We start from the raw sequence: 72,089 nt of genomic DNA on the forward strand, positions 1-72,089 counted from the left end.
CTCATACATCTCAGTTCTTAATTGTCCAATTTAAATAAACTGCAATATGTGGACATTTTATTTTAAAATAAAAGTAAAGTTTCTTGTTATGCACAGCATGACCCAAGATTAGGGAGGAGGCAGGTGAGAAAAAACAGTTTTACATTAACAGGAAAGTTCAAAAACTAAAGTCCATGGACTAATTCCTGGATAAAACGTCACAAAATGATCTCAAAGAAACACACTGGTGGGAAAATCATGATAATCTTACCCAGAACTGAGAAACTGAGAGGCATTTAAGCTGGAGAGTCTATTACTGAACAAGGAGCAGGTGGCTGATTAGAAACGAGGTGCAGCTGTGAGGGAGGGCAAGTAACTGAAGTTGGGCTGAAAAAATTGGATAAATGACTGATAAAACACAATGAACATAAGAAACAAGGAACTAGAATATAAACACAAATAAAATACCAAAAGTGACTAAAAGAAATCAACTTTCCACTGACAGTTTGCTCTGAAGAAGGAACCCCAATAGATTCAACTGGGTGTTTGCTGGTTTGAAAATTATGCACTAAAGGGTGTAATTAACTGACCTTGTCTGCTTTGTACTTCTCTAAGTGCTCATTAAAATGCATGTGTTTGAATAGAATTCTGTTTTTTATTGGGTTGATTCATTTCTTGATGTAATTTGAACCTGTTTGTCTTGTAAAGTCTCCTGAGATTATATTTGTTCAGAATATATGAAAAGCTGAATTTAATAAATCTGATCTGATTAAATTATGCTTTTTTATGAGTAAATATTAATAACTGTAAGTTAGTAACTGTAAGTTAGTAATAAATTCACCATGCCTTCCTGTGATTAATCTAAACAGACTCAGATTTTGAGTCAGTTAAGATCAGGTAATAACTCAGTCGTTACCTGAATATGGAAAACAAAAACAGAAACTCAGATCTTAGCTCGTTGTAAACATTCCTTTGGTCTGCTGTAGCTGTTTAAAGATGAATTTACTAGATTAATTCATTTCACATGATCATTTATGACAATAACCTTAAATTCTTATCTACTCAAAGTTATTTTTTTCCCATAAAAATCACTTAAAGTTGTCATTCTCTCTTGCTTAAGGTGGATTCACCTTCCTGATTATCTCATCTCCCATCTGTTTGTGTGTCACAGTGCTATCACCTCAGAGGTTGACTCAAGTTTCCCAGTATGTCCGCCTGCAGAAGGCTGGCTGTGCCCTAGTCACACGCCCTCTTCTTTCACTGCTGCTGGGAGCTGCTGAGACACACGGCTTCCCACACTTCTGTATGCAGGGAGATCAGCCGCGCACACAATGGACGTGTGTCTGGTCCCAACAAAGCCTCGGGAGCCGTTCTCAGGCAAGGAGAACACAAGAGGCCACTCCACTAACAAACCATCTGCTTTGGATGCAGTGCATTGCTGAGAAGCACATAGTGGGAAAAAAATTGGGAAAATAAAATCTGAAACTGTTACTCAGCAGAATTTTGTCTATAATAAGAAAACAAAGTGGAAAAATAATTAATTAAATAACTTTATGGCATTCAAATATTTGTATTCCTCTGTATGTGACACGTATTCAACTGGTTCATTTTTTTTTTATCATTGTTAGACATTTTCTTATTATTTTATTTCTAGCTTGTCCTTTTTTTAGGCATCTGTTTATTTAGAGGTCAAAGTCCAAGTTTACGAATCACTCAAAGGAACTAAATTTTCCCGTGTCATCCTCATGGAAAACAGTTTCCCACTGACCTTTCTGATGAGTGGCATGCAGATAAAGCATCCCACCTGTTCTACATGACAGCCATTAAATTCAGCCCATTGTCTGGAGTTTTAAAGCTCCTGATTGGCCAAACAGCCCAAAGCGCGTCAGATCGGCAGCATAAATGCAGAGCAGAGATCCAGAGGAAATCACAGCCATCATCTGAACCTTTGCAGGCAGCTGAAAATCTTCCAAACAGAAGAAGCAAACCTTGAAAATGGCTCTGTACACCGACCTCGCTCTCCAGGACACCATGAAGGAAGAACTCTTTAGGTGAGCCTTATTTTCTCTAACCTAGAAATATATATTTGAAATTGTTTTTATTGTCTTTATTTTGTACAAATCATTTACTTGGAGTAAGTTCTAATCAAATTTGACTTTGTCTCTCTCAGATGCAAAATTCACTCAATAGAGAGGAAGTGCTGCACAGGAGTGGAGAAGCTGAAGGCGCTGATAGAGGCGCACCTCCAGAACGGATTCCCTGTCTCAGACATTTTGGAGAAAACCAAGTCCTTCCTCACATTAAGAAAAGCCCTGCTGTCACACAACGGGTACTCCAAATATTCCAGGGACATTTTACGCCTGTTTCCTGATGCAGAGGACGACGTGACTCCGCTGTGCTTTTAAAAAGCACAAACAACAGAAGAGCAAAGCTGGATTGAAGCTGCTTCACTTTCATGAACTGTGTTGTTGAGCTTTCAAAGAATAGGCTGGAGTTATTATGAAATTCTGCTCGGATGGAAGAATTACATTACTTCCACTGTACCAAGAAGAGACAAGAAGTATGGACATTTAAAACATCCTGAGGAAAAACTTTTTCGCTTTCTGTCATTGGATTTTCATTTAGTTTGACCGGTTGCAAGATTATTAATATTTTTTTTTTTAAGTTTACATTTCAATTTACAGTTGAGAGATTATTGTGTAAAATGCTGCTATTTGAGATTTACTTGAGACATCCAGTCTCTTATCTATGCAAGAATTTGTCTCTTTTTGTTTTGATTAGTGATAGATTTATATCACCACAATGATGTTTTTTTAAAACTGTTTAAATAGAGTAAATTTTAACACTGCCAAAAGGTGCCAAGTCAACCCTCTAACTGCTGCAAATATACTGAATAGTCGAACACCGTGTGATTACACACTGCATATATATTTCTGCCTTGTTTCAAGGTATTGTTTGATTGGGTGTGTTTGTGAAATGCTTAAAAAAACAAACCTTTCTTCTGGAAAGGGACTGAATATTTCTTTGTATGCTGTGTATGCATATTTTATTTTATTGATTTTTTTTTTTATTCATCCAAAATGGATTTTAAGTTGTTTTTGTGTTGTTGCATATTTCAAGAAAATAAATATCTTAAGATGAAAGTATTATCTTGTATTCTGTTAACTCTTTTTTTGATAATATCAAGTATGATTAAGAACTCACCACCAAAAACGAAAGGAAGCAGAAATATTAAAGGATCAGTTTGATCAGTTCTGCTGGACCTTTCTTCCTGTTAAAATTGAGAAGTTGGTTATTCTTATTATTCTTATTGAATTAGATTATTTTCTAGCTTGAATAGAACCGCTGGATACCATCACGTTCATCATCCAGTATTTGTCGTTATGCCATTGTGAATGTCAATCTGGTTTGAAGAACACCCCTGAGCTAAGCCCACAATTGTTCTTTGGGGTTGAGGTTTAGAGTGTAGAAAGGCCATTAAATCTTAACTTTATGGTTATTTGATAGCCTAATAAACGCTGCTCTATGTAATTGAGCACTGACACCTCAGAGAATCAAGTATGTTCTCTGGGAGTGGAGAAATGAGATGCAGAAAGTAGATTTATCTCTCCAATGATGAACAGCCTTTTCAATGCGATACCAATATTGACCTGATACCATATCAGCATGAATCATAAACACTTTTATTCTTTTTGTATGGTGCATATTATGACAGGCTTATAAACAGATAAAAGTCAACAATATGTTGAAAACAACTAAACCAGTTATTATTTACCTAAAGGTTTCAGAAACTTTAAACAAAAACAGATAGAAATAACGTTTCTATATGTCTATATATTTGCTGTTCAGCTGACACCAGAATCAATCTTGGCTATTAATACCAGTCTGGGTCAAATCTTAAACAGAATACAAGTTGAACAGATTTCACATTCATGCATTTGTTCAGCTTAACACTGCATTACAACGAGCAGGAGTTCTCAGTTCCAGTCCTCGAGGTCTGATGTCCTTTACCTTTTAGATATGTCCGTATTTCAGAAAACTGGATTCAAATATTTAGGTACTTAGCAGGACTGAATAGAGGGGGGCTGGTATGTAGTAATCATTTTTCTTTATTTTTTAATGGCTCTGTGCAAAAAATTAATTCTCTAACTTTTACTACATTTCATTTTTATCCTCACTTTAAAAACAAATGCCCAAACAGATGTTTTTTTTCTTTCTGTGTTAGTTTTGTTTATGCACAATAATAACAGTTGGCCAAAGTAGACTACTTCCTTTGCAAGTGGGTCTGTAACTTAAATTGATGACCAGCAGATCACAGGGGTCCAGTGTTTTCATCACTCTTCATCCCTCTTCTCTTCTTAATGCTGGTACATCTATGATTGCATGCCAAGTTGTAGTTGTGTATGATCATATCCTTTGCTGCAACACTGATGTTGTGGAACTCTACTCCTGCAATAACAAGAAAGCCTGCAGGAAGGACGTCTCTCAACCACAAGTCATATCAAATAACAAATACTTCTACATGTAAGTGAAGATGGTCTGACAGTGACACCATCTCCTTTGGAGTTTAAGCTCCCATACAAGGTGCTCAGGACCTTTTACACTAACACCACTAAGAGTGTCTTGTGTGTGAGCATCACCAGCTGGATGGGAAACTTATCTATTTCAAGAAATTGCCAGATCAGCTAAAGTAGCCAAGAACATTTTTATACAGCCCAAAAAAACAAAAACAAGTGATTGAAAAAAAAGCCTTTTCCCAACAGGTTCTAAGCCGAATACTAGTTTTAACTATCCTGCTGTCTGATATGGAACCTTATTGCCATATCACTATACACAATTTATATATTTATTTAAATTAGGACAATGCACACTTATCAACATGCATCAAAATGCCAGAATTAGCACAACAGCTTATTTCCAGAACAGTGAAAATTAAACAAGACATGATAATCTTGTTTAAATATCAGTAAGACTATAACATATATTTTACCTTTTATTTTTGTTAGATGTACTGATTATTTATACATTTTGTCTTGTAATGGCTGTTTTGGTAGCAGGTACCTTGTACTTTTGTGTGTACACTATACTGTGTATTACTGATCATATGACAGTTTGAGAATATCTTATCTTATAACATCATTAATTTAATTATATATCTTGAAATGTTTTATGAAACATAATCAAACTAATGATTTTATTCACTTATAAATGTGACATTTGACTAAATGTCATACTATTTTTTTTTAAATAAACAAGTAACAAGGCGAGCTGCATGTGATTGATTGATTGACTTTATTGATCAATCAATCACATACAGCTCACCCTCTGCCATGTGCATGTATGTGTATGCATATGTGTATGTACAGCAGGTTTATATAAAAAAAGAAGAAAAATGCAAATATGATTTTTATTTATTTATTTTATTTGCAGAGCTGCTGCCACTCTATAAGAGAAACCTTGACTCTATAACTCTGCCTATTGGTCTATTGTGGTCTATCTTGGTATTTAACACAACTGTTTCCTGCAAAGTTTGACCTTCATCAGGCATTGATGTGACATTTCACTAAGATCCAGTGGGAAGGATCAGAGCCACCTTTAGTCTCCCCTAGTTCTTAGTTAGACCTACAGCATATTGATATCAGCGCTCCCCACCACCAGTTAGAACTGAAGAAGCTTCTTGGATAAGAGGCAAAACGTCTTCTATAAACTTCAAGTCCAGTTGCCTAAACTGAGCTTTTTCAAGCTTCACTAAGATATTTTTCCTCTATTTTTTTATAAAGCAAAGCTTACAAAGCTAAAATGCAAATGCTTTCAAAGGATGTTAAACAACAGTTGAAAAAAAAGTCAAACAGATGTTGTTTTTCTGATTGTTTTATTGCGCATCACTTGGTTTGAAGAGATACATTCATTGTGAGACATTTTTCAAAAATCTATTCCTTCATTGAAGGTATGGGTGCTGTCACTCACAGAGGTAAAAAGCAGCACAGTTGTCTTCAATCTGCTTAACAGAAAAGCAGGACATTAAGAAATTTCAAAACCCATGAGGCCAATCAATCATAAGAAAATGTGGAAAACACATACATCTAATAACATGTTTAAACATGAGAACAAAAGTGTCCCTAAAACGGAACAAAGCATGAACATGTACGCTGTTGTCAGCACTGCCAACATTAAATGTATATTCAGATTAAGAATACTATTGCTTACATCAGAGAATTAGGCTAATAACTAACATTTCTGTGTAAATTTAATGTTTCTTGTTTAAGAAAAAAATCATAATCATGCCTTTACAAAAGGCAACAAAATGGAAGCCTTGATACAGGCAATTGCTCTTAGATATAAGAGAAGCACAAGCATGAGTACATAACAGAGAATCTGTATTCCAGTTTCTAAGTCCTTGGTTTTTACCACGGCCTCCAGAGAGAGCTGTTGGTTGGACATGGCTCTTTTTTAATGGAAGCCTGAAATGTGGAGCTCAGAGAAGAAATGTCTTTAAGGTTCTTTTCAGAGGAAGACTGCAGGTTGTTGAAGTGGTTCAGCAGACGTCTCTGGGACTGTGTCTTCAGGTCGTCTTTGGACAGGAAGTGCACCACCTCTTGAACACATCGGGAGTAGCCTTGATCAACAGCTACTGAGTCCACAGATGGATGCTGCTGTTGTTGTTGTTGCCGCAGTCGTCTCAGGAAGCAGACTGTCATCTCCAGGATGTCAGCTTTCTCCAGCTTGGAGTCTGGCTGCTGTTTGAGGAACTCTGGACCCAGGAGAGTCTTGAGCTGCTCGATGCTGCTGTTGATGCGCTCTCTGCGTAGCTTTTCCACCAGAGGCTTTCTGAGCTGCAGAAACAAAACAAAACAACCTCATTAGTGATCCTGTTCTGCAATGCAGCAATGGCAATAATGATCACTAATAATGTTCATTAATATTATATCTTTGACGATTTTATATTTACCTTGTGATTCAGAGGCAAGTGTTCTTGAGAGTTGGTTATTGCTGCTGGGATTGTAGGAGCCATTGCTGGAGCTCTGCCGTTGGGGTCTCTGTAGCGAGAATCTGAAGTGTGCTGTCTGCAGCCCTGCTTTATATAGCCCCACATCTGCATATGAATGTGTGGGTCTTGCTTTGCCTTGAGTTTCTCACAGTCTTGGCCAATCAGAGAGAGCAACGAGACAATAAAGGATGCAAACCACTGAATGGTATTATTGCCTTGAGGATAATAGTTTGATCTCAGGGGAGCCACAGGAGCACTGAAGGGGGGGAGGACACACAATGCACTGTTTGAATCTGGGAAAGTGGTGACCCCGGAGCGTGAGCAGAGCCGCTGCATGTTGCTGGGATCAATGACTTTGACTGAGCACACACTTATCGTCCCATCACTCTCAGCAGAAACCAACAAGGAGAAGTTTATCACATTTTACTGATTACATTCTTTTTATCCTCTCAACAGGAATTTGCTGTCAGAGAATGATCTTTTATTTATGTCTTTAAATCAAGGCTAGAGAACTATCCTTTAATTAAATCCTTTGAATATAAAAGTTGATCTCTAATTTCAAAAATATTGCAGTTTATAAACTAAACTAATGTAACATAGTTATATTTCTGCTCACATGGTTAATCGATAGATAGCTCACTTTCATCCTTCCATCATAAACTCCCAGGAACTCAGTGGGAACTATCTGAATAGAAAAGATAGGGAAAATAGCTTTTGAATGTTCATTAATCCTTTGGATGTCTGCATTCCTCACAGACATTTTACTAAAGCATCGTAGTGATGAGTCTGGATGACAGGAATTTTCATTCAGAGGCAAGCGGGACAAAACTCGTAAACTGAATCAATAATTAATGTGATTCGCAACCAGACACACTTCTTTTGTTCTTGGAAGCAGTAAATGGACAGAGTGTGGGAAACCAGAGAAAACTCACTCACAGAGGCCCCGTGAGACAATAGATGCCAACCAGACAAAGATGTCTGAGGGGGAGGGGGGGGATTCTTTACCAGTGAATTGTAAAAGGTTACATATTTTACTCAGTGAGGCTGGGAATGTGCTTACCTAGGGCTTGTATTATCTGCAGACATTTTTCTATCTGAATATCTAAACAAAAAAAAGAATCTTGAAATTTAGTTTAAAGTAACTTATAAACTAAACAAATGTCATTCAAAGGGAGCAAATGTGGAAATTTCACATAAATTGAGATTTATCTTGCAAAAAAAACTCATTTTATTTTAATTGTTACAGCATTTTTCTATCCAATAAATGTGTTTTTATGGAAAACTTCCCTCCTACTCACCTTCAGATACTGACGGTGGAACTAAACATTAACAACAAACAATATGTCAATAATCAGTGATACTCTTTAATAAAAGTAACTTTTTTTCTCATTTAGACTTTTAGTAGTTTTTAGAACAATTCATACATTACACAAAAGGTTTTTTGGGAATAAAGATACAAGAATACTTTAAATATTCTCATTTTGGTTTTTAGCACACAAAAAAAAGAATAAATAATAATCTTGAAAATACAAGTTGGTCAGAAAACGGGACATATGAATGGACATATTGAAGAGCTATGAAACTAACACCTCATATAATTATACGTTTTCTCAGTATAAATTTGTTGGTGTACCCAAGTCAAAATATTTATGGTTATTTCTGTCTCTCTTGTCCTCTTTAAAGAGAGTGCCAAAACAATAAACATTACCCTGTGGGAAGAGCCAGGGGCTGCTTGTGTGTGGATGAATTAGCATTTAACAAGGCACATGCCCATTGTTGAGTGGGAGCTCCTTAAATGGAGCGAGTGTGGGAAAGCTGAGGGGAGCAGAGTCACAGTTTGGCGTGATTAGCATCCGCGGCCCCACCAGCACCTGACTGTTCTCCAAGGGGAGCTGGCACACTTCAGGGGAGAGTTTATTTCACCACTCTTTCTATTTTCTTTATGTCTTTCTTTTCTTCTCTTTCATTGCTGCCAACTTTGTTACTTTTGCCAACTTAATTTCCACTCTAAGGCTCATTATTGGCATGTAAAATATTTTTGTTGTTGTTTTATATATATTTCCACTGACGGATGGCAGCAGTTCAAGGCTATGTATCCCTTACAACATGATTTCTAAACACTTTTATCAACACTGTGGTGAAACACTTTTTTGTGGCTGCATAAATCTTTTAATCTACTATCAAGAGAATGAAGTTTTGTACTTTTCAAAAAATTATCCATTAGAAGTACAAGGCTTTTTCTTCAATATCTTAGACTGCATTTAATCATTTTATTCTCCTTCAGATGGTTTGGACTATTTATTATTTTCACCTAAAAACAACCTGACAATTGTTATTAAATATTTTAAAGGGCTCCATTTTTTTCAATTAAGTCACTTAAAAAAACATATTCTGTCTTATTCTAATGCTTAATAAAGATGGTTATTTGGACAATTTAAGTTTTTACTAACATTTGAAACTGAAAAACTCACAAAAAAAAAAAAACTCACAGGAAGGAAATTAGAAGAGTTTTACTTAAACAATGATTTAAGTCTTTGGTGCTCAGGGCTCGGCAGGGTACATTAACATTGAAATTTACTTGGATTATATCCATGAGCTGCCAAATTAGAACAGGGATGAAGCCCCCTAGGCCTGAAACTGGTGGTGGAACGGAGATGGAATGCCAGCTGGAATAGGTGTAGGTTCATATGAATCTCCATGATGAGCAAGCATGAAGTGAGAGTGGAGAGGAAAAGCTACACTAAGGAAAAGATCTCTTGTAGAACCAGGCGCAATATGGTGGTCTTCTGCCAGACCAGCCGGAATTACCTTGTGAAAAGCGAAGGAAGGAAGCAAGGAATTGCTTCAGTAGGGACAAGCAGCAGCTAAGAGAAGGAGCTAGATGAAGCTTATGAGGATGGTGGAGAAGGGGATGGATGAGGGTTGAATCAAGGTCACCTTAGTTAAAATCTGACATGCGATCCAAGCCATATGCTTGTTGCGTAGCACGCTGATCATTGAATATGAAGGTATTTAAAGCTGGAAGCTTGATGCTGATTGGATTACGAGAGGGTGCAGTTGGAGGCTGATTGGCTGCTTCACAGACGGATGAGCCTCTGGTTGCATGAGGGAAAGTGATCTAGATCTAGTAGGCTTCATTACCACGATTTATACACAGCAATCTCTATAATAACACAAATAATGACTCTAGCACAGACCCACATTTATACGTCATCAGGATGGAGATAAAAATGATGTTTGACGGAGAGAAAACAGATGAAAAACCCTTAAGACGCCACTACTTTCAAATGAGAAAGGACTCTGAAAGAACAGTTTACATTGACAGTTTCACAGTAAAACTGTAAAAACGTTATAATTAGACTTGGTTATGGCTTCTATATTCAAGAGTAGATAGAAATAGAAATAACAGCATCAAAGTTGATCAATCCTGACTTGTTTCAATGGCTCAGGCTGGTGGTAGTGTTTTAAACGGGTGAGGGGAATCTTATTGGTTTGAGATGCATAGTTCCTGCTGACCATGCTCATTCTTTTATTACCATGGTATATCCATTTTCGAATGGCTGTTTCCAGCCTCAATATAAATCAGATCTCAATCCAATATAGTACTGGATTTTGTGGACTGTGAATTTGCTGCCAAGTCCCAGGGTACCTTTTGTGATTGTTTTGTGATCTTATGCCAAAATGATAACCTAAAGTTATCTCTAAAGGCAATTGATGGTCCCTCCAAGTCCTAGCAAGTTATATCAATGTAAATAGCCAACATATGTAGATTATTGTTAATATAATTTAATTATAAAGTAACTTTCCATCGTACACATCAATGCCAAAAACTTCTGAAGCTTCTTTTTTCATATCAACCAGTAACTCAGGGCACAGAATTATTGATCCCAACAACAGGGAGCAGAGTTGCTCACTTACCAGCATCATCAGCTTCCCACATTCACACAGAGCTCTGTAAAAGCCCCCCCAACTCATCAATGTCTTCCAAAGAGACAACTATCAAGCAGCACATTTGCTGCACTGTAAGAGACTTTGGAAAAACTGAAACTCTAACTCTTAAAATGAGATATGTGACAATACAAAGGAAGGATTTAAACATGCTTTTTCTCTTCTTTTAAAAAACCTGCACAGTTCAAATATTTAACCATGGGATTAACAAACTATCCTGGATTATCTAACTATAAGTACTATGTAAGTATAACATCAACAGAATGACAACTGTTCTCCTTTGAAGGGTGTAGCTAAAGCTGTATTCATGTACTGATTTATTCTTATTTTTGATACCTCATAAAGACTTTGGTGGAGTTGTTACACAAAGAGGGAATCAGCAATTTTATTAAGTAGCTTAAGTCTATCGTGAGTTCAGAGTCTGGAGACAGCATTTTTTCTTCCTGACACAACTGCTGAAGCATTTTCAGTTGCTTACTTTCTAAAGAAGAGCTAAACCTACAATGCCAAAGAGGGCTCTGGACCCCACTCAAGAAACTAGCTGACCTAAGGTATGTTCACTCTCAGCAGCACAGACCCATGACAATAAAGACAGGAGCGCCCTCTAGAGGCCATGGGAATTACATACAGAGTACTTTAGCACAACAAAAAAGATAAAACATATTAGCCTAAAGATTTGATCAGGAACATTTCCCTATTATTTTCTAAATATTTTCATCTTGAAATAATACTTTCTCATTGTATGGAATCACAAAGTATCGCTCTATTAATACAATGCAAATACATATTTCACTTTATAGATTTATGCTCCTCTACAAATATTGTTTTATCTGATTTATTTGAGCACATTTTTATATTGTTTACTTGTGATGTATCAACATCAGTAATGTGACACTCTTATGTATGAATAAAAATACAAGAGAAAGCAATTCTGAGTACACAGAATAATAGACAATGAAGAGATAGCTTCAGTGGTATTGAGACAGGATCCTAGTTTTCATCTGCTATATGTTTTTTCAAAACAAATTAAAAAACTCTACTTTTTACAGCTGTATTTATCGGTTTTTGTTGAGTTGGAATTCTGATTTTATAGAAAACTGTAATTTTAACTTAAATTAAGTAAAAAAATATGTAAAATTCCTAAATTATGAATGTATATTGACCTAATATTCCAAATAATAGCTGTATTTTATCTGTTAGATGTTTATATAGCTACAACATTTTGTGTTGCTTTTTTGCTATGCTAGGGGATTTTTATTTTGATATTAAGGATAATCCAAATGAACATTTCCAAGACAAAAATAAATATTTTTTTTAGTTGGAAGACATACATTTTATTAAACCTAACTGAATGGAAATTTCACTTCATGCAGCTATCTTTATGTATTTGAATCCCTTGGCCTTTTTTTTTTTTTTGTTTGTTTGTTTGTTTAATTTGTTTCATGGAACATTTGGTCTTGAACCGCCACTGGACATAAGCAGTAAGAGGGAAAACTCTTGAAAGAAATTTGAAGAGGAAAATGTATTAATGGAACGTAACAACAAAAAACGTAAACCCACTACGCTCACGCCTCTTCCGCTTTGCGTGCAAGCTGATTGGTTCCTGATAGGCCAGTACGTACGGCACGCACGCAGCGTCATATTTTAGCCAACCATGGCGGAATGTGGTCGAGTTGACAGCAACACAAGTGGTCACACCATGGATAAAAGCATTACCCTTCCACCAGATGAAATATTCCGCAATTTGGAGAACGCAAAGCGCTTTGCTATTGACATAGGTAATTAGAAGGTTACATTTTTCTGAAGACATCATGACTTTAGCAGGGATGTTGCTAATCTCCATATCTTTATGGCAACGCTGCTGCATAACATTACTTTATGGGAAAGTAAACAAAACTGAGAGGTTTTCAGCTTCTGAAAACACTTTCTATTGTTTACCTGTCTCAGCTGAATGTACTTTTATTGTGGAAAAAGACCTTGGTTGGTTTTGTAGACGATGCTTAGTTTTTGAAACGGATGTTAATCCCCCACAACTTGGGAATTGTTACAGTCTCACATTAACCTTTTGTCTTTATTTTCACAGGTGGGTCTCTGACTAAGCTTGCTTACTACTCAACTGTTCAACACAAAGTGGCCAAAGTGCGATCCTTCGACCACAGCACAAAGGTGCAGTTTGGAAATAAATAGATAGAACTCTATATGGGAGCCCTGGTACGGAAGAGGATTAGGGCCACTGGAAAAATAAAAAAAAGTTTACTGATTTTTAAATTTTATTCTAGTATATGAAAAAAAAAGTCAGAATTCTGACTTTAATCTCAGAATTCTGACTTTAATCTCAGAATTCTGACTTTAATCTCAGAATTCTGACTTTAATCTCAGAATTCTGACTTTAATCTCAGAGTTCTGACTTTAATCTCGGAATTCTGACTTCAATCTCAGAATTCTGAATTTATTCTCAGATTTCTGACTTTAATCTCAGAATTCTGACTTTTTTCAAAACTGTGATTTTAATCTGAGAGTTCTGACTTTAATCTGAGAGTTCTGACTTTAATCTGAGAGTTCTGACTTTAATCTCAGAGTTCTGACTTTAATCTCAGAGTTCTGACTTTAATCTCAGAATTCTGAATTTATTCTCAGATTTCTGACTTTAATCTCAGAATTATGACTTTTTTCACAACTGATTTTAATCTGAGAGTTCTGACTTTAATCTGAGAGTTCTGACTTTAATCTGAGAGTTCTGACTTTAATCTGAGAGTTCTGACTTTAATCTCAGAGTTCTGACTTTAATCTCAGAGTTCTGACTTTAATCTCAGATTTCCGACTTTAATCTCAGAATTATGACTTTTTTCACAACTGTGATTTTAATCTGAGAGTTCTGACTTTAATCTGAGAGTTCTGACTTTAATCTGAGAGTTCTGACTTTAATCTCAGAGTTCTGACTTTAATCTCAAAGTTCTGACTTTAATCTCAAAGTTCTGACTTTTTTTCTCAGAATTCTGACTTTTTTTCTCAGAATTCTGACTTTAATCTCAGAATTTTGGATCTTAATGTAGATGGGCACCATGAAAGAAGAGATGTGGTAGCACTCAGCTTCACTGACAAATATGTCAGTTGTTTGGGAGGAACGCTAACACATTGGTGGAAAAAGACAGAATTAGGAGACTTTTTACGTGACTGAGAGGTCCCCGGTGATGCTATTTCATTAATGGAGCAGAAGGTGATTAAAACAAAAGAACTAGTTTAGTCTTTAAAACAGACATGGCTACAGCTTGATGCTAACATGTTTGTTAGCTGTCAGAATTCTGAGAAAAAAGTCAGAATTCTGAGATTAAAGTCCGAATTATGAGAAAAAACTTTTTTCTTATATTATACTGAAATAAAATTTAAAAATCAGTTAACTTTTTTTTTTTTTTTTCAGTGGCCATAATCCTCTTCTGTAACCCTGGAGGTTTTTGTCTTTGTAAATTCTTAACCGTCATTTCATTTTCTTTGACAGCAGGAAGCAGCCAGCGACAAGCTGTATGAAATAGCCGTGCAGGAAGAAGTCACTGCTCGCCTGCACTTCATCAAGTTTGAAAATGCTTACATTGAGACTTGCTTGGACTTCATTAAAGACCACCTGGTCAACACTGAGACCAAAGTCATCAAAGCCACAGGTGGAGGGGCGCACAAGTTTAAAGACCTGATAGAAAGGAAACTAGGACTTAAGTGAGTTTGCATTATACCTGCTGTCTTATATTATTGATGATACCACAGATATATAGTTTAAAATCATGACTGCCACCTCATTTTAACAGCTGAAACTCCAAAAACTAATTTATATGGCCTCACTGGCCAAGACTTACTTTATTTTTATTGATTTTTTTAGCAGTTTGGCACACCCTCACACTAGGGCTGCAACTAACAATTACTTTGCAAATCGATCAATCTGTCGGTAATTTTTTCGATTAATTGATTAATAATCGGATAGCCAAAGGTTTCCTTGAAGATACAATTGATTGACGATTGATACAATTGTTGTGGCATGTAGCATTCTTTAAACTAGGGCTGAAACAATCACTTCAATCAATAATTGAAATAATTGCCAACTAACTTGGCCTCGATTAGTTGTAACTGGATAATAGAGACTCTAAAACATACCTGTAACTACTTTTTTTTTATGTCTCCGACAATGTGCTCTATCTAGATCTTCTCAAGTGGAATATTTTTAGTTTCGCCTGGTTTGGATTCTGAATTCTTATACCTTTAGCTATCCAATTATTAATCAATCAAAATAACTATTGGCAGATTAATTGATTAGCAAAAATAATAATTAGTTGCACCCCTACTTTAACCTGTGGTTGGAAATAGTCAGCTTGACTAATTTTCTGATCCATGTGCCTTAAAAGTATTATTTGCACACTGAAGGCCATAAAAAGCATTAACATTTCCTTTCTAGGAAATGAACTCATCCCTAAAAAAAAAGTATAAAATGATACTAAAGGGGAATTATGCTAAATCAATGCATGATATCGGGCAAACCTTACTTTTTCTCATACCTTTTAAATGTAAACATAGTATAATAAAAGGTCACCTGTTAGATATCTGGATAGAATATGCAATGGATAAAAGTAGAATCCCCATGACCAGAGCTGTTAAGATATTATTTAAAAACTAGATTTGTCTCTATACAATCAGACCTTACTACCACTTTGTTTCATTCAGTGGATTGGGACTGTGCTATATATATTCTGTATTTGGATTCAGTGTAATCCATCAGTTTATCATACAAACATGATGAATTGTTGCCAGATTTTTTAAATTCACAAACTCCTGAAAATACATCCTGCCAGGAGCCAACAGATGCGTTTGACCTCAATACAGAAATGTTTCGGACCAATAAAATGCAGTGACGTGTATGACATCATCTCGTCAACCAGAGCCAGAAGGCTGAAGCAAAACAAAAGTGGCTGCACCGGTTTTAGCTTTAATATATAATTTCTTTGTGAAATTTTTGCCTTTGTGGATGGAAAAGATGTTTGGGGATTCCTCCCGACTTAGTTTGGTAAGAATGTTATACGCCCCAGCTGCTACTTCTGCTGTGATTGCATAAAAGCTCAACAGTTCTAAGATTTGTACTGAATTTCCTTTCCTTTTATGATCACTTTCTACAGGAGCCTTAGAAGATTGATGCTGTGCAGAATTCAGATTGAACTACACCGATCAGTTTGGTTTATGCCAGATTACCCATCAGTGGTGGCAGCGGATTAGCCATTAATCCGAATATTTTCAATCTACTAACAAATGAAAATTAATCCTAATTTGATTGTTTGCATCCCTATTTCATAATTTAAGAATCATGTAACACTGAACTTGAAAGTCTTCATGTACAAAGTGAAAATTAGGCTAATTTCAGGCTCATTCTAGGAGACGACATTGTAATAAACAACAAACTGATGCAGACAGGATCAATATACGCAGACTCAGAATTCTGCTTTCAGACCACTAATCCTTCAAAATAAATGTTTGAAGTAAATGTTTTCCTCCTTTTTATTTTAAAGATGGAGGTTTTATAAAGAATGTTCTGTTCTCTGCAGCTTTTTTTTTTTTTTTTTTGAGAAGTCGGACCATTCTGGGAACTGCTTACATAGAAGTTCTAGTTTCCCCAAAGAGTTTCATATACCAGTTCAAACGAACTGCATTGATTTATCTATTCAGAGAGAAATTGTTTATATAATCTGCCAACAGAGCTCAAATGTTTTTTTAAATATTTATTTTTAGCAGAGCTGTAAAAAGCAGATTTACGGTGGAAATTAATAGAGAAATGAAATGATACATTTCAGTTTTTAATTAATTGTCGGTACATGGGAGATTCACACAGTTCTTTTTTTGTTTCTTTCTTTCTTGCATTGTGGTAGAGTGGACAAAGAAGATGAAATGACCTGTCTCATCAAGGGCTGTAATTTTGTGCTGAAGAACATCCCCCATGAGGCGTTTGTGTACGCCAGACACGCAGACTCAGAGTTCCGCTTTCAAACCACAAATCCTGACATCTTCCCCTACCTGCTTGTGAACATCGGCTCCGGGGTTTCCATAGTTAAGGTAATAGCAGAGATTCAAAGTTTTCTGTTGGTCTGACTTGGAATATAGGATATAATGGAAATATCCTTAAATATCTCGAATGGAAGAATTCAGATATACAAGATTTGTTAATTTCTCCTATTAAAAACTTTTATATCATTATATTTTCTGTGAGTTCTTAGAAATACAGGGTTGTTTTAGTTTGGGTCCTTTAAAACACAGCTGAGATTCCTTCTAAATAACTAATGATTTGTTTCAGAGTGAAAGCCGACTCCCTGTTTTACATGTATTTTGTATTGTTGTTACTGTTGCTTAAAAAGTGCTTATTTCTATGCGGCATTTCTCTCTTTCATTCTGTATGGTGGCAAACCCACTTTGAGCATAATACTGCACTGGGAGGACGATCTAGACATAAGTAAAAATTATTTAAATTAAGTGTATTTATCCATATTTTCAATAGGTAAATGAGATAGTTTGCCAATAGAATCAGCATTTTTACCCTTAAAATAAAATAATTACATAATATGCACTTGAAATAAGACAACACAATTGTTTTTTCTTATTTTAAGTGTAAAGTGTGTTGTTCCATTGGCAAAATGTGTGTTTTACCTCCTCAACCCAAGAAAATTTCACTTATTTTAAGAAAAAATGACTTATGTAGATTTAGATTTTTTCCAGTATGCCACATAAAGTGCTGGAATGAGAAAAGTCTGGGTCTTACGCCTCTTAAATGTAAGAAAAATCGAGTGCCTCTGCGATTTGAAAACTGCATTTAGTGAAATTGCAATCATAATGCAAATGTGATTAGTTGCTCAGCCTTATTAGTGATGTCAAAAAACAGTAGTGTAAAAGATTCAGGTTAAAACGGTAGTGGTGTCCTGTAATCTGTATGTTGAGATTTAATTTTAATTTATGACCCAATCAGTGTTCACACCTTATTGTAAAGCAGTATAATGTAATTGTTATAGGATTATAAGGTAGGTAAGGCACAAAATGGGGACCTGAGAACTTTCACTTTGTATTTTTTGCAGGTTGAGTCTGAGGATAAATTTGAGCGAATAGGTGGAAGCTCAATAGGTGGAGGAACATTCTGGGGTCTTGGAGCATTGCTCACCAAAACAAAGGTACCTTTGATTAAGTCACCCTCTTTTGCTGCCGCCTTGATGAATACATTTTGTTGGCATATCAAAGCATCCAGCCGTTTCCTCCTAAACTGCATCTCTTTTTCCCTTTGCAGAGGTTCGATGAGTTACTACAGCTGGCCTCTAAAGGACAGCACTCCAGCGTGGATATGCTCGTTAAAGACATTTACGGAGGGTCGTATGCATGCTTGGGTTTGACTGGAGATCTTATTGCAAGTAGTTTTGGGAAATCTGCAACAGCTGATAAAGGTGATGAAACAGACAGACATCCTGTTGAATTATGTTTTGAGAAAATGCCTTTTTAAAAAACGTTTTTTGGATCTTCATCTCATTGATATAGCAAAATTAAATACCAGCTTTAATAGTGCCTTTAAATCCAAATTAACGCTTTCCTAATTGGTGCGGGGTTATGTATTTGTCATCATACAAGAACAGATGTCAGTTTTTGTTTTCAAATATAGCCAATTAAAGTAATTTTGACCTCCTTAAGTGAAGATCAGTTGGAAATTAAAATATCAACTTTCAAGAACTACAACCTTCCAGCTCATTTTGGTGTATATTGGTTTAAATACACCAAATTATTTCACATAAGCACATTCCTGTCTGTTTTCATTTTGATAGGATTAACCAATGCATAAAGAAGAATGGAAATGATTAGCCTTTCATCATGTGCTGACATTGCATTAGGAGTTAAAGGAATAGTACACCCAAAACATGATTAGCCTTCATTTTCTACTCACCCCCATGCTGAACAACACTCTGGAGTACTTTTTTGATATCTCAAATGCATCTGGAGATCTGGGAGACTTCTTGCTGTCTGCTGACATTCAAATAATGGAGGTCTATGGCGCCCGAGACAGAAAGGTCCACAAAAGTCCACAAAAACTTGTCAATATTCCTCCATACTGCTCGTCCAATGTAATCCAAGTGTCCTGAGTGGGTAGCATCCAGAATTTACTCGAAACGAAGTCATTTAGAACGTTTTAGAGCCTAAACAGTAGTGTATAGGATTTCCTAATAGCGCCCCCATGCGCGCTCACGATTCTACGGAAGCCGGCAGACCAAACCAGCGCATTCAGCTCGGCAAAGAACTCATGCTCTTCCTCAACACTGAAGTCCTCAGACATTTTTCTTTCGTTGTTTCTTTCTTTGCACAGGTAAACAGCACATTTCTTCTTCTACGCTTGCATTATCGGCAGACCAGACGCTGAATGCGCACTTCCTTCCGGTTTGGTCTGCCGGCTTCCGTAGAATCGTGAGCGCGCATGGGGGCGCTATTAGGAAATTTTATACACTACTGTTTATGCTCTAAAAACATTCTAAATGACTTCGTTTCGAGTAAATTCTGGATGCTACCCACTCAGGACACTTGGATTACATTGGACGAGCAGTATGGAGGAATATTGACACGTTTTTGTGGACTTTTATGGACCTTTCTGTCTCGGGCGCCATGGACCTCCATTATTTGAATGTCAGCAGACAGCAAGAAGCCTCCCAGATCTCCAGATGCATTTGAGATATCAAAAAAGTACTCCAGAGTGTTGTTCAGCATGGAGGTGAGTAGAAAATGAAGGCTAATCATGTTTTGGGTGTACTATTCCTTTAATGTTGCTGTTGGCTCATTGCTGCTTTTGTTGCACATTTATCTGCTGTCTGAAAACACCCAAAATGATGATCACTTATAGACGATACAAGGCACATCCTTTTAACATTCTAACACTTAAATTATTTCCTGATCGGGATTTTAGGTATAATTCTTTGAAAAAGTAAAGAAATAAAAAAAATAAATAAATTTGATGACATTTAATGTATAATTTAAATTGCAATGAGAGTTTTACTTACTTACATAGTGGCAGGTTGTTTTGAAAGCTTTGAAAAGGGCTGAAACAACTAATCAGAGTAATCGTGATTAATCGATTATTGAAATAATTTTGTAATTTAGCAACCCACTTAGAGTACTAATTGTTTTTAAAATAAAAACTAATATATATATATATATATATATATATATATATATATATATATAAACATTATATATATATATATATATATATATATATATATATATATATATATATATATATATATATATATATATATATATCTTGTACTGATATCTGATATATCTTGTACACCCTTAAATCTGACGCACAAATAGTATCACATGTGTTGGTCCTCTGAGGACATTCAGGCTTAAAACCATCAAACAAAATGCAAGTTCTGCAGAGAGTTCTGCTTACCTAATATCTCAAATCAGTATGGAGATCTCAGCTATGGTGGAAGAGTGGCCACCGTTATAAGCGCTATATATCCAAACAGTGCTAGCTGTTAGGAAGGAGCTAGAACCAGGAACACGGATTACAGGTTTAACGAGAAACGGTAGCATCAGCTTAAATATTTTGATTGTACTAAATACTGCACACTGCATAGCAATCTTTAAAAAGCTAAAGCTAAAATATTGTAACTTTTAACCTCTCCAGTGGTTGAATAACGTTAATAATTGGATTAAAAACAACATGCTGCTTAACTCTGAAGGCCCCAGAGGTTTGCTTGGGAATAGTAATGGAAAGGCAGATGTAACAGAACAAATTGTTCAGAAACAAAGGTTTTAAAGGACAGTTTTTTTAATGTATATATCTTTTTTTTGTATTTTAGAGTTCTCTAAAGAAGACATGGCCAAGAGTTTACTCCATATGATCAGCAACGACATCGGACAGCTGGCCTGTCTGTACGCCAAACTGCACAACCTATCCCGAGTGTACTTTGGAGGCTTCTTCATCAGAGGGCACCCTGTCACCATGCACACAATAACTTATAGCATCAATTTCTTTACCAAGGCAAGCTCTTAGTATCTGCAATGTGAACTCTGCATGTTTTGGTTTCCTGGATTTATGGTTATCATACCATCTGTCATCCTTGGTACATGCTGCTTATATGTTGCCCCCCTCACGTTCTGTTATTGTAGGGTGAAGTTCAGGCTCTGTTTCTTAGACATGAAGGATACCTTGGAGCCATCGGAGCTTTTCTCAAAGGAGCAGAAGAAGACAGTAAGGACTAATTCATCTGGTTTACATTCTCCTAAAAGCAGACAATGCAAACAGAGCTAAGTGGTAACTTTTAATTTTAATTCCTGCACAGGATTTTGGGGGTTTCAGGGATTTACTAATTTATTACTTTTATCAGTGGACAAGCTGCTAATGCTGCTGCACCAACTTTCAATTATCAGTTTGAAGCATTGCTTTAGAGAGAGAGGGCCTCAGGGCTGAAATGACTGAACCGTCCGTGTCATTGTCAAACCTGTGGGTGATGTGCTTTGATTTAATTAAACTGAAAACAAGGATTAGCGATTTGACATGTTTGTGTTGATCAGAAATCTTTTCATTAGCGTAATGCATAATTATGTTACAATGGAATCCGCTTATAGTGGTCACGTTGGACCAGAGCCAATTTGAAAACTATAAGAGGCTGATTACTAAAACCGAATTTATTTTACTTATTTTTTTATAAAGAATATCATCTAAATACCATTTGTATGGTTTTTCAATAACAAAAAAGGAAATGAAACGGATAGCTTCCGCATTTACTGAATTTTATTATAGTACTATGCAAGTTTAATTAAAGTATACTGCGGTGTGCGCAGACATAACTCTGGTACGTAACTTATGTGCTGTGCGTCTGCTCTGCTGTGCCGCTGGTGCATCTTTTTAACAAGTCTAAAAATAAAGATAGAAACAAATGCAAAATCACAGCACAGAAATCTGCAGTGTGCAGACACAACTCTGATAGCTTACAGTAGGCCTATGTAACTTATTCTGTGCGTCGGCTCTGCTGTGCCGCAGGTGATTTTTTTTGAACATGTCTGAAAATAAAGTTTGAAACAAACTGTTTCCTGGAACAACAACATAGAAGATAACTGCATAGGCTACAGAAAATTAAAGCTAGCCTTCCTCTGTTTTGTGTTGTGGATCTGCTGCGCCGCATTATGAAATCACTTAACATATTTATCCATGGTTCCCTGGATCAGAGTGTTGTCCAACACAGAGTTCACTTCTCTTTCAAAACGATGTAAAAGGTCAAAGTTTTTTATAACCAACATGCAGGAGACCAGTCTTTAAAATGCAAACTGCATTCCTCATATCAGCTCTGGAAGAGACAACAGTCTCCTTTTCTTCATCCTCCCCCTCCTCGCTGCGTGCAGCACTGGTACCCGCACCTAAGCGCTCTTGTACCTATTAGATGAACATGTCATTTTAAACATTATTTTTGCACATGTTTAAATTCATAAAATGGCCAAAAATGAACACTATAAGCGGATTTCTTGATTACTATAAACAATTTAAAGAGCATTTGCATAGAAATGATTCTGTCCCAAGCCTTTAAATATATATAAGCGATTGATTACTTTATCTGTGACCACTATAAGTGGATTCCACTGTATCATGGTCTCAATGACTTGCTTATGCATGACGAAAATTCCTATAATTTGTATGTGATTTGAATATTTAATGTTAAAAAACAAAACATCCTCCTTCCAGAAATTAGCTTTAAGTTTTTTTCTTCTTTAGATCCAAATCAGTACAGTTGGGGTGAAAATTATGCAGGAAGCTCTGGTTTGATGAGTGTCTCTCCTGACATGAACCCAATGCAGCGAGCTCGCAGCGGAACAGTAAGTTATCTCATATTGGGAAGTGATGCTCACCTATTTATCAGAGGCACATAGAATCTCATGACCCATTTTCTTTCCATAACTTTATTATTATTATTATTATTAATTTCTGCAACTTTAGAAAAATCACTTATTGATTCACTGTCACTATAATCATAAAAATTAATATTTCTAGTCTGACAATCATTCATTTCATTTCCACATGTTCTTCTGTCTACCTTACTCTCCTTCAGTTTTCTGTAAGTATCTCCACTTGCTTGATGCATGTTCTTTTCTTCCTTCCTTCCTTTCATGATACCCTACCTCTGCGTCTTGTTGCATAGCTCAAAACTTGTTGGCTACGTTGGATCTAAAGCAGCTTAGCTCTTAATCACCCGCTTCTGACCTGTTACTAAGCAACATTTTCTCTGATCAAATAATTCAAGGCGGTTTCTGTTTGTGGTTTTCAGTTTTAAATAATCAATCACTTGATTTGATGCTTTCAGTCAAAGGATTCGGTACTAAACTACCCCTTCACTACCAGCTGCCTCAGGAGTGTTTTTTTTATTAATTTATTTATTATTTATAACAATGTGGATCAAAAAATCTATCACAGCTTAAATATATTTTATTATTTGTTTTTGCTTGCTGTACCAGCAAAGTTTTCAAACCACTTAGACTGTTGTGCATTTTCAAGTATGATTAAAAAAAATAGATTTATTTATTTTTATTAATTAATATTTTATGGCCTGCGCAACACAAAGTAGTAATCGTTAAGTGAGGTGAAAAAATGCATCTTTTAGAAAAGCCATGAAAATAATTGGAAATGTGTGGCTATTTTGCCGTTAATTTATTTATTGATTGATTGATTGATTTTTTATACAATATCTACATGTGATGCAGCCAAGGTCAAAATTGACTGGTTTGTAAAGAGCAAAAATAAAAAAAAGTTTATCTTTACTTCCTCTTTGAAATGATGCTCTACTTTTTTTTAAACAATCAAGTAAAGCAGAATTAGACAGACATTTATGACAAAATGGGAAATCATTTTCTTGAATGTTTATTGAAGGCACAGTAGAAGTCACTATTTGGATTGGAGCTTTTCTTCAATAATATACCTTTGATTGTCTTGTTTTGGTGGCTTTTAGGATTAAATCCTGGTTTAACTTTCTGTTGTGCATCTGCTTAACTTTTTGCTCTAAACTTTCTAACGTATTTGAGGAAAATTATTGACATAATCAAAAACTGTCAGTGTTGCAAAAAAGCAGCAAGTAAGAGAAGAATATTTCTGGAATAGTTTTTGGTGAAGCATAACAATGTTTTAAATATGCAATTTAAAAACTGTATGTAGTATCCAAAAACTTTTTGTTTGTTTGTCAACCCAAAACCTGTGCCTCTGTGTTCATTTCATTGACTTTAATATTTTTAGTTTGACATGTTGGAGATGGACCGTCTAGAGAGGCAGCTGGTGAACCTGCCTCTACTCCAAGATGCCTCCTCCTACATCCCAGACACCGTCGACCTTACAGAGGACGCCCAGGCCCGGGAATACTGGTTATACTGCTTTGAAGAAGCCTTAGATGGGGTAAGATGACTGAATATAATTCAAAAATTTTTTCAAAATAAAAAATAATTTAAATGTATTTTTTACAGATTTGTACAGATTTTACAGATCACAGGATCCTTGTTTTTTTATAGTCTTAAAGAAACCCTGTTTTCCTTTGCTGCATCTTCTCTTTACTCAAGGTTGATTGAATATTTTTGCTTTCACAATACATTTAAAATATACTACCCTGTTAGTTTTATGTCATAGTTTAGTCTCTAAATTATGTCTCTTAATTTAGTCTCTTAATTCAGTTTGTATTTGGAGAAAACGTAGTTGATATTACCATTAAATATCATAGTAACAGTTGTATAATATTGTTTGCAAACACAGCATTTAAACCCAGCCATCCATTCTGACATTTGCTCTTCATGCACTGACCAATTTGGCCATAGAGGGGATCTGTAATTAAAGAAAGCATAAACAAGAAAGAGAGAGAGGAGAACGAGTAACTCTCTCATTAAATGCTTTTAAAGGTATTTTACTCATTTAGCATAGAATATTTCACAGCTTATATGTTTCAGGATGCTTATTAAAGCTCTGCTAACTCTACAGGATTTGTTGATCATGCACTGATTTTTGAAACATGCTGTAGCTTGTCTGTGTTTCATGCTAGGTGTTGACTTTCCAACAAAAACAGCCCAAGGCCAAACTGCCATGCACAAGTTCTCAAAAAAACTAAAGATGTACAAGGCACACTAAAGTTCACAGTGTGTGTTAATAGATAATGTTTATAACAGGGCATTTAAAAAAGGCTGAATGTGAATGGCTTGAAAGCATTGATATCTGGCCATTGTGCACACTGCTAAACTTAATATAACACTTCAGATCATACTAGGTGTTAGATATGGACGTGGAAGAGTGATGATTTAGGCTTGTTGTGCATTTAACAGAGGTGGGTGCCTTGAAGTTAAAAAAATGGCTAACAATTAAAAGTGTTGCAGTGGTCCAATCAGGGTCCAGACTGGTTAATTAAAATGTTCTTTTAAAGCTGCACACAGTGTAAGTCATTTAGCTAGAAGGTAGTTATAATGTAATAATTAATGGGATATATTTCATATTTTTTATGTAGACTTAATTTTTACTTCACATTTGTGTAATGCGTAACAAATCTGTATGGAATACTTTTTTTTTTTAATAAATATAAACCTGAGGTAAGAATCTGGTAAACATCAGAGGTTTATGATACTCTGATAGATTAAAACTGCAATGGCTAAGAGTGTTTTTTGTATGTTTTTTTTGTCACACTGTGTGTGGATGTGGCAGTGTTTTTCCCAGTAGGGTGGTGTTACCAGGCTGTGAACAGGGTTTTTCTGTGTTGGAGCAGGTTGTAAATAGAGCTGTAGCGAGCCAGCCAGACATCCCGGAGGCAGCCGAGCGAGCCGAGAAGTTTCGTCAGAAGTATCGACACAAGCTTCAGACTCTCCGTCATCAGCCATTGTGAGGATTCTTGCTTTTTTTGTGTGTCTGCTTCAGTTTTACCCAGAGTTTGCTTTTTAGTCCAAAGTAGAAAAAAATTAAATAAAAAAATCTTCTCTTTATTGTCCACATTAGCTCCATCTATTCATACCTGCTGGACCTGCCTATATCCACTTCCTCATTTCAAAGAAAATTTTAATTCTATAAATATTTCTGTGTGCATTAGTATTGACTGAGTTCTTTTTTTTTATTTCATTTCAATGTTTCAATTGCTTTTAATTTAGTTAATTTAGTTTGTCACAACCTAGAAAAATCTGTAAGAAACGGCTTCTTTCGCAGTGCTTTTGTCTGTTTCTCTTTGGCTAATGTAGAGTGCTTCTCTTCTCACCTAGTGCTTATGGATCCCTCACTGTCAGAAGTCTGTTAGACACGAGGGAACACTGTTTAAACGAGTTCAACTTTCCTGATCCCTACTCTAAGGTCTGAGTGAAATCTGTCAAATCTGTTGTTCTCCTTGTTATGTTTGTGCTCTACACTAATTCGGCCCTCAATGATCCTTTCTGTCACATAGTTTTGTCTTTGAAAACCTCACAGTGCAACAAACAATTTCCATATATTAAAATCAAACAAAACACTGTTTTAGTCTAATCCAGTCCTTGAATTTTATAATGTCCCCTATTAAGGGCATTGTTTGCTTGGATCGAGCTGTAATATTATGTTTTATTCTGCCTTAGATTAAAGAAAGGGAGAACGACGTCGCTCTCAAGTACTATCAGAAAGCAGTGAAGTCCTTGGACGAGCTGAGCTGGGAGGACAGACAGTTTGCGATAGTGAAGGGCGTTTTGGCTGGGAATGTTTTTGACTGGGGAGCCAAGGCCGTGTCAGAGTGAGTAAGCTTCTTAAACAGATTCTGTTACCGTTGTTGGCCAAATCACATACTAGGACTTTACCATCTTCAGTACCAGTAGCTCACTCTGGTTGTTAATAAAAGCTTTTTTTAATTAAACTATGCTGCCCTCGTGTCAGCTATATATTATTATTATTTACCATTTATTTGGAAGCTTAAGTGTAACTGGACCAGAATGTAGATCATATGTTCATTGAGTTAAAAACTTAGTAATTTCTTTAGTGGGAGTGTGGAAAGAGGGAAAAAGTCCAAGATCAAGTGTAAAAAAACAAAACAAAGAATATTATATTCCTCAGTGTAAAAGACACTAGTAGAACACAATGTGAACATTAGCATTCACTGGAGCGGGACCTAAAGCTGCGTAAGCTGATAGATGCACTTATAAGACCTACCAGTAGAGGTCAACGGTGTACAACAATGTTTATGTCTGCTGATTGGGTCTTCAGCCGGAATTAGGCATAGTGGCGTAGTGCCTGACGCAACCTAGGAACACTTTACACCAATTCTCAATGTTTACAGATTTTTAAAAGAAGAATTAGTTTTTTTTTTTATTACCACTACCAATAAGATTGAGAATCCTGCAGTGGGATCAAAGACTTTATGTTTTGTCCAACTAACACCCCAACTGCACACACTGAACCTCCTGCTTTTACGAATTCATTAGAGCTGTTATTCCCCAAGTGAAATTCTAAAATGAAAACTTTTTTGAATGTTGTTTTTTTAATGTCTTACTAGGGATTTGTAAATTTTTTTTATTTGTGTAATATTGTTTGTGGGTTTTGAAATTACTTTCACTGTTTAATTGGATCTAAAAATCTGCAGTTTTTAAACGGCTTAAAGGAATGTTTGCAGTTCATTAAAAATGGATACAGATTATTTTACAATAACAATCTAGAGCTCTGAATATTCAGTTTTTATTTTATAACTGGCAAAAAGTTAATTGGACTTCAAGGTCAGTTGGGTATTGCTTTGTTTATTAGTTAGTTTAGTTTTAAAATCCAAATTTTTTCCACTCGGAAAACACTTCAGTCCTGATCTTATTTCATTTGGTTTAAACTTTTCCAATTTTTCACTTATTGTGACACTGAAATCCTGCTTATGTTCACATTAAACCTGTTTTTCTCATACTTTATTTCCATTCATTCAGGGTGCTCGAGTCTAACCCTGAATTTGGGTTTGAAGAAGCTAAACGACGGTTAGAAGGTATCGGATTGTTTCTTTTTGAATCTGTCTGCTTCACAGGGACAACATGAGCAAAATGTTGGGAGAGCTACAGCTGCAACATTCTGCTCCAAATCCTCAAGATATTCAACATGCATATAATCAGTTTTTATAACATGTATTTGGATACATTGAAAACTCAGCCTGGATGATGATGATGATCTTCTACCTGAAGTAGACATTAATTGGTGCACTTTTAAGTCAAACAAGCAAAGGCAAAAATGACACAACGTAGTGTTCAGTTTGCCACAGCACCTTGCAAACATATTACCACTTCTGGAATGTAACATCCACAAACTTATAGGTGTATTTAAATAAAAATTTCAATGTAGGCCAACTCATCTTGTGAAATGAAGACATTTGTTGTTTCCTTCAAATTTTGTAGTAAACTGGTGTATTGATAGGTTTTCAGATCTGCCATAATCCCTCTTTAACCTGGAAAGTTAAAAATTTTAATTCCTTAGTCATGTTTTAAACCTCTCAAACATTTTATCCAAAACTTGCTGGCTGGGTGTCTTGATTTTAATGAGGCTGTTTTTGTTTTTTAACAAACATTTGAGGACTTTAAGGCAGTGGATTGCTCTGTTTTTTATTTAAAGGTTGAATAACACACAAAGAGGCCCAACAAATATAAATCACATTTTGTTTACAAAAGGTGAATAAATACTGGGGGAGGATGGGAACTAATACTTTGCAAGACAAAGTTAATCTTTCATGACACAAATATCCAAACTAAATCCTACCGTATTTTCTGAAATATAGGCAGCTTATAGGGGGTGTAAGTCAAAGCTGAGAATCAAAGCAGAAGGGGCTAATTTTTATCATTTAGCACATCAGATGTAAGCAGCAGGCACAACGGAGAACAAATGTCCTGAATTCCCTCATTTTGACTTTTATTTGCCACATTAAAGCTGTTGAACCAATTAAGAGACTGGACTCAACTCCTGCAGAGCTGAAATAAAAAACTGACAAAGCCCTATCTTTCAGTAGAAGCTCTTATTGCCACAAACAGACAAGCTAATGGAAGCTAGTATTCCTCTTTGTACCTTTTCTGGAGGTGATCTATAGACTTCGCCCTAAAGGTTTGGTGGGTGGCAACGGCTTATTGCCTGGTGCAGCTTATATGTAGGTTTCCAGTTTTTGTTTATTAAACAGTGGGCGCAGCTTATAGTGGTGCGCCCTCTATAGTCTGGAAATTAAGGTATATTTACCTGACATAGAGGGTTTTTAAAGATAATTCTCACGTACCTCTGAATATTTATATCTTTCCACTATGAATGTCTTATTAGATTGTTGTATTTGGCATATTCTTTTTTCTTTTAACAAATTGCAGAAGAAATACCTCAACAAAAATATTATTTGCTCTGAATTTTTTTCTCCTCCCACTCCTTAGAGCGGCCATGGCTCGTTGATTCCTTTGACCAGTGGCTTGAGAGACTAAAGGTATGAATTTTTTTAACCGCCCATCATTTAAAACATAGTTCATTTAAGCTTGGCATTCTAGAAACCCAGCAAATATCATAACATATAATAACATTTCTTCTTGTGTTCCACATGCTTTATGATGAATCCCTCAGTGCAGTTTATCCTGGTTCTCTGTTGCAGGGTCCTCCTCATAGGTGTGCCTTGTTTTTCGTAGATAATAGTGGAGTAGACATCATTTTAGGGGTGATGCCCTTTGTCAGAGAAATTCTCTCCCGAGGAACAGAAGTGAGGAAATTAAGACGCTTCAACAGGAATTTTACATTTTATAAAATGTTTTCTGACATTAATGTTTTGCTTTTTACATTTAGGTTGTGTTGGCCAGCAATTCTGGTCCTGCTTTAAATGATGTAACAAACAGTGAACTCCAGATTCTGACAGAAAGAATCGCTGCTATGGATCCTGTTATTAAGTAAGAGTAATTTTATAATTTAATCTATTGAGTTTCAAGGCACTAATTGTTTTCTTTGTGGTGCTGAATTGTATCAAAAGTTATGTTTATTCATTTATTCCCTTTTTGGATTTTGCTGTGTAGATCTGCCCTGAGGGAGGATAGGTTGACATTAGTCCAGAGTGGCTCCAGTTCCCCCTGTTTGGATCTGAGGTGGGTGGTTTATGCTTCCAAATTTCAGTTAAGAGCGAAAAAATTAATACATTAATACCAAAGAAATACAGTGGAATCTGCTCATAGTGATCATGTTGGTCCAGAGCCAATTTGAACACTATAAGCTGTTGATTACTAAAATCGTATTTACCATTATTTTACTTATTTTTATGCAGAATATTATCTAAATACCATTTTTATGGTTTTTCAATCAGAAAAATGAAATGAAATGGATAGATTCCGCATTTACTGAATTTTATTATAGTACCATGCAAGTTTAATAACAGTATACTGCGCTGTGCGCAGACATAACTCTGGTAGCCTACGTAACTTATTATGTGCTGTGTGTCTGCTCTACTGTGCCGCCGGTGCATCTTTTTTAACAAGTCTGAAAATAAAGTTTGAAACAAACTGTTTCCTGGAACAACAACATAGAAGATTACTGCATAGGCTACAGAAAATTAAAGCTAGCCTTCCTCTGTTTTGTGTTGCGGATCTGCTGCGCCGCATTAGGAAAATCACTTAACATATTTATCCAAGGTTCACTGGAGTGTTGTTCAACACCGAGTTCACTTCTTTTTCAAAACAATGTAAAAGGTCAAAGTTTTTGAAACCAACATGCAGGAGACCAGTCTTTAAAATGCAAACTGCATTCCTCATATCAGCTCTGGAAGAGACAGCAGTCTCCTCTTCTTCCTCCTCCTCCATCTCCTCGCTGCGCACAGTACTGGTACTCGCACCAAAGCGCTCTCGTACCTCAGATGTAAACGTAATTTTAGAATTATTTCTGCACATGTTTACATTCATAAAACGGCCAAAAGTTAACACTATAAGTGGATTTCTTGATTACTATAAACAAATTATTTAAACAGCGCGATTCTTTCCCAAGCCTTTTGATCTGTATAAGCGGTTGATTACTTTATCCATGACCACTATAAGCGGATTCCACTGTATAACAAAAATGAAAAATGTGTTTCTTCAGTCGTTTGGACAAGGTCCTGGCAATGGTGGTGAGGGAGCGGCAGACCGACCTGGTGATCATCGAGGGAATGGGCCGAGCCATCCACACCAACTACTATGCCATGCTCAGCTGCGAGAGCCTCAAGATGGCCGTCATCAAGAACTCATGGTTAGCGGACCGACTGGGAGGAAAGCTCTTCAGCGTGGTCTTCAAGTACGAGGTTCCAGCTGGAAAAGCCCATTAGCACACCACAGCTTTGACACCATGGAAACCACGAAGAAGTAAAAAAAAAAACACAGTAGTTGATCGACTAGAACATCTTGAGTGGAGCTTTGAATGTAATGACTGGGATTGTAAATTGTAACTGGGTGAACATAAGGTTGTTTTTAATGGTGATAATTTATAGAAGAATTTTACATGTTTTTTTTTTCACTTTGCTGATTTTACTATTTCATGAATTCCTAGGAGTTTTTCTTTTTACTCCAAGTTTCTATCTGGCTGCATTTCCAGTTATTGCTGGTGGGTCTCATCCATCACCTGATAACTTATCACTGCCTGCGTTTAAAATGCTTCTGTTTATATAAAGTAGAAGCTTCTGGTTGGTTTGTTGAATTGCTACCGGAAGGAATAGTTGGATCATTAGTATTGCCTCACATATAGCACTCTTTATTGATACCACATAGTATTAAATGTGCCTTAAGCTTAATGTGAATTAAACATCTTTCACTCAGATTGCTTTTTATCCTTGTTGGTAGCCAAATTGTTTTGCTCCAACTCACTTTTGTTGCACATACATGAAAGGAGAAAAAAAATCACAATTTTATGACTGCCAGCAAATGGAGATCAACTGGAGCCTCTGCCATCGGTGATATAGTCAGAAGATGTTCGATCAGAGGGTAAAAACAGCACTTTATCACAGCATTTAAAGGCGTCAGTGTTTATTCCTCCACTGGGTGGCAGTATTCTACTGTGTAGATATATTTTTTTTCTTGATCAAACCCTTCCAAGGTGCTTGGTGTCAAATTAACATAATTCATAGTAAACATTTTGCAAGCTTCACAATATTGCAATTGGCACTTATTCACAGTTCACTGGCATGCTTGAATGCAGGCTCTTCTCTGTGCCTGAAAAAATTTAAAAACTAAACATAGTTTGATGCAATAATACTGAAGCACCCGGTCGATATATCGTCATAGTGAAGTTAGTGGGTGTATAACTTCATAAGAAAAAATATCTGATTCAAGGTATGAAAACTGCCTCTAGACATTTGGACTCATGCTTTGATGATTGATTTCTCCTCTTGTACATATGTGATATATGTGTGTTTGTGTAAATATATCCATATTACATAAAATCCAACTGGATCTCTTCACTTAGCCTCATAAAGCACACATTTTGTGTATTTTTCTTCTGACAATCAGTTTTAAATAAATGGTGAAAACCTTTCATTTGGTGGGAATCTTTTTTGTGCGTGTGTGGTTATTTCTATTCGTGGATGTGTCTCTGGAGTTTTCTGCTCTGCAGAGAAATAAGTCGAGCTGCCCTCTTATTAAAAAGCGAACATGCTCTTGGCAGAATCAAAGCTTGACACCCTGGTATGGGCTGCTCGGCGCCTGCTGTGGAGCTTTGAGATGATATTGCATGAGCAGGCTCAGCAGGGGGTCCTCCTGCTCTTCCTCACACACTAAAATGCACTGCACCAGTTCTTAAATATCCACTTTTGGTTTTTGTGTCATCTGCTTAAAAAATGTCTGCCCTCGTTTAGGTCTTGCTGTTTTTCACGACTTTTTTTGAAACATTACTTTCGATAGAAACGTCACGTCCTGAATTATTGTATTTATAAATAGATCTTCTGACAATAAGCAACTGATGCTCTTAGATATCAAGACATCGGCACTACAGGACTGTATTGAAGCTGTGCCAGCTCTGTTACACCCCAGAGTAACTGATGGCAGAATTGTGGCAAGCCTGCAAATAATACATGCTGCAAGAGACCACCTCGAAAAGTGCAAAAGAGCCGGTTTCAGTCAGATTCTAACATGGATGAATAATTAAGTTAACATTGTTAGATAATAATTTCAATGTAATATTTAGTGTTTTACATTTTTTACTGGAATTATGATTTATAAATAGCATGAGGAAACAAATAACTGTTGATCTGGTGTTTTTGCAGCACAGATGTTTTATCCATGCTTTTCATTCATGGCAAGATTCCTGCTGAAAAAAATTTTAATAGAATATATTATAAAAAAAAAACTAAGTAGTTTCTTTTATTTACATTTTTGCTTTTGTTTTGATTTAGCAGGAAATTGCAAATCAAATATGGAAGACCAAAATTAGCTCACCTATTCTCTAAACTTGGCTCTATCCAACTAACCTCAAAGAAGTGACCAATATCCCATTTTTGTTGCTTAGAAGAAAAAAAAAAGAAAATAAGGTCAATATTTGTATATATGTATATATATATATGTTTGTGTGTAAGGATTCTTATTGCTCAAAAGTATTAATGGTTAATTTAAATGATACATATTTAGCTACATGCACCCACACTAAAAACATTAGCTCTCCAAACTTACTGTTCCCCTCATATTTTTGAAAAATAATTTACCATGACCTTTCATGGGGCAACGACTGGATATGAAACGACTATGCATTATAAAGTGGCCACTTTGCAAATTGTTTTAACTGTAAATTTGCCCTCCAGTTGTCTCCAAAGTGTCAGTGTCATTGTTTTCCGGTGCCACCTTACAGTACCTCTCATGGTTTACTTGAATTCTTAATCTTGCCACTGGAATCCTCTTCCACTTTAACATGAAAACGTCATGGAGCTAGCGGATGTTGGAGACCCAGCACTCCTCCAACTTTATTGAGAAAGCCCCACACATGCTCAACAGGGTTTAGGTTTGGAGACACAGTCGGCCAGTGAAGGACTTTTACCTCCAGCCTCTTTAGCAAGGCTGTGGTCACCTTGCAGTTGTGTTTTTTGTGGTTATGTTGGGAAAACTGCTCTGTGTGTAAACTGCTTTAGTGTGAAACATTTCATGGTTCCTCTTTAGCTATAGCTCTTTCAGCCAGCAGTACATGTTCTGCCCAAACCATGACACTGCCCCCACCTTACTTGACAAGAAACACCCAATTGCAGTCCATTCAATTCAGTTTATTTATATAGCGCCAATTTACAACACAAGTCATCTCAAGGCACTTTACAGTTCAACCGGATCATACAGTCAAATTGATTCAAAGTTTTCTACCTAAGGAAAACCAGTTGATTCCATTGACTCAAATACAATCCCTCACACTAAGCATGCTTGTAGCGACAGTGGAGAGGAAAAACTCCCTTTTTCACTAAGTCACTAATATTTAACTCCATCTGAACCAGCTAAGTTTAGCTTGGTCTGATCAGACGTCAGATCATGGTTCTAGTTATTCGTGTCTTTATTCTGCTTGTCTTCTGCAAACTATTTGCAGTTTTCCGTCTAGGACAGCAGCTTTAATGACCCCAGTTTGATGCAGTCTGCACTGCAAAAAATATAAATCTCAATAAGTTATTTTTTCTTAAAATAAGTGTGTTTTTCCTTGATTTGAGGAGGTAAGTAAGACACTTTGCCAATGGAACAAGACAATTTCCTTTTAAAATAAGAAAAAACTATTTTATCGTCTTATTTCAAGTAAATATTATCTAACTATCTTATTTTAAGAGTGAAAATACTCATTCCATTGGCAAATCATCTTATTTACCTGCTCAAATTAAGGCTAAATATACTTAATTTAAGCCATTTTTTACTTATTTCTGGATTGTTTTTGCAGTGTGCGGCGTATGATCTGAACACTGACTGTTTCCAACCCTTCAACCTCTGCAGCAATGCCAACAGCACTCATGTTTATTTATCAAAAAACCAACCTCTGGATATGATGCTGACCACAAGCACTCAACTTCATAGGGAACGACTTGCTTTTGTTGGCAGTGGTTAGGATAGTTCAATAAGCTGCACACTGAAGACTATATATTGTATTAAAATTCTATATCTTCGTCATTGCTCATTGAAAAGTTGCAATGAAATATACAGAAATGTGAAGAATAAAACGTGTATTATGTGTCCCTCTAGAGTGTGTAAAGAATGTTGAAAGGCTGAAGGATGAGTTGTGCATAGAAGAATACATCAGCAAATCCTAAAAAAAAAAGGACATTAATAGTCAGCTTAAACCAAGGCTGTGCCTGGATTCAGATGAAATCACCTTCTATATGGTTGTTTAATTTTTATGAAGGGGAAGTAAACTAAATCAATATGTTACATCCAACTTATATCCGTTGTACTTTTGTTTGTAAACTTGTCTTTCAGGCCACAACCAGATTTTCGATGGGAATGTAGCTGCAGCAACACAGACCCTCCTCAGCATGTTTTTTTTTCACTCTATAACCTTCTAATTATAGACCGAGCCCAAAACACACAGATACCACATGGGCCCGAGAAAACAATGCTGCATTGACTGCAACTGTTTGCACAACATTAATTATGGCAGTTAGTGTAAACACATTTCAAAAGACTTTTTTTTTAAGCTTTAATTTCAACACACTGCAGCTGAACCTTTTGCAGCTTTTGTGAATAATAAAATTAACTTTGATTGATTGAGTCCCCTTAAACAAAGCAATGCAGTGTGAATTAAATGTGCTTACATCTACGCAAAGTAGTGCATAATTATGAGGTAGATGGATAGAAACAGATGCTTCTTTATTTAAATACTTATTTGTACAACCAGATGCATGGAAGTCTTAAAATACAATGTATACAAACCTTTTTTTTTTTTTGGATATTATTTCTGCTGCCTAAATAATGCCATTCAATGCCTAGATTAACTGAATTCATACTCAGAGAAGCTGTTGCTTCAAAAACTACTCAGGAAGCCAGATTTTAGGTTTTATCCCTAAACTGGATATTATGAGAGACTTGTGGAAGGTTACCCAAGTTACCCAGTATTTGATCAAAGTATACCAAATACAAGGGGAGATTATAGTAATTTCGAGGAATATACAAAAAAAAAGGCCTTGCTCACTATTCATCATCATTATTTTTATTTTTATTTGTATAGCGTTTAAAACAGCTACAGCTGAAAACAGTGCTGAACATACATAAAAATAATAAAACACAATAAAAGAATAAAATACAGCATAACAATATAAAATAAGGCAATAATAAGTATTTGTCTAATCTATTCTGGCATTGTGCATGCAGAAATTTTTTAACCAATTTAAAAAACAAAAAAGTAAAAAAATATAAACAGATATTCTTCGTATAAAGCATATGTTATTGCTGTATATGTTTTTTTTCATGATTAGCTTTTTTGTAGAAAGACTTTCTGCTGCAACTACAACACAAAGTTTTCTTGCATAGGATATCTATTGGAACTGTATATCCTGAAACAGAAATGTTGACCCATTCTTCTTCTTTTCTTGATTTTTTATTTTTTTATTAGATTATGCTCGGTCAAATTAAACAGAGAAGTATTTAATGAAGTTACTTTTTTTTCTTGCCAAAAAATAGGTTTAGCACTGGGCAATTTTAATACACCAAGATAATCTGAAGTATTCTGTTTTAACTTTGGCTCTACAGCACATTTAAAGCGCCTCTGTCTTTCGGATCTCCTAACAAGTTTTTACAGGATTAGCCCACACTTAGCTCCAGTCATCCTCCTATCATCTCAAACCAGACCCTGCTAAAGAAACATATCCCCATGTGATGCTGCTAACATGAGCCAGAGGACCTCCTTCTTCATGTTTTTTGTTTTTGTTTCCAAAGGCTTGTGATAAACAGTAGAAAGGAATTACTTTGGTTTCTAAGTCCAAGTGGTTGAAGTGGATTTTTTTCCTTATGAATGTCAAAGTAAAAACGGTTGCATACCACACATTTTACAAATTCATAAAGAAAAAGAAAAAGGAAAATTATCATTTAGGATTGTTCTCCTTTTACCTAACAGTAATAAACTTCTTAGCCTTGTCATTTGAAATTGAAATGTGTTAAACTGTAAAACATGCTTTCCCAAGATACATCATTTTTAATAATTAGTCAAGTGCTGATACTGGTTCATAATGTAAGAAATTATTGTTTTACACGTCTTTTTTTTTTTAAAGAAAATACATATTTTTACTCTAAAACAAGATATTACTTTATGTTTATACCTTATATATTAACAAATGTTGTTGCATCAAATCAAGGAGGTTGGAAGCACATCTGGGACAGAAATACAGTAAATCTGCAGCAGCACACTTAATGGCTCCCATGACAATACAGGAGCAATAAAATGCTCTGAGCAATAACTCTGATACAGCTTTTATATAAGGTTTAATAACAAATAGCTGAAATGTTTCCATACAGCCTCTGAGCAAAGCTTTCAAGTTTCTCTGACAGCAAATTATTAAGAAAATAACTTACTGCTATTGGTGGGGGGAGAAGGTGAAGTCACTCTTGTTACTGTTTGAGTCACCGCTAAAAGTAGACATGTGACAAGATGTAAAAAAAAAAAAAAAAAAGGTTTTGCCTTCTGTAAATGTGTCACTGACTCCCTAATGATCTCTAAAAAAGACATTTTCAGTCTCTAAGAAGTCACACAGACACTGCAGGGATTCTTTCCTGTCATCCTTTTTTCCGTATAGCTGACAAAGTTCAAATCTGTGGTTCTTGATTAGAAAAAGGTGTTATGCTGAACACATTCACTACATTCACCTTCCCTTATGGGAAGCGAAACGTCTTCCAACTTGAAATATAGTCCAGTGGATTGTTTTTCATTTTTTTTGGAAGGACTTTGACCTGGATGACTGAGAACTTTCACCAGCATATGATGAACACAAAGTAAAAATCTTGTTTTCCTCTTCTTACTTTAATTTTAAGTTTGTTTTATTTATGCAACATTCACAAATAAAGAGACATGCAGTTATGTTAAATAAACCCAAAGACTTTATGTTTAATTTATGTTATTTTCCTGCCAGAGTAAAATTGAAGTCCTCCTAAAGCAAGTTGTCAAAGCACTTAATGTTAATTTCTCTCGGATACTAAATATTTAATATCTTCTTTTACAGACTAAGACTCTTTGTTGCATCCAGTGTTTTTGTTGTTGGTATTTACGTCACATCTTTGCACAACTTGTTTACTCATTTCCATAAAACCCAGCTAAACCCTATATATCTAAATGTCGCCTGATTCCCAAAAGTGATATATGAACAATTATTCCGCAAATTCACAGCATTATTTTTATGAAGCAAACAAAAGGCTTAGGGTGTAAATTCAGAATGAGTTTGCTGGATTCTCTGCAGCTTGTCAGTAGCCTATCAAAGATTCAGTGACAAGGTTTCACTGCAGAGAATACTTGCTGTAGCAAACCTCAACTTGCTCCTGAATAACAATACAAATATTTCTCACATTACTCCTCTCTAATAATTAGCTTAGAAAACAATTATCATCTATTCAGACACACACATGTATTTTGATATACATGAGTACTAAGTAGTTATCATCAGACTCGGGAAGTTGTCTGAAAAATACTAAAACCTCGATAAATGGCCTTGTTACACATTAGCTACAGCAGCATTACAATGTAAAAACTTTTTAACCAGTTTTTTGGTAAACATGTTTATTGGAAAGTTGTTTAAATAATTCTTAGGCAGTGGGTTGGGCTGACTTACAATATGCTGTTCATCAACAATTAATATTATTGAATTTTGTCCAGGTTTAAAACTTCTGCTAAAGATGTTCAACATAGTGGTCAATGGGAAGATATTAACAAAAGAAAAAAATTCCAGTATTGTAAAGAAGAAGAACCTTTAAAGGTATAGAGTACAATCTTTTTTTTCCGTGGTTGATTATCAAAATAAGTGGTCCTTGTAATTGTCAATCATTCTGGCAACCTATTCTCATTATGAGTGCGTGTGAAATCGTACGAAAAGTTATGCACCGTGATTTCGTACGTTTTGGACGTTTTTTTCGTCGTATGCGCATGCGCATCTGACGCAGCATTCACGAATATAGAATATAAATTACAATTAACCCTGACCCTAACCCTAACCCTAAGATATAAAACAGCAAGCAACGTAGTTAGAGACATGAATAAGTGATGATTGCACTTTTTTTCCCATTTTTACGTACGTCCGCGGATCTGCTTTTTTTTTTCTGTCTGCCAGCGCATGCGCACTGATGTGGTTTTTTGAGGAAAAAGTCCAAAAACGTACGAAATAGTGTGCATAACTTTTCGTACGCTTTCATACGCACTGATAATGAGAATATGTTGATTCTGGTGATATGTTTAAGTGAGGCCATCCTACGAGCTCATCCCCATGGTCACTTACCACTGGTGAGTCTGACATGGTGGAAAATTTGAAAATCTTCTTTTAAAAAGTAAGCTTGTATGAGCGATGCAAACATCAATTTTTAAACAACGCATGCACAAGGAGAAATGGGCTTGTGCATGCTCTAGCAAGTGTTTAATAGACGTTTCCTCTTAGGAGGGAATACAGGGTTGTGCATGTGCATTTTTTTTAAGTGGAGAGGGCAGGTCTTTTCAAAAAAATATCTTAAAGTATTTAAATGTATAAACTTTCTGACAATACTACACACACCCAAACAAATGGAGGTTTCTTAAATAATAAAAATGTTTCTAGTTAGGGCTGCCTGGTGGTGCAGTGGGTTGCTAGTTGCCTTGCGGCAGGAAGGTTCTTTTTGCATGGAGTTTCTATCTTCTCCCTGTGCATGCATGGGGTCTCACCATGTACTCCGGCTTCCTCCCACAGTCCACAAACTTGACCATTATGTAAATGGCTTCTCTAAATTGTGTGTCAGGGTGTACCCCGATTCTCGCCCACTTACAGCTGGAGATCGGCACCGGCACCACCAGGACCCTGACATGGACTAAGCGGGAGAAAATAGATGGATGTTTCTAGTTACTATTAGAGACTTTAGATGAAGGAATCTTAAATGTTTCGCTTTTTATTTCTTTTTACCCATCAGATCAGATCATGATTAATAACAAACTAGACACATTTACATAGAAAGGAGGGGTGATTTCAAATAACCAAGTCCTTTATGTCAAATCTTCTTCATAAATCCTGTTTTTTGACGCACAATTTAAAATAAATCATAATTTCACTAGATAAAAGGATTATAAATATTGGGATTTTTAACAATTTAAGGATCATTTCAAGGCTTTCTTGACCCCAAATGATTAACTTGTATCATACTACAAAGAACATATCACATATGTTAAGCTGCTTTTCTGTGCTGTGTCTCTTTTAGTGTATCTCCTCTGACCTCACAAACATGGTGGTTATAGCAGATGGCCCCTCATAATGAGTCTGGCTCTGGACGAGGTCTCTCCCAGTTAAAAAGAAGCTGCTGCTTTCTATTAGAACCACTTGCTTACTTGGCTTTTTTACATACATAACCTTTTAGCAGTTAGTGATGTTAACTGAAATTGGACTGCATTATTTTACTACTTTAAATCAAATTGGAAAGAATGTATCTACATTTTAATCTGTCTTTATCCCCTCATAGATGGATGGATAAATAATGATCTAATTATCTTCATGCGAGTTCCACTCTAAATACAACCAATAGGGTTTCTGTAAAATGCAAATGTTGGTTTATAAATATACATCTGGTACCAAGAAGAATGTGGTGTGATCTAAACATGATATAAAAGTGTGGATGAACTGAGCATATGGCTGATATACTTAATAAACTGCCTTAATCTGACTTAGACTGAGCACGAAAAATAACTATAGGCTTATTTTTACACAATGAGAAAAGGGTCTTTTTGGTGCTGTAAATTTTATAAGAGTATTTCTCTTATAGAATTTCTACTCAGTATTTTTAAGCTTCAGTAAAAATCAACTTTTTTAATGTAAAACATGAATTTGGGGGAAAAAGTAAGTTTAACTTAGATTTCCTTATACTATTTAAATGTTTAACAGCAGTATGTACTTAAACCTAAAAATACAACATAAACTGTACTCTAAAATTATACCATTTTAAAACACATGCACGGTGCATTCGCACTGTAGGGTATATGTTATGTTCTAATAACATGTTTCTGTTTAAAGTTCAAATGATTTTGTTTTATGAAATAATTTTTTTTAATATATATTTTTTTCTTCTAACCTCAGCTTCTCCATCCATTAAAAGCTGCAGATCATACCACTCTCATTGGTTTGGCTCCTAGGAACCATGTTTTCACAGGACATAATGGTCCCTGCAAAGATTGTCATCACAGCAGCAACTCATAAAGTTCAACCTTAAACAGGAGTTGCTGGTTCTCCTCTTCAACGCCATTATTTAGTCTGTCCTTTGTCCGGCCATCACTTTGTGATTTTGGTCACAAACAAAACAGCAGCTGCAGACGGCAACGAACAATTTGGCTTTCAGGTAGGATAATGGTAAAAAGTAGGATAATGGTAAAAGTAATCGACTTTATTACTGTAGGTCTCTAGAGTCAGAAAACAGTTGCTGTTTGCTATAAGCAGCCACCACAGAAAGTGTTTGCCTTTATATAAAAAAAAAAAGGAAAAGAAAAACAAAAGTATATATTGCTGTTTACTGTGACAAGTGTAGCTGAAGTCAAATATCATGAGAGTCATGGGCAAATAAATTATTTATAAGCTTAATAAAATTATTTACATAAAAAAAATCTATATTTCCTTTTATAAACAAAGAGGTTTCTCCAGCTCTCTGAAAATAAAAACTTAACCAGCAGTTTTATGTAGACTTCCTCAGTGTCCCTGATCAAAGCTGCTGCCTGTTTTTCTTACTTTATAAATTAAAGGTATTGAGCTCCTGCCTCTCCTGCGCCTCGGAGACGCATCGGTCCTCGTGCCGCTGACGCGCACTCGTGAGCGCGCTCCCCGATCCGCTGTCTTTCCTCTTCCATAAGGGGGAGGAGAAAGTCCGGACGCTCGGCACATCATCCTAGAGCGCAGACCACCGAGGTTTCACCGCTCCTGCTGGTCTTGCTGCTCCTGCGCTGCGTCTGCGTCCCACCTGAAGCCATATGATCCAGACATCCGAGACGCAATCAAAGGAAAACGACAAACCAACTTAAAGTAAGAAAAAAGGATTTCACAGGCATTGCGTTTAGATGCTGTATTGAATCGATTGCATGTCATGATGTAGATGATTAACGGTTTTCCATCCATTGAAGCAATTTAGAGACGCTTAAACGACTTAGCAGTCTGATATAAGCCTAACTTTATTAATGGAAATAAGTCCACAGTGTTTATCCGATTAAAAAAACACAACAGCAGTTTGATTAAAGTGTAACTTAATCAAGATTTGGGCTATAAACACATCATATTTAGTTTCACACCAATAAACCAATAATCAGTAAATTAAGCTTTTACAATGAAAATTACTAACAAGTATAAAATATTTGACAGGGATTTCACAAAAAAAAAAAAAAAAGAAAGAATGAAAGATTATCTCCTCTTTACAGTTCATGGTTTGTTCTACAAACCAAACAATGTGTGAATGAGTGATGAAGCGACAGTGATAAAAAAATAGGTTGCAAAATGCAACTTCTAGAGTTCTCAATCAGCAGAAAAACAGTTGCAAGACAAGAAAAATCCTGTTTAAATAATGATTAGACTGAAACTCTTATCAAATAAGGACAAGGACACTTCGTCAAGTGAATTCTCAACCTATATCCCTTTTCTCTGGTGTTTTTGTAAAAAAGAAGACTATCTATTATCTATCTACTTTGTAATGGAGAGTTTTTCAAATATCATCTTTTTTTTGTCAGATTTCATTGTAAGGTTTACAAAAACAATCTCAACATGAGCTGCATCCCTTCTTCGTTCACCCTGAGTGAGATAATTGTTGATCATCCATTCTTCTCCTTCACCAATGCTTCATGTTTTGTTTTGAGTGTTGCCAAATGTGGCTGCATCTGTGTGATCGCTCAACACTGGCCAGTGAGGCCAGCGAGTGCTGTTTGCTTCATGAAGAGGAGGAGGAGAAGCTGAGGTGGAGGGACAATTTGGGGTTCATATAATTAGTTTGCATGCTTCACTTAGTAATGTCCAAACAGGAGCGTTTCCCCCCTGCTGGCAGGTCAAACCGTTCCCACATGGCGTGTCCACATACAGACACAGGTGTCCACATTTCAGGGGTCAGCAGAGTGCAAGTTTTGTTGCTGGTTGCTGCAGCCAAAGCTTTGATGTGTTTGGTGTTCCAGCTCCAAATAAACAGGCAGCTTAGAAACAACGTTCCAACATTGACAGGATAAATCATCAATTTCTATTTCTTTACCACTTTTATTCTGTTTGCTACATCTCATTTAGTCTTTTTCCTCTCGTTTCTCACCCTCTCCTCCTCCCTTTTCATTTGTCTCTCTCCTTCTCACTTCTCTCAGTGGGATGCCTCTTATTTCCCATCTTGGTGCTGCTTGTGTCTCGCAACATTTCTGGAACTTGCCTCTGTGTGGGTGTGAGAGGAGGTCTCTTTGCTGCGAGTTGTGTGTATGCAGGGATTTATGCAGTTCAAGTGTTGTTGCACTCGCACAAATCCCCCAACAAGATGCTGTCAATGTTGCTTCGCTTTGGAGACAATGTTCTGCTTTCGACCTGCAGCTGTTCTACCTGCAACCATATTACCACCTAATTGTTTTGTGTCTTCGCTGCTCTCTGCTGTGCTTCTGCTGCTGACAGATGGACCTTCCTTATGGCTCCTATTTTCTCTTCCAAGGGCCTTCACTTTCCACACCTACAAGCTACAAAAATCGCCCCTAGTCAATGTGTGAATCCCACCAAAGATTGTGGAGGATTTGACAGACAAAGCAGTTTTATTGTGCTGAAGTCAGTGGTATTGGCCCCTAAGGAAATGAAGTTTTATGGTGTTAGCTGCAGCCTGGCAGACATATTTACTGTGCAGTGCCATTAACTGGCTGAGTAATTTGCTCCAGTTTTATTGAGATATGTATAATTGCTCAGTGCCACCGATTAGATTTATTTTTAGTCAAACTAAGAAATATAAAAGTAAGCGTTTATGAATCAAACATGCTTCATTATTTCTTCATTGCATAGCGATATTGCATTATGCAGTGCAAAGCCTGTTTGTGTTTTCAACATTAATTTTTCCCTCTGATTAATTTTAGATTTTCCCTTTCATTATATGTTAAGTCTGTTTCAAATGTACACTTTAGTGATCCATGAAGCTTTGAGAGTTTTTCTTCTTTATTACTCTAAAGCCAAACACTCACAAATTGACCTTTGGTTTTATTTTAACGTGCAGGATTAAATTAACAAATTAGGCATATGCTCCAAAGGCTGGTAAATACCTGGCTTATGAGTTGCACACATTTTCTCGTAAGAATGTGCTTGATTTTAAATTCATGTCGTTGCACAGACAAAAACAAAAGACGTCCTAAAAATGGTATCTGTCTAAGATGACTGCGCGCCTTGAACAGCTTGTTTCTGGAGTCTTTGTTTGCGGGATCCTTATGGCCCCGCTGGTTCCTCCAAGAGATAAAACAACAGGAGCAGATGGCTTCTCGAGGTTTGGTGTCACAGCAGGTGGAGCTGAAAGATGCACACATGCAGCAGTTTAATACCAGGGTCGCCTGTTCCGCATCATCGCCTCTCTTTTTCTAACCCTCTGTCTCTGCCACGGATCTGGGTTCAGGCCCTGTTAAGTATATTTTTATAACAAGTCAGTTACTGGAGCACCGCATTGCTTAAGGGACTGACCAGTTGATCACAGACTTGAGAGAGGTCTCTGATCTCATCACAGCTTAATCATCCCGCACTCCAATAGGGGCCCGCTTTGCAATTTGTTGCAAGATTACCAATCATTTTACACTTACACACACTACTTTGATTTATGTCTCCCAGATGGCCATCTCGCACCATGTGCTGTGCTTATGAAAGCTCCCACCACACACAGTCATACATATAAATTATGTTTTCCACAAATGTAAACTATTGCAGCTCAATTCCGGCCTCTCTGCCCTGGTTTCCGAAGAATATAGAATTGATTTGAAGATTTTATTACATTTTAAATCGTAGTGCACATTTTTCCCCCTCTGTACGCTGCTGAGTTTAAACATTAATAGAGTCAGTATACGATGGTAAAGAGCAGAGATTTTGATCAAGCATTAAGACTCAGCTTAAGGAAGACCAAATTGGTATCATGACTTTTTCTTCTTCTTTCAGTCAATATTTATTTAGTTAACGCTCTCTCATTCTGTGTTATGATAAATACAATCTTCTCATCTTCACAGGTTTTTTTTTTATATTTGAAGGAGAAAGAGGATGCTTAATTTGATTTAAAGTATTCGAGTGTCATTTATTGTGAAAAATAACAAGTGCATTTTTTGAAAAGGGTGATTATTTGATTATTAACCTAAATCATGAATATTTATTAAATTAATCTAATCTAGGACCAACCTTTTGTTCTATTAGGCCTGAAGCTAGGCCTATGGTGTGTGTGGCGGGGTCCATTTTCTGAGCGAGCTGCATATCACCCATCACACCTGCTTCATTTGTATTTAATGAGCATTCATGATTAATTTTTTCGCCTCTCTAAGGTCCCTAACTTACTTGTTATTTTCCAAACCTGACCAACTTACCTTTACTACTATTAGATAGAAAAAAGTGTTTCAATAAGCAATGTAGGGTTTTTTTATTGTAGCTTCATTGTTTTTGTCAGGGAAGAAGACAAAGTTAACTTTATGAAAAAAATAGGTTATTTTTCACAACAACATCAATTTTTTTTGCTATACTTGTTCCTGTATGAAAAATGATTCATATATTTGAGAAAACACAAAACATGTCACAATTGAATTTCTCTTCGTTTGTGACCTGGTTTTTCGGAGTTTAGTGTCACCCTTTGGATGGAGCATTGCTGCTGCAGTTAGCAGGAAAATAAAAAGTGGGAGACGTGCACAGATGTTTACAGGGAGTCCCTGTGGACATTCATAGAGTTTCGATAGTGAAATTGATGTCACAAGTTTTGTGACTGAGTGGACAGTAGAGATAAGATCTAAAATGAGTAACTTAACCTTTACTGTGTTTTGTTTAGATGAAAAGTATTGATGATATAATAAAGAGCATGCATCATAAATTTATATGACGATAGAACCTTGATCCCTTTTTATTGTGTATTATAGTAATCGTATTAGAAAGTTTCCATTCCAAAAAAACCCCAACATGTTCCTAAAAAAAATAAGACATGAGAATCACAATATCCGGCAACACATTTCAGGTTTTTCAGCCATTGCACATCATCGTCCACTTATGATGCCTTCCAAGAGTACTTCCTTATTGGTGGCTAAAGTCCAGGCGTTTGTAACCTTAATACCATTTGTGTGAAATATATCCACATGAAATATGATCATGCAAAGGAGATTTTATCAAACAATTATTTGAAATTAGTTTCTTCATGACAAATATATTTTCTTTCATATTGTTTTTTTTTTGTAATGTGCAGGTAATCCTTATACCAGATCAGCTGCATTCTTTTGTATCGTCTCTTTGCTGATATTTTCTACTTCATTTCTGAAAGTTCCTTACAGAAATGCCAAGTTTTTACTTCGGACGCCCTTCCTGGTACAACCGGGATTCAAACCCAGGTGCATCATATTACAGTTAAATACGTTTACTGGTTAAGAACTTTTCAGTTTCAAAGCTAGTTTTGCTTTATTTCTAGCTGCTACAAAATCTGCTTAATATGTCAAATCTGAACCCCTGAAATAGAAGCTATTTTACATTTCAACATATTCAAAAAACTTAAGGATATAAATGCTCTCACTCAATGTAATGTAGCATATTTATATGATAATAATAATAAATGTAACAAAATGGTGCAACCTGTTTTTATTTCTTTAAATTGATCTTTTAGGATATTCATTGCTTAAAATGACATGCATGTAGATGTCTTAATACTTAGCGCAATTATATAAATAAATGTATTATTGAACAGTATGGTAAATAGACTTAAGTAACTATAGGCATTTGTATGAAAGCCTGGTCCTGGTAACTTAACGGTAATTTATTATAAAATAGTTAAGCTAACTTCATATCAGCACACTCTAGAGTGAGGGTTTGTGTTCTTTTAAAAATCAGTTCTGCAGAGCATTACTAAAGCTTAAATATTTCTGGAGTAAAAAACCTTAAAACTGAATTTTTTGCAGCACTTTGATTGGTGCATGAAATTAAATAGCTAGCATTAGGCAAAACTGCCCGAAATCAATCTGGCAGAAAACATCTTCATTTTGAATCTTGAAATTCAAGGATCGTTTTTATCCTTCTCTAATAGTTTCAGTTGAAGCTTAAATATCACTATCCAAGTATTTGATTACTCTCTTTGGAAAAGTTAATAAAGAAACCTGTCAAGACACCCGTATTGGCGTCCCATGACCTCGTTGCAGATGCTTGTCCTGCTGTGCTTCATGAACAACACATGCGCTTGTTTTAATACACAGCACCAGCAGGAGGCTGTGGTTGTTTATAACACACTAGAGGCTGTGCTTAAAATCCAGAATACCACCCAGAGTGCTCCATTATCACCCTCACCCTGCATCTCCTCAAAGGGCCACCTGTTTAGCAGCGCATGAAAGTCTGAGAGGAAAACAGGGCACTGCTTTACTGAGATACTCAGTCGCTTTCCATTTCAGTTGACAGGTCTATTCAGGCCTCAGATTTGATAGGGAGGCCTTCTGTTTCTATGGAAGCATCGCATTTTTCTTTTTTTTTATTGAGAAACCTTGTTTCTTTGAAGGGCCATGTTGTTGTGAAGCTTCTGCTTTTGTCTGCTGTGCAGGTGATTATGCTTTGTGTCACTTTCTACAAACAGAGCATTTACCCTTTGATTTCTTCCACTCAAAGGAAGAAAAAGGAGCAATCCACCAGCTATCTTTGTCAGGTTGAGAAGGGATACTTCTAAAAAGACCATTTTTGCTCTTATAAAGTCACTCTGAAACTGGAGCTAGTGAGTATAGCAAAGCAAGAAGTAAATACGACCTGACTGACAATTAGATGTTAAACACGCCCTTAACTTGTTACAATTAGTGATAGGAATTTGTTTAAATGTTTAATCGAGTTAATTACAGGGTCTGTACTTGCAAAAACAAAATTAAGTGCATTTTAATTGAACAAATTATATATTGAGAAAGTGAAAAACTATTAAATTAAAAAACTTTATTATATATTATAATCATATATAATCATTTAGCTTTTCATTAAATACCCTTGATATTTTATGCAACTTTGAAAAATCCCTTCTCTAGAGATGTGAAGTAAACACAGCATGATTATTAAATATAGAACAATTGCTTCTATTAGATAAGGTAAAAAAATATAAAGCAACAATACATACTATATTGCTTTTAAGAGTTTAATATTTACTGTAAACAGAAGTTAAATACTGCATGTCAACCCAGGCTTTCTCTCCTTAATCCAACTTCTAAGACAAACAATCTATGTCCATTTGACCTGTAGAGTTCTTTAGTTCTTTTTATGTATACTTCCTTATTTTGGCTCTGAAGCTTGGCATCTTATCTGATGTTAGCTGGCTGGAGAGTTTGTGCTGCTGACATTAGCGTTTCAAAACTCTCAGCTTACCTTAACATTAGTTGTTCTGAGATAAATTTTAAGTTTTAATACCTACAGTTCACCAACGCTCGCTTCTTTGCTAGTGCATCATTTATGGGTGTACAAGAAACCATGGATACAAAGGTTTCTGCTCTGGAATTTAATATACCGGTATATAAAAAATGCAATTAATTGTGCTAACTTTTTTAATGTGTTCAAATCTATATAACTGATTAATAGAAGTCGATGCTTTAAGGGGTAAAAGTAAAAAAAAAAAAATGCTTTTAATGTTTAGTTTTTTTCCTAAATCTTTTGTTTTTTAAAACTTTTTTTTACATTCTATTTTTTTAAAAGCAAAAAAAGCAATACAAACAAATTTGCCAAATTTCTTTGGTGACACAGTGAAATTAGGAGTGCATTTATTTATGTAAAAATTTCTGGATTTTGGATTACAGAGATATTTTGTCGCAAATTGATCCAATTAACTCTTAATAATCACTAATTACATTGGTTTTTGGTGTTAGAGATGCATTTCTCTGAATGCAAGTTTGCACACATGTCTGCTTTTTCAAGTACCACTAAATACTTAAAACCTGTCCTTTATATATATATATATATATATATATATATATATATATATATATATATATATATATATATATATATATTAGAGATGTCCCGATCCAGGTTTTTGCACTTCCGATCCGATACCGATATTGTTTTTGGACTTCCGATCCGATACCGATACTGGCCGATACCAGCCTATCCGAGCATGTATTTAAGTTTAAGTTAAAGTATTTAGCCTTAGTTGTAAGACTCATGTTGAAAAGGGTTTTAGTACTCTTGATAACATCTAGCCAGCTGAATTAGGTGAGATTGAATAAAACACAATGATTGGTAACAACAAACTTACCTGTTTATTAAGAGATAAACACAAACTGGACAAAATTATGAATAGCAATCTGAAATTGCACAGTGAACAGTAAAGCCGTAAACAGTTAAAGGTGCAAGTATTACTGTAAGTTTTAATAAAAATGCAAAACAGGGAAACACTGGCGCAAAATAGTGGAATGGATCGTTTCAATCAAAAAACTGGATCGGCATTTTACATGCTTTGCCGATACGCATTTTTTTGCCAATATCGGCGTCCCGATCCGATACGTGGATCGGATCGGGACAAGCCTAATATATATATATATATATATATATATATATATATATATATATATACACTATATTGCCAAAAGTATTTGCTCACCCATCCAAATTATTGGAATCAGGTGTTCCAATCACTTCCATGGCCACAGGTGTATAAATTCAAGCACCTAGGCATGCAGACTGTTTTTACAAACATTTGTGAAAGAATGGGTCGCTCTCAGGAGCTCAGTGAATTCCAGCGTGGAACTGTGATAGGATGCCACCTGTGCAACAAATCCAGTCGTGAAATTTCCTCGCTCCTAAATATTCCACAGTCAACTGTCAGCTGTATTATAAGAAAATGGAAGTGTTTGGGAACGACAGCAACTCAGCCACGAAGTGTTAGGCCACGTAAACTGACGGAGCGGGGTCAGCGGATGCTGACGCGCATAGTGCGAAGAGGTCGCCAACTTTCTGCAGAGTCAATCACTACAGACCTCCAAACTTCATGTGGCCTTCAGATTAGCTCAAGAACAGTGCGCAGAGAGCTTCACGGAATGGGTTTCCATGGTCGAGCAGCTGCATCCAAGCCATACATCACCAAGTGCAATGCAAAGCGTCGGATGCGGTGGTGTAAAGCACGCCGCCACTGGACTCTAGAGCAGTGGAGACGCGTTCTCTGGAGTGACGAATCGCGCTTCTCCATCTGGCAATCTGATGGACGGGTCTGGGTTTGGCGGTTGCCAGGAGAACGGTACTTGTCTGACTGCATTGTGCCAAGTGTAAAGTTTGGTGGAGGGGGGATTATGGTGTGAGGTTGTTTTTCAGGAGCTGGGCTTGGCCCCTTAGTTCCAGTGAAAGGAACTCTGAATGCTTCAGCATACCAAGACATTTTGGACAATTCCATGCTCCCAACTTTGTGGGAACAGTTTGGAGCTGGCCCCTTCCTCTTCCAACATGACTGTGCACCAGTGCACAAAGCAAGGTCCATAAAGACATGGATGACAGAGTCTGGTGTGGATGAACTTGACTGGCCTGCACAGAGTCCTGACCTCAACCCGATAGAACACCTTTGGGATGAATTAGAGCGGAGACTGAGAGCCAGGCCTTCTCGTCCAACATCAGTGTGCGACCTCACAAATGCGCTTCTGGAAGAATGGTCAAAAATTCCCATAAACACACTCCTAAACCTTGTGGACAGCCTTCCCAGAAGAGTTGAAGCTGTTCTAGCTGCAAAGGGTGGACCGACGTCATATTGAACCCTATGGATTAGGAACGGGATGTCACTTAAGCTCATATGTGAGTCAAGGCAGGTGAGCAAATACTTTTGGCAATATAGTGTATATATATATACACTATATTGCCAAAAGTATTTGCTCACCCATCCAAATTATTGGAATCAGGTGTTCCAATCACTTCCATGGCCACAGGTGTATAAATTCAAGCACCTAGGCATGCAGACTGTTTTTACAAACATTTGTGAAAGAATGGGTCGCTCTCAGGAGCTCAGTGAATTCCAGCGTGGAACTGTGATAGGATGCCACCTGTGCAACAAATCCAGTCGTGAAATTTCCTCGCTCCTAAATATTCCACAGTCAACTGTCAGCTGTATTATAAGAAAATGGAAGTGTTTGGGAACGACAGCAACTCAGCCACGAAGTGGTAGGCCACGTAAACTGACGGAGCGGGGTCAGCGGATGCTGACGCGCATAGTGCGAAGAGGTCGCCAACTTTCTGCAGAGTCAATCACTACAGACCTCCAAACTTCATGTGGCCTTCAGATTAGCTCAAGAACAGTGCGCAGAGAGCTTCATGGAATGGGTTTCCATGGTCGAGCAGCTGCATCCAAGCCATACATCACCAAGTGCAATGCAAAGCGTCGGATGCGGTGGTGTAAAGCACGCCGCCACTGGACTCTAGAGCAGTGGAGACGCGTTCTCTGGAGTGACGAATCGCGCTTCTCCATCTGGCAATCTGATGGACGGGTCTGGGTTTGGCGGTTGCCAGGAGAACGGTACTTGTCTGACTGCATTGTGCCAAGTGTAAAGTTTGGTGGAGGGGGGATTATGGTGTGGGGTTGTTTTTCAGGAGCTGGGCTTGGCCCCTTAGTTCCAGTGAAAGGAACTCTGACTGCTTCAGCATACCAAGACATTTTGGACAATTCCATGCTCCCAACTTTGTGGGAACAGTTTGGAGCTGGCCCCTTCCTCTTCCAACATGACTGTGCACCAGTGCACAAAGCAAGGTCCATAAAGACATGGATGACAGAGTCTGGTGTGGATGAACTTGACTGGCCTGCACAGAGTCCTGACCTCAACCCGATAGAACACCTTTGGGATGAATTAGAGCGGAGACTGAGAGCCAGGCCTTCTCGTCCAACATCAGTGTGCGACCTCACAAATGCGCTTCTGGAAGAATGGTCAAAAATTCCCATAAACACACTCCTAAACCTTGTGGACAGCCTTCCCAGAAGAGTTGAAGCTGTTCTAGCTGCAAAGGGTGGACCGACGTCATATTGAACCCTATGGATTAGGAACGGGATGTCACTTAAGCTCATATGTGAGTCAAGGCAGGTGAGCAAATACTTTTGGCAATATAGTGTATATATATATATATATATATATATATATATATATATATATATATATATATATATATATATATATATATATATATTTATTTATCTATATTATAAACAATTATTTAGGGATTGCTTTATGCCTTATCATTGTGTGTTAAACTTAATTTTCTTCAAAGCATCTTACATACTATTGGTTGTAAAGCTTTTATAATAGTTATATTCTTTATATTTCATGACTGGTTAAAAATGATCATAGCTAACATGCCTTCCAATATAAAACAACTGAGAGACTCCTTACATATGAACTAACATTACCATGTATGTTGTGAGATTTTGGGAACTGTAGCCCCTTCAGCCCCTTTTGTATTTGTGTGACATTAGCCTGATATTGTTCCTTTGATACATATAATTACAGCTGTGTTAACCACAGAGCTGCATGTTTAAAAACAGCAGACACACAGCTTAGGATGAATCATTGATTGTATCTAAATATTGGATATGTGTCTCTTCTAACTAATGACACTCAGCTGTTAGCATGCAAGATAGTACTTGGTTATATTTATTGCCCTTCTTTTGCCCTTAATCAGTTACATTAGTTTGCTATCTAAAGACACTGTTAAACAGTGGGTTGTGATTAAGCATATATACAAAAAATAAAACAGACAAAGAGGATGTCATTCTTTACAGAAAAATAAATCAGACTTTCTCAGCGGCTGCCTCCTGTGGAGCGGGAGACAAAGATAGAAGAATCGTATTGTTAAAAAAAAACATGTATGCATGGAGAGAATGACGTCTGAAGCCCACAGCTTTTCAACAGTGGCTGTGTCTGCTTTGACAGGATGAGAGAAGCAATTGTTTATGATGAATATTCCAGATAAATTCTGTTTTTGCATAAAAACCCATCTCTCTCTGTGCTCAGGGAAAGCTATATTGTCCAACTCAAAAACTGTTAACACCCAGTTGTTTGACTACCTGCTTAATCAAAGCTGCTCCTATTCAATCAGTTTTTGACAATTCTGACCCTTTTATTTTACCTGGCAGATTGTTGGTTACAAACCATTAAACCTATAAGTAGGTTACTTTTAGGTGAACATTTTTATTTTATTTAAAAAAAGGTACCATTACTAACAAAATTACAGCTATTGTAAATGCCCTTCATTTTTTTAAGACTAAGACCTTAAAGCATTTTACTCCGACAATCAGTCATTCACACGCTAACGGTGGTAAGCTACAATGAGGCACAGCTGCCGCAGGGCAGACTGACAGAAGTGGGGCTGCCATATATTCAGTAGGTGGCTAAAGTGTGTTGCTCAAGGACACAACAACTGAGACGGAAAGAACAGGGGCTGAAACCAACCAGTTACAGAATGAACCCCTACCTCCAGAGTCCTCATCACCCAGATATACATGAAAATAAAGATGGTTTTAATAGTTATTTCTATTTCAGACATAAATCATTTGTATTGAGGAATTAAGCCACAGGAAGTTATATTAAATAGTAATATGTTTTGAAAGAATCCATCCATCCATCCATCCATCCATCCATCCATCCATCCATCCATCCATCCATCCATCCATCCATCCATCCATCCATCCATCCATCCATCCATCCATCCATCCCTCCATCCATCCATCCATCCATCCATCCATCCATCTCTTCCGTGTATCTGGGGTCGGGTCACGGGGCAGCTTCGGTAGGGAGGGACCAGATGTCCCTCTCCCCAGCCACTTGGGTCAGCTCCTTCAGGGGATCGCCAAGGCGCTCCCAGGCCAGCCGAGAATCACAGTCCCTCCAGCGTGTCCTGGATCTCCCCCTGGTCCTGTCTAGAACACCTCACTAGGGAGACGTCCAGGAGGCATCCTAACCAGATGCCCAAGCCACCTCAACTGGCTCCTCTTGACGTGGAGGAGCAGCAGTCCACTCTTTTGAAAGAACCTGAATTTATTTTTTATAAAGAAACCAGATAAAAGAAAAAAATATGTGTATGAAAGGACAGAGCAGACTTCTAGTGGAATCTTAGATATTTTGATGTTTGCAACAAGATGTTGTATATGTTCTATTAGTCTGTTTTGGAGGGTGTGATCTCTTCTGCCATCATCTGCTGGGGTAATGGGGTAATTAGACCTAATGACTTAAAAAAGCTCAAAAATCTAATTAAGAAGGCCAGCTCTGTTCTAAGAACTCCTCTAGAACCTCTGGAGTTTATTTCACAACAAAAAGAATTTATCATAAGCAGTGTTGGGCACGTTACTTTGAAAAAGTAATTAGTTATAGTTACTAGTTACTTCTCCCAAAAAGTAACTGAGTTACTAACTGAGTTACTCCACAATAAAAGTAACTAGTTACTAGTAAAAGTAACTATTGCGTTACTTTTGCGTTTACGTTCGCTCTATTCAGCTGGCTTTCCAAAGCCAGCTGAATAGAGCGAACGACAAAGACAAGAACCTGCAGAGAGTTTTGCATTTATTGCAACTCAACATAAATGACATCAGGGGGGAACGCGATGTGAAGTTTTATAACAGGGCATTCAGATCTGGTGAGTATATGGAATTAATAACTGGGGATGTCTAATTCTGAAATCCTGTGTACTGCAACATCTATCTATCTATCTATCTATCTATCTATCTATCTATCTATCTATCTATCTATCTATCTATCTATCTATCTATCTATCTGTCTATCTGTCTATCTGTCTGTCTGTCTGTCTATCTATCTATCTATCTATCTATCTATCTATCTATCTATCTATCTATCTATCTATCTATCTATCTATCTATCTATCTATCTATACTCTGTGTGTGACATAAAATATGGATCTCCATCCCTGCCACAAAGGCCATCAAATAATGTTTAAAATAAAAAATACAGTAGGTTGAGAAGGCAGAGTATCCATCCATCCGTCCATCCATCCATCCATCCATCCATATTTCTCCCTTTCTCCATATAGGCTATCATTTGATCGTTCACGTTCTCCATAGTTCTCCTGTGGCGCGAGCACAGGGCGACTGTTGCGCGCCTTTAGCGAGCATGCGCGTTTCCTGTCGCGTGTGCGGTGATTCGTGCCGCCTGCGCTGTGCGGAGATGCAGGGGAAACCGTATGTGATGGGGAAACGCAGCTCGACCTAACGCCGGTATTTCCATGTGGAAAACGCTGTTTTGCTGCTGAAGTCATCCTCACTCTCCATCTCTCTGTGTATCTGTACGTTAACACCCACCAGCGGAGACACCCGCCTACCCAACTGACAGACGGAATCTCACTATACATCAGCCTTTCTCATCCTCCCCTCTCTCATGACAAGGCGCGCACCTCTGGATGACCTAAAAATAATCTTTAATATCTCTTAAACAAAAGTAGCACAAACAATATTTTTTTCTGCACAAATCTTCACTAACGTTGCACTAACCATTCAGTCTATTTGCAGAGTTTTTTGACGTGGGTGGGGTGTCAGCTTCACGCAGCTGCGCACGAGTCCTATCATGAAAAAAGGTTCATTGTGCGACCTGAGTAACGCGCAGTAACGGGGTGTCTGCAATGGTAACTGCGTTATAGTTACAGTCAAAGTAATTAGTTAGATTACTCGTTACTAAAACAAGGTAACGGCGTTAGTAACGTCGTTACTTTCAACGCCGTTAGTCCCATCACTGATCATAAGGTGAAAACCATTAAGGACAACAATGAGCCTCCTCTTCAGAAGATTTTAAACAACAACAACAAAGTGTCTTCAGTCTGAGGATTCTCTAAATCTGTTCAAGACTGCCTACAACATCTGAAATAAACCCTAGGAGTTACTAGAACATTTAATTTCATTTTGAGATTACTTAAGTATATTTAAATGGAATTCAACATAAAATATCTAGTAAATTATTTCAGATTTTTTTTTTCACAACAATATTATATAATTTGTCTTCTAGGATTTAACAATCAAAATCTGTTCTAGCTAAATCTTAGCTATGACACAGCTGATAACCTTGCCCTTTGACACCAATGAAAGTAATAAAAAAACTCCCCCTAGTACCAGCCACACGCTGCCAGCTGGTTTAGGTCCCATAGGGTCATTGACACACACCTCCTCTAAATCCCATGAGTGATACTTACACTCACACTGCAAATTTCCCCTGACATCAGCACTATCCTCTTCACCATTTGCACACACACACACACAATGGCTACTCTTCTTTTGTTGTTGTTTTCAGAAAGCCTTAAATGTCCCATGTGTACTGAATGGCGTGCTTCTTTCTCCTTGCTGTGATGAAAGACCAACGACTTCATCTGCCCCCCCCCAACCCAACCTTCGAGGCTCAGAAAGAGCACACACTCACCATCACTAACAGCTCAATACTTCTTACTCATTGATTTTCTGTGCGCCCTGCGCTGCAGTTTGTCTTTTAACACAAGGGACCCGCCTGCTGCAACAGTATAACAGCTGTTTGTACTGTCTAAGGCGATGGATTGTATTGTCAGTTTAAAACGAGGACAAAAACAAACAATTCTGAACCATGTCATCTCACATGAGTTTTACTAAGAGGAAAAAAAAATATCTACGCTTAACCTCTAGTGGTTTGAATAATATCGTTATGACCTATGACTGCACCATAAAAAAACTAGTTTATTTTTTTTTTTTTGAAAGTGCAGCCTTTATTTGTTGCAGGGAGAGAAATTAGATAGAAACACATGCTTTTCTTTTTCAATTTTTGGACCAGAGAGCAATATTAGACTCAACTGGTTGAGTTTTACTTTTTCCTATGCTCAGTTCAAACCATTAGACCCATGCATGCAGAGTTTAAAGCCAATAAAAAAAATACAAAGGCTGTGTGAATTAGGTAAAAAGTACCAGGTAGTATGAGTGATATTAAAGAGTTAAACATGCTTTATTATCCTTAATTTATATCTAAAAGTTTATAAAGGGTCAGATTTAAATTTTTTATATTGGCGATAACTTTTTGCGAATCACTTCAATGTTTAAATATTTCTAGTAATTTATATAGTAATTTAATAATAAAGTAAATAAAGTATAGTAATTTAATAATAAATAAATGTAATAGAGTTATTTAATAATAAAGCTTTGAATTAACATTATTGCTGAATTATTATAAAAATAAAATTTTTCAAACTTTTGCTGAATAATGTCAAATGGATTAAATCTAAATCTTAACTTTCTACAAGAAACTGTCCAATAATGTGTAAACAGAATTTAAACTGAAACTGTTTTTACTATTGTAAGGTAGCAATAAAAAAAGAAAAAAATATTCCATCCCACTGTTTTGTTCCCTACATATTTTAATCACATCAGATTGTAATGACGCACCAGTAATGCAGCTATACTGCACCTCATATTTCAGTTCAGTCACATCTCACAGATATGTTGACTATTCATAATGAAAGGTGCAGACGGAGGGCTCCCAGGACGACTAAATAGACGGTGATGAAAGATGAGCGAAGTGCAGTGTCTTGTATTGAGTTATGTATAAAGATACACCAGTGAAAATGTGTACACACAAGTATTTTTTTAAAATAGACAATATTCTGAGTGAATTGATGAGTATATCATATAAACTTTATTGATTTAAGATTCTGGTTTTGCTTTGAAAAATGTATAAAAGGATACGATTCCTCAGGTTTACGTGGTATACCTACAGAGGTAAGTGTGCAGGACTCATTTGATCATTTAATACCAAAGGAGGCCCATTACATTGTGCATTTTGTTGTGACATTCCAGTTAATTCAAAAAAGGAAAATGAACACGCAAATTTTCAGTGAGATGTATTTTTTTAATAAATTGATATAACACAACCTGGGAAAATAAATCAGATATAAAGGAGACACAGCTATCACTGCTACTTTTCTTGTTAAAATAACAATATTAATGAATATATTAAAACAATAAATGATTTTCATTGAATTTTAACATGGCTGACAGGTAAACAAAAAGCTTAGGGTTAAGACACAGGTGGTTCTTCTCACACCCAGGCTATACGTAATACAGCCAATGAGCTGTCGGTCTGGGTTGCTGCTTCTAGCTACTTTTAGACACAGCAGGCAAACATGTGGCAAGCTGGGCAATTGGAAAGAAGGAGAAGACAATGAGAAAAAGAAAGCAGAGAAAGTGTGGACTGCTGGAAGAAACAGAAATTTGAAGTGGTGTGCTCAAAGATTACCCTGCACATTTTGAGTATGTTTGGCTCAACCTACTGCTGTGAAGCAGGAATCTCCACCATGAGCATAATCAAAAATAAATATGGATCCAGGCTCAGAATAAGCACCTTGATATGTGCTTGAGAATGGCTCTGTCATCAATCAAACTCAGGTTTAAAGCCTTGCAGGGCAGCATAAAGCCCACTGCTCTCATTAAGCCAGAAAAAAGAAAAAAACAAAAAAATAAACAGTCAGTTCAGGTGTTTTATAAAATATGTGAATCAGGAAATTGTCTATATTACGAAACAATTGATGTTCACTACTTTAAAAAACAATTTTTATTTAAAGATTTGCAAACGTATAACATGGATGCCTAAAAACCTGCTTTTTTATTCAGTGTTGAATTCTGCTTAAAGTAACAGATTATAATTAAAAGTGTCCCAGAACTTTTACTGATTGATGATTTTCTTTATACTGACCCCAGTGAATTTTAATTAGTTACCCCTACACTATAACATTAATAATTACTCTAACTGACAAACAAGAAACTAAACATCATGTTAACAATGCAAACCAATTTCCTGGCAGCAGAAAATGCAAAGCAGATGTTCCATTTAATGAGAAAACATTACAAAATAACTAATTTCAAGCAATAAACATTGACCAGCAAATGTGGAAGCATTAATGGTCTTAAAATAAAAAAAATACATTGGTGGAAAAATGCTTAAGTATTGATTTTTTGTTTCTGATAAACATAACCAATGTCAGTGTAGATGTGAAAACACCTTTAGAATTTTTATTTGTAGTGTGTTTTTCAGGATTAAATGTTCTTCCTGTGAAATTATCAGTGCTTAGATTTTTTATTTACATCTCTGCAGGTGGTGTCGTGTTGAACAGAAAATGGCAATCTACTGGAGTCTGCTGCTGGTGTCTCTGTTTGCCATCCAGGCTCTGTCACAAGGTACTGATACTGCTGCTAACCATGGCAGGAGGAGAAAGGCACAAACCTCAGCAGGAAGCAGTAATGCTTTACGCTATCCTGTTCAGGTTTTGCAGAGCCAAAGCTTTAGCAGGGATCGCAGGGGGCACGGTAGCCTGAGGACCCGTTCTGCTAAAAGTGGAGCTGGACTCCTCTCTCACAGGGCCCTACATCCTCTGCCCAGGCCCAGTGATGAGGAGGCAGGCCTGGAGGGTCTGAACCCAGTGAGAGTTGAAATGGGCCCAAGCAGGGAGAGAGCTCGACTGGGTTTAAAGAGTTCATCCCAGAATCAGGAGAACCAGCTTGTAGGAACACGCAAGGGAAGAGGATATGGAAATGGGAACAGACAGCCTTTTGAAAACAAGAGGCAAGGGAGTCGACGGGAGAAAGTCCGCCTCAAAAAAGGTGAGATTTGCACATGTTTAAGTCAATTCTTTAAACTGAACCATAAAAGCAATGGTTTCAAGTGTTGGAACAACAACTGAAGCTAAAGAGTGTATTCACACCTGTCACATTTGGTCAGTTTCAAACAGATCTGAGCTTGTTTCCCCCTTGTTGTTGACATTTTGTGCAGGTGTGAAAAATTACCTGGTCCAGAGTTTGTTTGGAGCAGACTGACACCACCATAAAAAGTGGGTCACTCCCAAATGAACTCTGGGGCCGTTGCTTCAGGTGTGAATACATACCAAATGGAGAAAGCATGAGTCCCTTTGGACTTAACAAGCCACCGTAGTAATAAATCTAGTTGAAATTATACCTATTCCACTGTTGCTTAGCAGCACTGCTGCCAACAAGCGGTGGTTCTTTCTCGGCTTGAAGGCTGCATTCTCCAACACTGTCAAAAAATAATAAATATAAAAGTCTGCACTGAATAAATTTCCTTTATGCTATAATAACAGCATAAACATGCAAAACAGATGCACTGTTTGCAGAATTCCTGTAGTAGTGGTATAACTCAGTCTGACTCAAACAGTTGAGCTGTGTGGAGCTTTGCTTCAAATGTTCATTAAAAACATATATACATCTGTGGTTAATAATAAAATGTGTGTATTACAGGTTTGTGAAATTCAAACCAACTAAAAAGGAAAAATAAAGACATTTCATTTTTATATTAAATTGGGTTTGCTTTAAATATAATTTCTTTATTGTCAACATCCAAGTTTTCTTAAATTTCCTTTCTTTATTGTGCTTGATCAACTGAAAATATGATCTCTTTGATAACAGTAACACATACCGGTATGTTGAATTATTGAGGTGTTTTTGTTGGAAAACACAATGTAGTACAACATTTTTACTGTATACATATGGAAATTTGGGGATCACAAAGAATCCACAGTTGTGCAGCTGATTTATTTTACACTCATGTTGTCATGTAGGGAATGCTGGACACTAAACATCAGCACTTTAGAGGCGCCCTTCAAATTGAGTTGCAAAAGTAAGAAACAGTAAAGGTGATTCATAATGAAAAAGAGAAAAAAATAAAAATGAAACAGACCCCAAAAACAACAGGTATCAACCTGGACCAAATGTTTCTTAAAATGAATCTTAGAAAATAGAACATGAACCAAAAAAATCTTGTAGGTCTTAAATCAGGCACGTCACAATCATGTGGGATTTGTAATATTATTTTTCTGGCAAATGACATTTGGGTATGAAATTCATTAGTGCAGAAGCTTTTAAAAAGCGTTACTTTCACAAAATCTTAGACCAAAGTAAATATTAAAAGATTTACTTTAACTTAAGTCTGCTGGTACACAAATTTGGGATGCTTAGCTATTTACAACGTACTGGAGAAAAAACGTCTCAGAGAAAAATATCTATATTAAAAAAGACGCACACACACACATACAGGCACATAATCCAAAACTAGAATGGGTATTGTCAGACAAAAACAACAGTATAGCAATCAGAAAATTAAGTTGATCGTGTTAAAATACAAAACAAAGAATTGTTTTTCTTCCATCTTCTCAGGGTTTCCCTCAGGGCCTGAGAGTAGCTCTGCATTCAAGGATGGAGACCAATATGAGGAACCTCCCCCTGCCTCAGCCTCACCATCAGCCTCCCTCTGGCTTGACGTGACCCCGCCCAGTGAACCCTCCTCCCCCCTTGTCAGCCTGTTTGACTCTGACTCTTTCATGGTTGCCAAGGTGACGAATGAGCATCCCCCAACGCTTCCCCCAGCCTCCACCAAACCCCAGGTAACCTCAACAAAACTGGAGTCCTTATTAAAGGCTGCGTCTGCTTTACCTCAGTGTGACTCCAGTATGCCAAGGAAATAAAGTGAAAATGGGGCCCCATTGCTGCAGTTATGCCGCTCCAAACCTCTTAGCTCATTTTAGAAAAGAGATTGTGAAGCTGAGTGCTGCTGGTGAAAAATGTCCTCCCGCAGTCCCACCTCTCTGGCTCTTGGTTTTAGTGTGTTTGAGAGCTATGACCAAATTTATTGTAATAAAACTATGCTGCAGGGTCTCTGAGTTCAAGAGCATGTCACTGTAACGACCTCTCTGCTCCTTTAGAAAACATTCCCATTTTATTTTTACCTCCAGTTTTATGGCTTGTGATCAGGGAAACCGCGGGGGTGCAGAAACCAAAGCTGACCACCTCTCATATCCACCCAGATTTAGATATCCATGTCTTCAAGAAGATCATTCATTTTCTGTAGATTTGGCCAGTGTGTAAAATAAAATATGAATAAAACAACATCAATCATGTAGTTCAACTCACTGAACTAGTGGCAGACAACATAACACATATCCATCCATCCTTTTTCCATCACACTTATCCCAAGTGGGGTTGTGAGGAGGGCTAGTGCCTATCTCCAGCTTTCTATGGGCGATAGGTGGGGTTCACCCTGGACAGGTCTCCAGTCCCTCGCAGAAAATAAAACATATCTACTCTTTAAAGCCATTTCTCTTCAGATGTCTCTAGGAATCCACTGATTTCATTTTTTTTCTAACTTATTAAGGTTCCCTTCAACATTGATTATAATCCATAAACCTCACAGCCCCAAATCTATGCATATTTTATAAAGACAAAACAGTATAGATGTGAAATAGAAGGGAAAATCAAAATTAATGAAATAAAAAACAACAACAACAGAAACAAAATCCAAGAACAAAATAAAGGAAACCAAAAACCAGGGGAAAATACACACAAGGACCCAAGTAACGACAACAAACCAGCAAACAGTGTATGCTCATGGGTGGGCCATAAGTTGCAGGTAAGTTATTTGATCTTGGACATACGTAAAGTGTAAGTTACTCATAAATCGTGGCGTCTAGCTTATCCAAAACCTATGAGTAACTTGTGTATAATTTAGGTGTAACTCATCAAGAACTTATCCCAAATGCATATCAATGTATTTAACATGTTCCAGACGACCACTGAACATGTTTCTAACTTACAGCTACCATATAACGGCATGTTGGCAGCATTTTGGTATAAAAAAGGGATTCACAGGAGGAAACTGTCACTTCTCCTCCAGACTTTATCCCCATCATTGGGTGAGTGTGATGGATCCTCCCTGCGTTCACGCTCATGACCAACAAACTTCCTAGCAGACATGATACTGAATTTGCTATGACTGCAAAATTGCTTTTTCTTTTTATTAATCTATTCTATTTTTTTAGTGGGTGGTAAACAGCAGCTAGGTTAATACCACTATCAAGTAAATCTTTTTATGCAGGCTGGGCGCCTTTGGGCGCATTGCTGCCCCCTAAGTATGCTGCAGTGATAAAATATGAAGAATTTAAAAAATACATATAGATACATATACATATAAAATACATATAGAAAGTTCCACATATGCAAGCATTTTAGAAGATTCTGGGACGTCAGGCATACGGTGGTAAATCATCAAGATGTGACAGGGGCTTAAGGACAAAGGAGACTGTTACAACTGGAAACAGAAAGTAACTCAAAAAATGCAACCCATCTTAAACATAACACAAAATGGAAAAGAAATCAATGATCAACAAAACAGAATTACAAATAACTGAAAACTTAAAGAGAAGATCAAAGGGGGAGAACCATTACAATATCCAACAGCAGCCCACAGTCATCCAGACATTTCTTCATCATAGCCATCGCTATGTGCTACACTACAAAAAATACAAACAACAACATCAAATTAATTTCTTTCAAATTTACATTTAGGAACTTTTAAGTGTCTCATCATTATCTAAAATATCAAGAAAGCTATTTGAAACGAAATTGAAGAAATCTGTCTTTCACGTTTTTTTTATTTAAAGATAACCCAAATAAAATGATTGCTTCTATGATTTCTTTAACAAGATAAAAACTCTTCCCAAACCAACCTGACCCTGTGTACATCTATAATAACCCAACATCTGACAACATGATATGTCAGGTTCAATGCCAAACAGGTGTTGTATAACTTTTAATACATAAACTTAAAAGTCAGTTAAAACACTTACGGTAATAAGATTAAGTATTTGAACCATGTAAATGTAGCCCTTTTACTAACCAGTTAACTGAGTGGGCTCTGGGTTTTATTAAGCTTGTTTACTTTAAAATTTATATCCTGCATCTACACACTATTAGGATTTAGCAATGCACAATGAACAAAAAGGAATCACAGACTAAATCATAACTGTACACAAGGTATAACATGTTAACATGAGCCGTCCCTTTATTTTGAAAAGTAAATAAACACAAATAGGGGTGAATAAAATTACTACCTTTAATCTCTTAAAACAAAAGAACACAAGTAGCAGGCAAGTAAACAACCAGAGTGGGTCAATCTGAATCAACAGTTCAATACTACTTAAAAAAAAAACGTTTAGATTAACCCTAAAGCTGGCAAACCTCAACTTAATCTTACATTGCAGGCCTTTTTTCCGATGCTTGTGATCCTGGAGACCAAACTCAGTGGTTGTTTCACTCAGAGTGTAAAGAAAAAAACAAAAGGGAGTACCTTGTACAAGATCAGTATAAAATCCTACTGAAACGCTCTGCGCCGCTCAGTCCTCGTCTCCAACAGGGAACAAAAAAAGCAGGCTGTCATGGCGCCAACTCCAATTTGCAACCATGTGTGTTATCCTAACCTGGTCACAAACTATATCCCATTAGCGAGCTGCTAATGGTAATCTAGCGGTTAGAACACAAGCTTAACTTAACCACATTTACCTACTGTGGGTTATCGTAAGGGATAGTGGATAGGGGAGATTTAAATAGGCAAGGAAAATGACAACCAAACACAGGTGAACAACATTAGGGAGAGCCAAGGCAGATTAAAGAGGAATCCCTGGAAGTGAAGAAGTCTGAAATGAGACCAGAAGTTAGTGCACCAAAACAAAAACAAAAAACTGCACCAGATACAAAATGGCAAAGGGAAAAAAAAGAAACATTATTCAGCAGAGCTGCATGTCACAAAAAAACATAAGTTACAGTAGAGGAAGGACATACATGCAATAAGTTATTAGAAGGGATAATAGATTTTCTAAATGTTGAGGTAATGATAAAGAATTTTATTAATATAAACTTTATCAAAACATTTCTTTAACATATTCACCAGAGCTCCTAATAGAAGCATTTAATGCCTGCTCAAAGCTGGAAAATTAAAAAATAATATGCCTTATATCTTGTTTCTTAGAACACTCAAAGCAAAATTGGAAATAAAGATTTGCAGAACAGAGATAACCTGCAAAATTATGATTTCTTAGCCATGTTTAAAACAGCAGCCAAAGTCAATGGAACTAGCAAGATATATTCTTGGTTTGAAGGGCGTAAATGCAAGGAACCTATAATAACAAACAATAACAGCCTAACACATTTTGAATCCAAACAGTCATTTGTGGTATTGCAATTTCTTATACTGGGTAGTTTTATTTGAGGTAATGTACTCTGGTTTATTCAATAAAGATTTTTTTTAAGGTTTGTCTTATTGAACAGCAATAAATTCAAACCAATATTTCCCTCATTTATTTTTTAGGATTCACACCTCAACTATAGAGTTCTAAGAAAAAGCAAAATTAAAGAAAAAAAGATAATACTGTAGAAGTCATAAGAAAAAAGAGAAAAAAAACAACTGCTTTACAGACTAAATAAGTTACAACCAGTGAGCCAAAAACCGTCCATTGTTTTGTGATACAGTTTCAGAAAAATCCTGGAAACAGCAAAAGAAATGGGTTTTTATTACATTTATCAAAACATAGAGAAACACCCACAGTATCAATTGATCATGGTATCTATAATGTAGTTATATAGTCTTTGATACATTTTAGTTCTTGAATTCTTGGAAATAAATTATTTTAAGTACCAGAAGTCTAGTTGAAAAAATGTGTAAAGTATTTTTAAGGAAACAATATAAATCTTTATATTTCCAGCTCAAGCAGATATAAACTGTCATGATTTCAAAGGGAGGAAAAAACTGCAGAGGAGGACATTAAAAACACAAGATTGCTTTACAAAAGGGACAGAACTAATTATACATGAAAGCAGTGAATGAAAAAAATCACAATAAACCTTTGAGCAGTGGATGATAATGGTCCAACAGTAAATAAACAGAAGCATGAGTGCAAAGCTAAGGGAGATAAAAAACTAAAAATGGATGTAAGTTTTAAATTTAACTGAGGATCATGTATAACTTCACAGATGGTTTGTTAACAAAACTGAGAGATCGGAGGAAAAAAGATTCAACATCAAGTACTTTTCAGGAAGATAATTCACTTATTTAAAGCCCATCACACTTGATAAAACATCCTCTTCCTCTAATAACCTGCAGCCAGCATCAGTCTCCAGCTGTGTATATTAAAAACATATGAAGTATGCAGTTGTGGTTAATGATCTGCACCATCTCTGAAAGGTGTATTTATAAATAGCACAGACCCTGTGTGAAATGTATTTGTATGCTGGTCTTTGGGCAAACATTCTGCTACTAATCAATAACTTTCTAAAGCTTAGCTGCTATCTCTGCTGTCCCTTTGAGGGTAGTTTATGAATCACTGAAGCATTAGTGCTGCTAGTCACAACACAATGGCTTTAATAAGAACACTGGTGTGCATTTAATGCTGCTGGGTAAACAGTGAAGAAACTATCTTCAGTGTTTTATCTATACCCACTCAACATACCTGCCTGCCATTGTAATTACTATTTGTTATTCACTTTCTAAATGTAAGGTATAGCATTCTGTAGCTGACCAAAGATTAAACATGTTCATTTATATGTTGTCGTAGCCATTGGAAGTTATGCTTAAGGATAATGTTTCCTCTAAAGTGATATACTAAATGTATACTGTAACATTGAGGTACATTATTAGTTAATATACAGTCACATTGCAGTTTTTATTTTAGTTTGATTTTCAGAAGCCTGCACATGGACAAGGAGAGGTGATGCCAACGTTAGACATGGCGCTCTTTGACTGGACAGATTATGAAGACATGAAGCCTGTGAATGCATGGCCAACTTCAAGAAAGAAAGGTTTGTAATATGGCAGTAACACATTTATATTTAGGCATTAAATTTTGTCTGATTAAAATGTCACACTAAAAGATGCTCCATTCAATGAAAGTGAAACCCCAAAAGTTCACATAAATAACTTGAATCTTAGAAAAGTAATGATAGATAAAACTTATATGAAAAAGAAGAAATGGAAGTCAGACATTGCTCTTTATTTCATTCTAGCATCTTGTGATAATCTAGAGATTTCATTGCACCCTGCAGATTCAGAACACCCTGTACCAGAATAAAAAAAGCAGCTCCAGAACATTACGGAGCCTCCTCCATGTTTCACATTGGGAGCAGTGTTTTTTTCTTTTTGTTGATATGCTTTATTTTCCAATTTTTGAACATAGAGCTGATATGCCTCTGCAAAGAGTTTAGTTTTTGTCTCATCTGTCCATATGACATTCTGTGATGACTCAGAATAGAGTGACCCAGCAATCAGACAGTGGGGTAACTTTAAAAGCGTTAATTTAAGCAAGAAAGAGCTGTGGATCTGCAGTAGCAACGGCTAGTGCGTTTAAGTTAGGAACCTCTACAGGAGAGAAACACAGATTATTGACCATGATAATCTGACGGAAGATGATTATGAATGCGCGAGTAAATAACCTGGTTTTACAGTTCAGTCCGTGCCCAGAGAATGAGGACAATTCCAGCCGGTCGGTTGACAAGACACAGCGAACACTGCCAGAGAGTTCCAGACACAGAAGCCTTGAAGGCTGCAGAACTGGTAGGAGATGAGATGCAAGCAGATGACAGGAAAACAGGATAATCCAGAGGGTGAAGTGAAGAGGCAGATCCAGGTTTAGTGCACAGCAGAATCCATCAGAATCAGAAGAAAGGTCAGGCAAACAGATCAGACAGGGGCAGGAAGGCTCAAAGGTGCGAACACAGAAACGTGTAGGAGTCAGGCAATCAGAACACTATTAGAAACGCTAGAAAACTCTCACATTAGAGGCTGAAGAATAATCTGGTACTGTTGGCCAGGTGAGCAGTAATGAGAAACCGGGCAGAGTTAGAGAGGTGAATGAAATTAGCAATTAAGACAGCGATCAGCGCCAAGATCATGACAAATTCTACCACAAGCTTTGTTGCTTGTCGACATGTAGTTTGATAGGTTCCAGTCTGGCTTTTTTTAGGATCTTTTTTGACTGGTTCCCTCCCTGGTCATCTCCTATTAAGTCCCTTTTGGCTCAAACAGTGATAGATGGTGTGATCTGACAACGATGCTCCTTAAGCTTGAAGTTCACCTTTAATCTCTTCAAGCCAGGCTTAGATTGTGCGTTTCTTTGCCCTTTTCGGGGCGACTTTCCAGTCTTGCGAGAATTTTCCGATCAGGCCAACTTTCGGGCTGATCGTGCGTCGTGTATTGTACAGGGGGTAACGAGGGACGATCAGCCTCTGACGACCACCTCCTGATCAGTAATCGTAAGGTCGGGAGACCGTCGTAGGCAAATCAGTCAGTGTACAAACAAGGATTCTTCTTTTTCTTCTTCTTCTTAGATGTAAACACAGAGGCAAATTGAGTTCTTTCTGTAAAATTGACTTACCGCAGTAGCCACGTCTACAGTCCCATGGATCATACATGTGAAACTGTAATCGCAGGAACATCTAGCGTCTTGGAGATAGTCTTATATCCTTTATCATTTTCTTCTATAATTTGCTTGCTAATCTTAATTCCTCTGGTCCGTGTTGTGTGTGTGGTACACACCATGTCACCAAACAGCACAGTGACTAACTCTAGCCCTATATATAGACCTGCTGACAGATTACAGATCATAGACAACTGTGATGCTAATTAGTGAATGCACCATCATTAATCATGTCTCTTTGGTCACATATGGGATGCCATCATTTTTATCCAAGTCTGTTTCATAGGTTTATGTTTTTTAAATATTTTGCTGAATAATTGTTGAAAAGCAATTTTTTAATTTTCATTTGTTTATTTTCATATATTTTTTTATTTTTTATTTGTTTTTACATTTACATTTGTAAGTTATTTTTGTGACCATTGTAGGTTTGTCTTTCATTAAACAAAGTTTACCAGCAACTTTGTCAACCTGTGTATTGCCACATACACACAATATTCTGCAGGACAGTTTCAGTAGGATAACTGATAACTGAATGATACATTCAGATTACTGTGTGTCTGAAGGAAAACTTACAGTGGACATGTCTCTATCAGCATTTTTTATGTGCAATTTGAGATATCGCATTAGAGGAACTTCCCAAATTTTACAAAAATAATGTTCACTCTCTCTCGGGTGGTTTTTGACTTTTTCAAAAAAGAGTATATGCGCTAAAGAGATGCAAACACATTTACCAAACATGACTGAACGGCCTTCCTTTAGCAAGCTCTCAGATCACACTTCTCTCTCAACGTCTCCAGATGGCATGTACCATCACTAATACTAGCTGACATAATAAATGAAGACCAACTTGCCCAATTGCAACACAGTCATTAAAACCTCGGTCCATTATTAATCTGTGGTCCACATTAGTTTACTAGTTCTACTTTTTGTTTATTACAGCCAAGAGTAAAATAAACATATGATGACTTTACCCTCGGCCTCGCTTGATGAATTTTCTCCAATGCATGAAAACGTCTAATTTACAGTTTCTTTTTTTGACATCTTTTAAGTTCGCTCAAAATATGCCTGCCAACTCTGCTAGAGCTATCTCCAATGACAAGCATCACTATGGTTGAGAACATTGCACAGCATGGGGTTGGCCCTTCCCCAAAACCAAGATCGAATGATTTCACAGCATCGGTGTATAAAGAGCTAGAATTTCGAATTGGTGCTTAAAGGTCAGCCAAATCCATTTGCACAGGTACAGACAAAACCTTTCAATAAACCAAACATTACCCGCCACATATCTGACTCAATAACCATTTAAAACAACAAGTTTCACTAATTTCAGATGAAACTATTCACGCACTTGTGTTATATTAAACCGCATTTACAATATTCAACACTGTTCGGCACCATTTAGCTTTTTCCTCTGATCAGGGAGCCACCAGCTTTCTTGGATTCACAATGAATCATGGGATATCCAAGGATACACTGGTTGCGCATGTGCAAGTGAGCTGATGGTATGGATTGTGCTAGAGGTACGGCTCGAGTTGTGATACTCATAGCGAGGAGTCTTCCAATCCGAATATGCCTCGGCGCCACGCTATGACATAATTGGCTGATGAATCTGGCCTTCAGAGGACGTAAAAAAAAAAATAGAAAAGGAAGAACACACCCCTAAAAATACAGACCCCTTTAACACTATACAATTGATGTAATTTGTATTTTGTAGTTACAGCAAGGAAATTTTGATATGTAATTTTCAAATGAAATGCAATTTAAATTTATTTTGCTAAATTTTAAAGTTCTACTTATTTACACTCATATTTTCTCCCCCATTAGGTTTGACAGACCCTAAGTTTGACCCAACAAAACTTTTACATTGAAAGTATCTAAAATTATAAAAGTTTTAGTGAATATAAAGACAGTTTGAGTTAAAATCAAATGTTGAAATATTTTTCCTGCTGCAGACAAGAGGCGGAGCAAAAACCTGAGCAGTGGAAATTTGACTGGAGACGCCGATGCAGTTGAGCCATGTGACCACCATCTGGACTGTCTGCCAGGTCAGTATAGACATTAGTAACTGCATGGTCAGAATGAATGGAATTTTTGAATTCACACATAATTTAGTTCAACCATATTCATCAATTTTAGCTGAATAAAAGTCTTTTAGATCAGACTTGTAATTACACTCAACTTGCCTTCAGCGATCCAGGCAGTTTTATTGTCAGGAAGATTAATTACATGTAATCATTTGTGTTTCTTGATCGTAAGGTTCTTGCTGTGATCTAAGACTACATGAGTGCAAACCTCACAATCGAGGCCTAAACAACAAATGCTATGATGACTGCATGTGTGAGGAAGGTAAGTAGACCCAAATACCAAGAAATGCATGATTTTGTCTATTTGAATCAGTGCTTTTTATTTAATCTTGAATAGTTTCTGCCCAGTTAGTCTAGAAGTACATAACATTTGAAAGTGTGAAGAACGGGGGGCTGCATATTTTGGTTAATTATAGTGTGAAATAAATTAAAAAGTACTAAATAAAAGGATCTTACACTTATTTCGTTTTTTGTAAAAGTTTTAAGGTCATTTAAAAAAAGCATAAACTTGTTTTTCTTTTCTAATAGCTTCTACTTAGACATGCCAGCATGTTTCCAAATTGCTGAAAAATTGTAGTCACAAAGGAGAATAAAGAACAAATTACTGTTAATGCAGTCGAACACTGCCTGATTTATGTTTGAGCTATTATGCTTTATGAATTTATCTCATAGGATTTCGTTGCTATGCTAAATTTCATCGTAAGCGACGTGTGACCAGGAGGAGGGGCCGCTGTGTTGTGCCTGAGTCAGTCAGCAGCGACCAAGGAGGCTTCATCACCATATGACGATGGAAGAGGGTGAAGATGGGGGATGGGCATGAAGAATGAATATGTGACTACTATGACAAATAGAACAGGGCAGTCATGACACTTCTAAAGAAATAAGTGCTTAAAGGTGATCTGTTTCCGAATTTAGTTTGTTTAATCGAATCAGCCTGAAAATGTTAGCCGATTGGACACAGACATCTGGTAATTTATGCAAAGGTAGCAGGAAAAAGGAAAAATCATTTGTTAATGTTTCATAAAGGGATGATCTGTGCACCTCGTCCCAGCTGGTCAGCATCTTTAAGCACTGTTGTACTAAAAAAAGTGATTAAATAATGTGTTACTTTTTACAACACCCTTTACAAAATGTACCCAGTGCACTGGTTCTTTGAAAATGAGTTGCAGTTTTTATGTTGTTTGTTTTAAAAGGTGCACTCCGATCTGACTTGCTCCCAAGTTAAATTAGTCATTGTCATATGGTGGTTTTTTTTGCATTTGGTGTTGTCTCTGTTGTGCAAAATTCAAGTTTGTTGTTTGATTTAAATTCCTTCACAATCATTTTTTTTATCTGATAGTTTTTATGTGACTTACCTCTTTGAATACCTTCATTTAATTTCTTATGATTTTCACAGAAATAATTCAAGTAAAACTGGAATGTTTTTAAAGCTTAAACTCTTGGCATCATGTTGAGCAAAACATGAAGTTGTTTGAGGTTTACAAAAATAAGTAAAAATTATATTTCATTTTATTTGATATATTAATATAAGGCAGATCTGAATGGCCAGGATGACTTTAAAACAATGACATAGCTCAAAAGTTCCTAACGGTAGTATAG

General features: G+C 36.6%; 3 protein-coding genes across 5 annotated transcripts in view; 2 read left to right on the plus strand and 1 right to left on the minus strand.

The window, feature by feature from the left end:
* Nucleotides 1–5,834: 5,834 nt before the first annotated feature.
* LOC119780697 (transcription factor HES-5-like) lies at nt 5,835–7,318 on the minus strand. The gene is made up of 2 exons (XM_038280811.1): nt 6,929–7,318; nt 5,835–6,812 (listed from the first exon to the last, which is right to left on the minus strand). The coding sequence occupies exons 1-2, from the start codon at nt 7,301–7,303 to the stop codon at nt 6,384–6,386; spliced, it is 804 nt and encodes a 267-aa protein (XP_038136739.1). The 5' UTR covers nt 7,304–7,318; the 3' UTR covers nt 5,835–6,383.
* Nucleotides 7,319–12,552: 5,234 nt separating this feature from the next.
* pank4 (pantothenate kinase 4 (inactive)) lies at nt 12,553–32,403 on the plus strand. 2 transcript variants are annotated; one of them, XM_038280884.1, is made up of 20 exons: nt 12,553–12,693; nt 12,999–13,081; nt 14,415–14,623; nt 16,813–16,996; nt 18,007–18,099; nt 18,213–18,366; nt 20,773–20,954; nt 21,083–21,164; nt 22,683–22,783; nt 23,017–23,022; nt 24,192–24,347; nt 25,693–25,805; nt 26,177–26,264; nt 26,519–26,670; nt 27,839–27,894; nt 29,306–29,355; nt 29,518–29,622; nt 29,706–29,806; nt 29,930–29,998; nt 30,981–32,403. In XM_038280884.1, the coding sequence occupies exons 1-20, from the start codon at nt 12,570–12,572 to the stop codon at nt 31,201–31,203; spliced, it is 2,331 nt and encodes a 776-aa protein (XP_038136812.1). In that variant the 5' UTR covers nt 12,553–12,569; the 3' UTR covers nt 31,204–32,403. The 2 variants fall into 2 exon arrangements, with proteins under 2 accessions (XP_038136812.1, XP_038136813.1); XM_038280885.1 differs by lacking the exon at nt 23,017–23,022.
* A 9,471-nt stretch (nt 32,404–41,874) lies between these two features.
* Nucleotides 41,875–72,089, plus strand: part of draxina (dorsal inhibitory axon guidance protein a) — a 30,333-nt gene continuing 118 nt past the window's right edge. The window contains exons 1-7 of one of the 2 annotated variants that reach the window (XM_038280876.1): nt 41,875–42,039; nt 59,253–59,758; nt 61,325–61,551; nt 66,667–66,793; nt 70,359–70,451; nt 70,663–70,752; nt 71,163–72,089. The exon at nt 71,163–72,089 is cut by the window's right edge and continues 118 nt beyond it. In XM_038280876.1, coding sequence (XP_038136804.1) covers nt 59,275–59,758; nt 61,325–61,551; nt 66,667–66,793; nt 70,359–70,451; nt 70,663–70,752; nt 71,163–71,275 — 1,134 coding nt within the window. In that variant the 5' untranslated portion in view covers nt 41,875–42,039; nt 59,253–59,274 and the 3' untranslated portion in view covers nt 71,276–72,089. The remainder of the gene's footprint in view (nt 42,040–59,252; nt 59,759–61,324; nt 61,552–66,666; nt 66,794–70,358; nt 70,452–70,662; nt 70,753–71,162) is intronic. The other variant, XM_038280875.1, reaches the window with a different exon arrangement.

Source organism: Cyprinodon tularosa, unplaced genomic scaffold, assembly GCF_016077235.1.
Source record: "Cyprinodon tularosa strain WSP-4 unplaced genomic scaffold, ASM1607723v1 ctg165, whole genome shotgun sequence".
NCBI classification, from domain to species: domain Eukaryota; kingdom Metazoa; phylum Chordata; class Actinopteri; order Cyprinodontiformes; family Cyprinodontidae; genus Cyprinodon; species Cyprinodon tularosa.

What these genes read in the sequence shown, in the direction of transcription:
- LOC119780697 (XM_038280811.1), bottom strand. Translation starts at nt 7,303, where the DNA reads ATGCAGCGGCTCTGCTCACGCTCCGGGGTCACCACTTTCCCAGATTCA. An exon ending in ACTTGCCTCTGAATCACAAG is followed by an intron (nt 6,813 to 6,928) that starts GTAAATATAAAA and finishes TTGTTTCTGCAG; the next exon opens with CTCAGAAAGCCTCTGGTGGA.
- pank4 (XM_038280884.1), top strand. Translation starts at nt 12,570, where the DNA reads ATGGCGGAATGTGGTCGAGTTGACAGCAACACAAGTGGTCACACCATG. An exon ending in CATTGCTCACCAAAACAAAG is followed by an intron (nt 18,100 to 18,212) that starts GTACCTTTGATT and finishes TTCCCTTTGCAG; the next exon opens with AGGTTCGATGAGTTACTACA. An exon ending in AGTGGCTTGAGAGACTAAAG is followed by an intron (nt 29,356 to 29,517) that starts GTATGAATTTTT and finishes TCTCTGTTGCAG; the next exon opens with GGTCCTCCTCATAGGTGTGC.